This window comes from Papaver somniferum, chromosome 5, assembly GCF_003573695.1.
Source record: "Papaver somniferum cultivar HN1 chromosome 5, ASM357369v1, whole genome shotgun sequence".
In the NCBI taxonomy this organism is placed as follows: domain Eukaryota; kingdom Viridiplantae; phylum Streptophyta; class Magnoliopsida; order Ranunculales; family Papaveraceae; genus Papaver; species Papaver somniferum.
The window spans coordinates 183,359,230-183,431,318 of NC_039362.1; the positions used below are offsets into that span (position 1 = coordinate 183,359,230).

General features: G+C 36.2%; 5 protein-coding genes and 1 long non-coding RNA gene across 6 annotated transcripts; all 6 read right to left on the reverse strand.

Moving 5' to 3' along the window:
• Window positions 1-708: 708 nt before the first annotated feature.
• On the reverse strand, window positions 709-1,170 carry LOC113280267 (vegetative cell wall protein gp1-like). Its single transcript, XM_026528914.1, has one exon. The coding sequence runs from the start codon at window positions 1,168-1,170 to the stop codon at window positions 709-711; it is 462 nt and encodes a 153-aa protein (XP_026384699.1).
• A 24,095-nt stretch (window positions 1,171-25,265) lies between these two features.
• Window positions 25,266-26,237, reverse strand: LOC113280268 (uncharacterized mitochondrial protein AtMg00810-like). The gene has a single exon (XM_026528915.1). It carries the CDS (start codon window positions 26,235-26,237, stop codon window positions 25,266-25,268), a length of 972 nt encoding a protein of 323 aa, XP_026384700.1.
• Window positions 26,238-33,192: 6,955 nt separating this feature from the next.
• Window positions 33,193-35,081, reverse strand: LOC113283886 (proline-rich extensin-like protein EPR1). Its single transcript, XM_026533268.1, has one exon. The coding sequence runs from the start codon at window positions 35,047-35,049 to the stop codon at window positions 33,412-33,414; it is 1,638 nt and encodes a 545-aa protein (XP_026389053.1). The 5' UTR covers window positions 35,050-35,081; the 3' UTR covers window positions 33,193-33,411.
• A 3,508-nt stretch (window positions 35,082-38,589) lies between these two features.
• Window positions 38,590-41,058, reverse strand: LOC113278300. The gene is made up of 2 exons (XR_003325414.1): window positions 39,608-41,058; window positions 38,590-39,385 (listed from the first exon to the last, which is right to left on the reverse strand). It is a non-coding gene; the product is annotated as an uncharacterized LOC113278300 (long non-coding RNA).
• A 12,024-nt stretch (window positions 41,059-53,082) lies between these two features.
• Window positions 53,083-53,638, reverse strand: LOC113278301 (putative lipid-transfer protein DIR1). Its single transcript, XM_026527181.1, has one exon. The coding sequence runs from the start codon at window positions 53,565-53,567 to the stop codon at window positions 53,241-53,243; it is 327 nt and encodes a 108-aa protein (XP_026382966.1). The 5' UTR covers window positions 53,568-53,638; the 3' UTR covers window positions 53,083-53,240.
• Window positions 53,639-59,836: 6,198 nt separating this feature from the next.
• On the reverse strand, window positions 59,837-62,464 carry LOC113283887 (probable serine/threonine-protein kinase kinX). The gene is made up of 2 exons (XM_026533269.1): window positions 62,314-62,464; window positions 59,837-61,546 (listed from the first exon to the last, which is right to left on the reverse strand). The coding sequence occupies exons 1-2, from the start codon at window positions 62,326-62,328 to the stop codon at window positions 60,152-60,154; spliced, it is 1,410 nt and encodes a 469-aa protein (XP_026389054.1). The 5' UTR covers window positions 62,329-62,464; the 3' UTR covers window positions 59,837-60,151.
• Between the last annotated feature and the right edge of the window lie 9,625 nt (window positions 62,465-72,089).

A 72,089-nucleotide genomic window follows, 5' to 3' on the forward strand; every position in this document is an offset into this window, starting at 1 on the left:
AGTTTACAGGACCCTTTTCAACCCCCAACCAGATAGGATAAGTGGAACTTGTGTCTTGATGAAACCAGCACAAGTACCTCTAAATTGTAATCAAGGGGTCTTAATTAAGCCATCCCTGACAGGTTCATTTTTTTTTTTGCTCGGTACAGGTTCATTTTAGTTGGAGTACCTATCCCATTTTATTCACGCGCCCATTTTTCTTGTTTGGTGAAACTCGGGCCTTCAATGTACTTTATGTATTACAGAAAGTGTTATTATGCCTTTATGGCATATTAGATGGTGGATACCCTTGTTCAGAGATTTGACCAATATCGTTCTTTGATATTAGGGGTTGCCATTGTTATAGTGTTTTTCGTTTTAGCTGTGTACCACGAGCTAGCTACATTCTCATAGATGATTTTCCACCATTTTAACTGTTATTAACGCAATACTTTTATTTTTATCCGTTTATCAAAACAAGAACACACATATTATTACATAAGAAACAAGCATACATATTCCACTCCCGATGCTGACCAAAAGAAACATGCATACACAGAATACATAAGATAAGAGATCAACCTGATAACATTCTATAACTTTATCTTTGTTCATATATAATGATCTCATTTTCATAATGAAAAAGAATCATCGATGAACTGCATGCACTAAAGATATTCCAAGCATTCTCTGCCATTATTGACTCATACGAATAACCGAAGCATTTGCTTAGGAAAGTGGTGGAGATTTCTTTGGTGGCGGTTTCTTCCTTGGGGGTGGTAATGGCTTTCGTACTGCTGGACTTATCTTCCCCAGATTAGGTAGAATTGTTGATGGCGCAGAGTCTTGGCTGTGTGTTGGAGGTTTCTTCTTTGGTGGTGGTAATGGCTTTGGTACTGCTGGACTTTTCTTCCCCAAGTTAGGTAGAATTGTTGATGGCACAGAATCTTGGCTATCTGTTGGAGGTTTCTTCTTTGGTGGTGGTAATGGCTTTGGTACCGCAGGACTTTTCTTCCCAAGGTTTGGTAGTACCGTTGATGGCACAGAATCTTGGCTATCTGTTGGAGGCTGATATGCATTAGCGAAGAATGGAAAGCTTAAAGAAACTATTACTACTAGAAGAGCAGCAGTAGTAAATAAGAAAGCCAACGAGGCTTTCTTCCCACCTTTGTTTCTCACACTACTACTCATTGTTTCTAATTTGTGTTGTGATCTCAACCATTTTCACAACTCCTTTATATAGAGAGTATAGTTACCTTTACCTTCTTATCAAGACAGTAAAATTTCCAGACACATCTTTAAATTATTGTGTATCTTCATTATTCGGTAATTAATGCTTTGATTCAATTGGTCTTTTGGATTTTTATCTTTACTGGTGGCTATCTCCAATGAAGCCATCGGTACTACAACCTGACAGTTCATCCGTCCAATGCAGGTCCCGGCTATATCAAAGGGGACGTTCTATGCACTCTTGCGAGAACCTATTCGCTTTCCTATACACTGTTCACGGCCACCTCTATAACTGATAATTCACAGCCAAGGATGATAGAGAGGCTGCTACTATGACAAGAAGCAATTTGTTTTCGTGTGTGTTTACTGGGCCAACATTGTTTACACACCCCGCTGAGAGTAATTTTGTTTTTCGGTGAAGCTTAATCTCTTAGTGCATTATCATCTCTAATATGCTTCTTCAGGTTGAAGCACAGAGTTTGCAACAACAGTTGGGACTTGGGAGTCTCTTGTTGTTGTTTTTTTCTTCTTCTAGTGGGAGATGATGCTACTGAATGGATTCGTAATTTGTACCAAATGTCTCGTGTATGTTTGGCTCATGGTTCTCGACTCCGTGCCCTTCTTTTAGTCTTTCCAATTAACACCTTTTTTGTAAGTAAGGATTGGCCAGGTGCACTCACTAAAAACACAAAATTGGTTAATTAACCCTTGAATTTGAATTCTTGAGTCTAAAAGACAACCAAAAAAAGATACTCTGTTGGATAGTTTTTTCCTTTGGCAATGCGTGTTGGATAGACTGCCAACCATAGATAATTTACAAAAAAAGAGGTTCTGTTCTTGTTACTCCTAGTGGGAACCCTCGTATTAATGTTTGTTGTTTGTGCAAACAAGGTGCCGAGTCTAATGCTCACTTATTTTTAACTTGCTCTTTCACAACTCAAATCTAGAGATATTTCTGCCTCGAGTCTGGTAGATCTGTCAATTTAACCGGCACCACCTTGGACATTACTAAGAATTGGTCAACAACTTGTTTATCTCTTCGTGGTAAGGAGGTGTGGATTCGCTTATATGCTGCTATCTTTTCGGTCACTTGGCTGGAACGTAACAACCGTACTTTCAACTCTAAGGAAAGAAAGGTTGAGTACATCATTAATGACATTAGGTTAAAAGTCTTTCAATGGGCAAGTTATACCCCTTGTATGTCAGGTATTTCAACTACTGACGTGATTGTAAATTGGAGGGAGTTGTTCTTTAGACCTTCCTGATCCTTGTTTTTCTTTGTTTTTGGGTTTGTCCTTCCTGCTAGTTTTCTAGCTTTGTATCCTTGTATTTTTGTTTGGTGGTTAGCTGCTGTTTTTGGCTGCTAATCTTCTCAGTATATCTTTTCTTTATCGAGCAAAAAAAAAAAAAAAAAAAACTGTTTAAATATCCAAGCATCTCGAAGATATTTTTGTAATATCCAAGTCCGGTATTTCACCCATTTTTTTTATCTTTTACAATCAGAAGAGTTGGCAAAAATACCCTTTCTTCACCTAAAATATTAAACACTACCAGGTCTGACCTCATTCTTTATGTCGCGACCAGATTCTCTTCTCTTCTCTGGATTTAAGACAGTGAAAAAACACTGGTATGAGTTAGTCGCCCATTTGGACAAGAATTTGGCCATAAAATAAGTAAGGAGATGTGTTGTTGCTGCAGTTAAAATGGTTTTGAATGATTGAAATATTTAGAGCATTTTTTGTTGTGTTTTCAAAAACAGTTTTCTAAAATCATTTTCATTGTTTTTAAAACATACCCTTTTTTTTCGTTTTCATTTTTTTCAAAAACTAAAATAAGTGTTTGGTATAAAGCTTCAAAATTGTTTTTGAAAACATATTTCTCAAAAATCAATTCTAAGTTGTAACCAAAAGTGCATATACTATGGTGGGTGATGTTCTTGTGTATATGTAGTACAATAACAGGCATATTTGTTCCTGTTTAACGGACATCCTTCTGGATGAATTCTGAATTATGTAGCTACCTCACATACTTACAAAATCGGAGTATTCTTTTGGCAATTCATCAAACACCTAGATCGCGAATTTACAAAGGGGAAACTGCACAGTTGAAAGACACCCAAGTTAAGTATGTACTCCACGGCCTGTAATCCAGGAGAATCCAGAGTCACCACTCACCATTCCTTTCCTGTACATTATTTTATCTTTTGGTTATATTGACTTCTTAAGTTACGGTCTTACTTATAAATGGAACTTAATTTGACTATATACCTTGAAGATCAAATAAATAGGAAAATTATAAATATGAAATGGTACGTAGTAACAATGGTAGGTTAGAGAGAGGGAGGAGAGGACGTCATGGGAAGAGACTAAAGAGTGAAAAACTGGCTGGCGGCACTCGGCAGTGAGTAAAGAGAGAAAGAAATAAGAAAAGCAGAAAATGAAAACAGTGAAAACGATATTTTTTCGATTCCTTTTTTAGCGTAGAAATCTGTTTCCATACTTACAGAAAACTGTTTCCGAAAACACAACTAAACAGGCTCTCCTGTTTGGTATAGTTTTGAAAAACAGTTTTGAAAAATAGTTTTCCACTGTTTTAAAAACATACCCTTTTTTCCTTGTTTTCATTTTCTAAAAATTGTTTGGTAAACTGTTTTTGAAAACAAGGAAAACCAACTAAATCGGATCAAATGTAAAGATTCGTCTAAGAGATAGTGATATTAGCCATGACTCACTTGCAGTCATTCCCCATCTCTTACTTTGTTCTGAAAAGAAGAAAAAAATAAAGAAAAGAAAAAAAGAGAAAACACAGAAAACAATAATTTGTTGTTTTCATTTTTTTGTTTTTAAAAACAGAAAACAGATAGAAAACATTTTCTGAAAATGTCCTTACCAAACGCGTTTTCTCCTGTTTTCTGTTTTCTCTGTTTTTAAAAACAGAAAACTGTTTTTGAAAACTATACCAAACAGGACCTTAATTTTTTCGAGTTTTGGATGGATCTGGAAACTTGGGGTCGGGGTTGTTGTCACAATTATTACTGGGAAGGAGACAAATCAAGGATTAAAAATCAGCAAGAACTTATCCCTCCTTAATCAGCTGGACGTACACAACGTGTTTGGAAAAAGGCCTGAACGACCGAGTCTAGGCTAAAACAGGTATACGTGTATGGTGGATCAAATATATCTTAATGAATCTAGGCTTGTGTTACCGTCCAAGTCAGTGAAGCGCAAAGATTGCGCGATACTGAAGTCAGTGGCCTGGCCAATGGAGCTGCATAGCTCGACGATGAAGCGCCAACATGGTTGAGACAAAAAAGGCTACTTGACACATGCAATATTATGCGATAATGTTGTGTATTCGTAATCCAGAGTTATCCCATCTCAAGGAGTGGATTAAGAATGCAAGATAAGTCATGAGATGACTTATGCATTGGATTAAGGCTTGGCCAAGGCCTGACCAACGAAAATGCAACCGTGGCGTTGCCAAATGCGCCACTGATAACTATTGCTTGGAAAAAATAATGCAAGTGATGCACTTAACGTATAAAGTTGAGCCAAGCAGCAGATCAACATATGATCGGCATGCCTTCACTCATATGTTGTCATCAAAAGAGTTAAGTGCATGGACAAGATAAATGTAGCGGTAAGTTGGTTGTACATTGTGCTAGGTCATAGCTCGGTTGAACCCACCAAGCGCTGGTACGTCAAGTTTGGTTGTCATATTTTAGTATCAAAACTCATCTAGAGTCGCTTGATTAAATACTAGAGTCAACTTCGTTTAGGTTAGACTAGAAAGTATAGGAATGTTGAGACGTACAAGTATTACTCCGAAGACCTGAAGAATGTGAAGAAGTAATGATTACAACGACGACATCATCCCTCCTCTTGAGGTTAGTAATATTGACTTGATCTTGTTTCCATTCCTAACATATCTTTCAAGTCGGTTTATATTGAAAACATAACATGTGAAAATGTATATATATATAATACTTTAGTGGTTAGACTTCGTCATGATCTTAGTAATATTGATTTGATCTTGTTTCCATTCCTAACATATCTTTCAAGTCGGATTATATTGAAAACATAACATGCGAAAATGTATATATATAATACTTTAGTGGTTAGACTTGGTCATGATATTAGTAATATTGAATTGATCTTGTTTCCATTCCTAACATATCTTTCAAGTCGTATTATATTGAAAACATAACATGCGAAAATGTATATATATATAATACTTTAGTGGTTAGACTTGGTCATGACATTATGATCAAACTGTCAAGGAATTGACTGAATTATGAAGTATAACGCTTATCTTTTGAACTTCGTAAATACAACATCGATATAATCTATTGTATATCGTTGTTTGATTATGTGTGCATTATATAAGAATGATTTCACTCTAGATAACAATGTTTTTATAACATTTGTTTAAAGGAAGTACATATAAGAACTTGTTTCATAATCGAAAGGAAATCATGATTGGCCAGGTTCTTTATTGAATATCATTTGAATGACCAATATAAAATGACAAGGTAAAACCTATCTTAACTTGTTAATATTTATGGTATAACAGGTCATAGCCTATATAATATAACTAGTTTTAATTAGTCACGAGCTACATTGGAAATCAAGGTTTAAACGATCACAAGCTATATTGGAATGCAAGTTGTAACCGGTCACAAGTTACTTTGGCATTCAAGGTATAACCGGTCATAAGATGAATTTGGAAGTTGTTGTAATCGGTCACAAGCTACCTTTGGGAAGCAAGGTGTAACCGATCACAAGCTAACTCAAGAAGTAAGGTGTAACTGATCACAAGTTACCTTTGGGAATCAAGGTGTAACCGATTCAGACCTGGAAACTAGGGTCGAAACCCGCGGCAACCCTAACCCAGCTCACCTAAACCCGGACCTAACTAGGCTCACCTAAACCCGGACCTAACCTGACTTGGTTGTTAATAGGTCCGAGCTAGGTTTGAGCTTTTAGGACCCGCAGGTCAAACGGGTTGACCCGCCTAACCCGCTAGTTAACCCGCCAACCCGCCTGATTATTTGGTTTTGTGAATTTGAGGGTTTCAGTTGTAAAACTTATGATTCCTAACAAACTAAAACGACGACATCATCCTTCCACTTGAGGTTAGTAATAATGACTTGAACTATTTCATTCATAACGTATCTTTCAAATCGTGCTATATAGAAAACATAACTGCGAAGCTGTATATACTGTACATATTGTATATAATACTCTAGTGATGAGACATGATCATAATAGTATGATCATAGTATTAAGGAATTAGACTACGAAGTATAACGCTTATCTTTTGAACTTCGTAGATATGGCATCGACATAATCTTGTATATAATGTTATGATTATGTGAATGGGTTTTGGTGAAGATTTCATCCTAGGAAACAATGATTTACATTTGTTTAAAGGATGTACATTCATGAACTTTTTTGGTGAATCGAAACGGAAATTAATAGGTTTATTGGTCCAGTTATTCATTGCATATCTTTGGATGACCAATTTGTGTGAGTTGGTAGAACCGATATTAACTCAGGTTATGTATCTTGGTATAATGCCTATACTTATGATTTGGTATGACCGGTCCTGGTAATTGGTGCGACCGATCCTAAGTAATCACCATGAGATGGTATGATCGATCCTTGTAATTGGTGTGACCGTTCCTAATAGAAAAACCCCGAGACCAAGTCAGAACTTGAGAACCGCACTGTATTAAGCAGCTACAAACACTAGCCTACTATCAGACTTCATACTGGTTTGTAGTTGAGACATAATCGACCCTTACGAGCAATTCAGCTTCAGTTGCGCTCCTTTACGTCTCTTGGATCTCACAAGACCCTACGCAACATGATTCCTCTAACTAACATCATTTACAATCCTAGGAGTTGCATCAACCTCAGTAAAGGTTTTTATGACTATTATGCCTCTAACATAAAGCATATCTGATTTCCTTCAGAAAGATATTCAATCAAGGTATGAAGATCTAGGGATCTTCAAGAGAAAAATAATCAAGCAAACTCAATATTAGGTTGAACTTATTCTCTTCAAAAGATATAGAGATGCCTAATAAGTTATACCTCACAGAATAATCTAAAAAAGTCAAACAAGACATGATTTAGATATCTATCTTGTGGAATCACATATTCTGAGACGAAGAGAACTTTGTAATTTTTATTTATCAATTTTTTGATATAAAGATTTGAATACTTGGAAGTTCAATAAGAACAAGATTTAGATAACAATACCTATCAGGTAAAAGATAGTCTAGACGGTCTTCACGAATCCCGTAGTGAAGTCTTTTAAAGTCGTAACCTAATATAGTTTCACAAAGGAAATCTAGAGTTTTAGAATACGACTCTAATCTTCAACTAGGACACATAAATTTCACGCTTGAGTTTCTAGTATGCGGGGAGTCCTCTATTTATATTGATGAATAATGCTAAAAAGAGTAGGTTATTCCATGTTTACCAATTTCTTTTATTCAAGCAAGCTAAACTTATTCATATAGAATATGCATGAAAGTATGTGAGAAGCTTGCTTTGAATTACAGACAAGAAGTGAGAATAATAAACACAGATTGGACGCTATTAATTTGTTCTTACGGTAACGGAGTCAAGTATATTTCATATGGATGAACAAATCTTATTAAATGATAACCTTTTCTTATTTTCGTTACTTTGGGTGTGTCAAGATGGAAGTACATATTGGGGGCATTCGTCGACGAAAATAAAGTAGATTGGATGTCATTATCTTTTCCTTGAACATGTATTTGTTTTGATATAAAAAAATTTACAAAAAAACAAATACACAACTAATCACCAAGGTATTTCTTCACAAAGGTCCAGAAGACCACAATTGCTGCTTCCGCTGAGGACAATCTCCCTAAAGGTGTACCCTTAATTTGCATGTCATCATAAATTCCAAAATAATCATTAGCACGAAACTTTTTAATAGTTTTTCTAGATATCAAATATTGAAATCCATATAAACATAGTTGGATTGATGGACTTTATGTTCTGTTAAATTCCCCAATCAATATGCACACAATTGAAGATCGGAATTCTAACAAGTACCAAACTTGCAAGCTATCTTTCAAGATATGAATTCAACAAGAACAAGTCTTGTTTTTATCTCAGACAATAAGGACTTAAACTATCTATATTGATTACATACTACATGTAATATTTCTATTATAAAAATAAACAATATAATACAAAAAAGGAAAGCACAATACACAGGAATTTTGTTAACAAGGAGAATTGCACTGGTTTAAAAACCATAAGACCTCGTCCAGCTTTGAAAACCATAGTGTATTAAACCGCTACAGAAACTAGCCTACTATCATACTCGCACTACAGCGTAATTGAGACCGAATTAACTCTACAAGAAATTCAGATGCAGTCGTGCTCCTTATGTATGTTGAATCTCGCAAGACCATACGCACTTAATTCCCTTGGATAACGTCCTTTACATCCTAAGAGTTGCTTCAACCTCAGTGAAGACTTTCGATACCTATTTGCCTCTAACAGATAAGCCTATTTGATTTCCTTTCATATATACAATTAAGATTCGGAAATTTGTTTACAGTACATAAATCTAGCAAACCTCGCGGATGCGGAACACTTACACTCTTATCAATGAGAAGCCTAGATTAGTAACCATCTCTCAAAAACAATCTAAACAAATCAAAAAGTGCTTAGATATCGATCTCGAGGAATCAAAAAGTCTGATACAAAGAGAACTTTCTTATTTCTATTAATCTTTCTCATGATCTAAATTTTATGAAATTAAATAATCAGTTGAACAAGATCCGACAATAACTATCAGGTAAAAATATAGTCTGGTCGGGCTTCACGAATTCCTAAGTGAAGTCTTCAAAGTCGTAACCTAGAACGATTCCATAAAAAACCCAGGTTACAGAGGATGACCCTATCTATGAAACTAGGACACAACAATGCCATGGATTGAGAAATGTTGTTATAAAATCCTATCTATTTATAGATTCTCAAAGCCACGTATATCATTAAATGTAAGTTAAGGCTGCTTGAGATTCGTGCAAATAATTTCTCGTTTTAGATGAAATTCATAGTTAGACACTCACAAGTATGTAAAAAATCCTCCTTGAAATTAGACAGAAGATATATAGTTCATAGTTATGTAACCGTGCACAATGATAGTCCATTGCACGGATCATATTTCGAGAGATTAACCAAGACAACCTTGAACTCAAAATTTCTTTTTTGCATTATTAAATCTACTAACATAGTCTCATATGATAGAATGGTATGTTCCATGAGTAAGTATGATAGGTCAGCCTTCACATACGTCTTTGTCTCACAAATGCCTTCGTTTGTTCTTTAGTATCCAATCTTCAAGGGTTATGCAGTGATATTTGATACTCAACTTCCATACTCTAATCCTAACCCGAGACTTGACTTTGGTAGACTAGAAATCAAGATATAATTTTATGATCTAACATTGACAACAAGTTTGAAATAACAAGACTTGCGAGTTCAACCGAGTGATGCTCTAACAAAGTCAAGGTACATCTTTTTTCCATAGTGTACAACCCAATCAAAAATCCTGGCTCCACCACTGATTTTATTTAAATTTCACATGAAATATTCCAGGAAAATAATGAAAAAGTATTGATTCTTTCAGTGTTGAATTAAACATGTTATACAAACCCAAGTCTTTTAATAATAAGATTTATGTTTTTTATACTTGTACGTGTGTGTATATATGTTAATGTAAACATATTTGAAGGAAATATATGCCTGATTATATTCAATATCACTGTTAATTGTAAGAAACAAACAAAAAACCATTTTTTTTATTTGGTGGGGGGAGGTGAAGATGTTAACAATGTGGTTTTTACCCATCTCAAATTCACACTCTTTAAAAGGAGTGTGCACAGAAATGGATTCGGTGTGTTCTATTTTAGATCGAAGGTCAAACTAATGTTAGTATATGCATGCGTATCTCGTTATCCCACTATGAATTATCAATAATCCTAAGCATCCTCAACCGATATCACGTTTAACTTACATATAAGACTTCATTTTTTGTACTTGTCATAGAGAATCCGGTCAAAATTATGAAAAACAAGTTTGGGTTTTTTTCTCAAAAAAGAGAAAATAGGCAACAACAGAAAATGCATAAAAGTGTAAAATACCTAGGATATTGGCATATAGATGGCGTATCACGTGATATTATACTAGGTTGGCATAGGAAGAAATGGTTTCCAGTGAAGGCACTTGATTTTTCACATTGGGAAACAAAATGAGAGATCATCAGAGAACAAGACTAACTACCAAATGAACAAATACTCCCTCATAAAATATGCAGAATGGTTGCTTTGTGAGGTTTATGAAAATATGAGTACAATAAATGAATCAAATGTTAAGATTTAGATTTCTAATTATGTACAAGAACGAGAGATTGAAGAAAGGCGAAATAACTCTTCAAACATATAATCCAGATTCTGAATGTTAACTTACTCCCTTGAATCTATCAATTTGTTTTAACTAGAGTTGTTAATATATAATATTAAATTATGAAAGAAAAAAGGTTTTCACACATATGTAGAAAAACGAAATTCGTATAAGAAACAACTTGAAAAAAATAATACACGTGAAATCAATTTATCATCTTATTCTTCTCTTAATATATTAACATGTTTCCCACATGACAATGAAACTAATTTTGGTATGAAACTTGTTCTCATTATGTTTTTCTCTGTTCTTTAGTTTTTTTTTGGGCCATATGTTATTGCAAAATTGAATAAAATATAATTTTATATCTTTGTTGATAGTTAATAATTTTCTGCATTTAGTTAAAAATTTTTTTTTTGATAAAATCTTCTCTGATGCATTATTGCCTGCTGTGTTTGGTACTATAGAATAGATCTTCCGTGAGGTCTATGAAAAGAAGAGTCATAATTATAATTCCAAAGATGTGATTCAAATGGTGTATTGGGAAAATATTTAAAGATTGATGGGAGGCAGCATTTTAAAAGAATTGAATGATTATTGAATATCGGTGATTTAGAGAGTTTATAATTGTAATTATGGGTTGAGGCTTCATCAACAAAAATGAGATAAAGAAAATAATCAAAATATATCATTTTCCTTATGTTTTCCAATTACTTAGTTAACTCATTGCATGTGCAGGTTTTCTCTAAACATAATTTTGTTCTTGTACTATTATTTTTCTAACAAAGAAGTATTTTTCCACTTTAGTTGCATATATATAGTGTTTCTTTTCGTCCCAATTTTAATGATTTTCATATTTTTCATAAAATTTACTGATTTCTCGTTATCCTGAAATCTACCACTAACTTTGAAAGTTGTGAAGCTTCAGGTTTCTAAATATCTTTCATGAAAAGCAACAACAACAACAACAAAAAGGAAAAACATATGGAAGAAAATCTCAAACACTATGAAAACCATAGAGCAACTATTTCAGCAGAAATCAGCAAAAAAATATGTCCTCCTTAGGCCAGACACATATGTTGGATCTACCCAAGGGAAAAAAAGTTATGGATACCTGAAGGATCCAAACTGGTTCACAAATTCATTTCATTATTTCATGACCTGTATAAAAGTCATTAAAATTGGGATATGACGATGTCCTTACTGAAAGTTTTTATCGTGGAAATCAAGGACACTTACAATGGGGATGCAAAGTTCGTAAGATGCAAGATGCACTTTATTTTGTATCAAACAAATTGTCCAAGCTTGCTCCCATAAAAAAGTTATGGGTACTTGAAGGATCCAAACTGGTTCACAGATCTATTCCACTATTTCATGTCCTGTATAAAATTCTTGATGAAATATTGGTGAATGCTTTTTACAACAAACAAAGAGATATGGCGATGTCCTTACTGAAAGTTTTTATCATGGAAATCAAGGACACTTACAATGGGGATGCAAAGTTCGTAAGATGCAAGATGCACTTTATTTTGAATCAGACAAATTGGCCAAGTTTTCTCCCATAAAAAACTCATATCGTTGTTGTCTAAAGTTTATGCATAATACAATCACATTTACTCTTAAACACCTTCATTTTTAAGTTCAATTATTCTCCACTATTACTATAACTCTACAATTAAAAAAGAAACAAACAAGAAATTTTCTCTTTTTTATTTTTTATTGAATTTTGGAAAGAGACGTAGAAATCCTAGCTTTTCAATCTAGTCAACGGTTGGGACAACTCTTCAAAAAAAAGTTTTCTGAGACATCTCGATATGTTATGGTGTAAAATTGATAAATCTTATGAATCCTTATATCAAATTGTATTCTTGCACTAAATCCCAGGTGGCATCAAAATATTTGTATAGTAGTATTAAAACATAGGTATCCACGACTTGTATAACTTATTATCTTCAAAAACTTAAGAAACTGCAATCAAATGAAAATGAAATTACTACTACCACCAAAAGAAATTATGCATGATACTTCTCAAATGATAATTTACTGATAAAATGAGTCAAGTCCTACACTAAATGTTGATGCAAATTATATATCTCATAGCTTCATATTGCTTGCATATCACAACCTGGTTTGGGAACCATGGTATAACCGATCACAACTTACATTGTGGGGTTGGTACAACCAATCCCAAGGAGCAAAACCGAGTTTCCAATATTCACATATATCTTTCTGTTTTGTTGAAATCTTGGAATTAAGGTTTGCTGAGAAACTTCTAGATGCCGACATTATTTGATCTTATCATTTATTGTTCAAAAAATATTCCTTGATACTCAAGGTGATTCCTTGTCCGAAAAATTGAAAAACATTTAATTATGATTTTCATCATATATGTTTTAATTACCAGCAATTAAAGCATATCCTCTGAAAAATATTATTAGTTAATGTGCTAGACTAATAATAGAAGTTTTCTATGGGATTTATTGGAAATATGGTTTGGCATTTATGTGGAAATAGGAAAACTGAAATTAGGTACTCTAGGGGCTGTTCGGTAACCATTATTATAATGGATTATCAGCCCATAATCCATTATACGTCTCATAATGGATTATGTATGTGTCTGATAACCATTATAATAATTGATTATTGTAATTGAAAAACTACATTATTTTCAGAAGCAAAAAAAAGTTGTTTTTAAAAATTATTATAATCAATTAACTTTTTAATAAAATTGAGTTGGGTTTTTCTTCTTATTTTCTCTCACTATCAAGGGAGAGCTAAAAAAATAATAGGGGACTTAGAAAAAAAATCCTAGATTATTGTTTTTCCTTCTCATTTTTAAGAGCATTTTTTAAAGATAATCAATTATTTGAGAAAGGTGTTTTTTAAAATTTATTATAAAAACGATTATACTAAAATCATTTATCTAGTTATGATTATCTATACTCATAAATATATAATCATAAATTTTACCAAACAAGGACTTAATGAGAATATCTTGAGAATATTTTCGGTTTTGGAATTTCCTTGTTGTCCAAACAACCTTGGTGTATAAATACATGAGTTTACATTTCTTGCAAACTATCCTAAGAGCCAGGAAAACTTCATTCATGTTGTTTCTGGTGGAGCCATCTATTTGGATAGAAAAGAATCATAATTAGGTGAAATCTTTTATGACCGTTTGTTTAAAGACTTCTGTGGGATCAAGAAGCTCTACGAGTACCATTGGTGGGAAACTAGATGATTGCATTGTTATTATAGATTTTCGATTATTGATTTTATTGACTAACAGTTGTTGAAACTTTGATTGCACCTAGTTTGTTTATTCTTGAGAATCTTCTCTTCTGATATAAGATTCACTCAAACTAGATTAGGCATTGACGAGATCTTTAGAACCATTTTTCGGGTCTAAAGACATCTTGTGATAATCCATTGTTAACAGACTCCGCTCTATGTGTGATTGATCACAAGAGGTTTCATGTGGTGTTGTGCAGGTTAATAAAGACAAACGAAGACTTGAAGACGAAGAAGTTTTTATTATTAGTTTTCGTATCTTGTGAATTGTGTGCACAAACCTTGATCGGTTGGGATCAACTAGAATCGTGTTTATCTTTGATAAACTTGATTGATTAGTTGCGTGGGATCGACACCACCTTATAGTTTCTCTTTCAGATCTATATTGATTGATTACAAATCTATAATTTGATTATTTCAGTAATCAAAAGATAGATTGATCTAACCAGACAAAAGATTTTATTAGATTAAACAGAAGAGGCTTTTTCAAAGACTCCTTAATATCTTATTACCAAGATTGAATAGAGTGGTTAGAAAACAAATTTATCCTTTACTATTTGGAATACGATCTAAAGGATTGGTGATTCACGTGCGTGACTCTAGAAGTCGAAGGCGCAGGGATACCGAGGAAACTAAGTAGCAAGGTGTAGTATGGTTGGTCTCATCTATACAAAGTTGGTATTAGATTTTGTATAACGGCTTAATTCTGAGAGTATTCAAAACTGGACAGGTTTCCGGGGTTTTTCTGCATTTGCGATACGAGATCGAACCTATTATCACGTATTGCCTCGATCTCGAATCCATAGACGATCACACGAAGTGTGTACCGAAGTTGTTGTATTCTCTGGACTCAGTCCATCGACGATCACACTTTTTAAAGGACTTATAGGTTGATAAATAAAATATTATGGTGTATTGGGGTACCCTCGTCTTTTCACAATGTCTTAGGCCAAATTGAGTGTAGAGCAATGTTGGCTGGATGTTTGTCAAAGTTGTCAGTTGTGAGTTGTGTGTGCATCACACGCATGCCAGAGCAGGGGAGTTAGTTTGAGACGGTTATAAAGTGGCCTTATAACCGAGTTTGGTAAATCCTAACCACCAAAACAGATGTGGCATCAATTGAAAAAAGGTGGCAGTTAAAAAGTACATTGGCGGTTGAAACTACCTATATACATGTGGTTTTTCATAAGATGTGCAAGCGGTTGTACATAGTTTTGGCCTGATCTTTAGAAATAAAATATAAATATCCTAGAGATTAACAAATTTGGTGTTTTTCGTTTGAGAGAAGAACCACTTATGTAGAGAGACTTAGGCATTCACCAAAGAGGGTGAATGACATTTTTAGTCCATGAGATGAACTATGTTATGTAATCTTCCTTTGATGCAATAAAAAGGGGTTAGTTGTATCATGTCTTTGTATTCATTGTATTTCTGATTTGTGTGAGTTTATCAATTGGTTTTATGCATGGAAAAACTATTATGATCATATGGGCATAAAGAGTTAGAGAGAAAAGAAGATGAAGACTTTCGTTGCGTAAATCCTTAAGAGTGAATGCAGATGCATACTTTGATGCAAGTGTGCAAGGATGAGTACTTTTTGTTAGAGCATTGCTCGGTTGAACTCGCAAGCGTTTCTATCTCAAGCTTGTTTGTCAAGTTTAGGTGATCAAAACTATAATTCTTGATTTCTAGTCTACTTATAGCTATGTCTCGGATTAGGATAGAATGTGTAGTTGAGCTTTAGACTTCACGACGTTCATCGATTGAAGACGAAGATCTAATGAGGAGAGCTTGGAGGAACTTCATCAACAAAAGGTATATGGAGACTAAAACTTATCTATCACTCAGAAGTCTATTGTATTCTATCTCCTAATGAGAAGTCATATAGCTATATAGATTTTTACATTATACACATTTGATATTTCGAGCTGAGTTTAACTCGCTTATATCTTTCTCGAAACACGTGTTGGAAAGATTTTTGCTTTAACTACGTTCATCATTATTCTTGACGAGTTTAGTTGGAAAAAAATTTATTTGTTGTAAACTAAATAATGAGTCGAAAGATGATCATGTGAAAATTGCCTTGAAACATCTAACATGATTTGTGTGACATCAACATCGACAAGACCGCTAGCTCGAGTATGAGCAGCAACATACAAGGAAAATTGGGCGTTGATTACAACGAAGCGACCGAAAAATCTATTTGCATCACGATCGTTGATGTTCATAGTTTCATCACGAAATTTAGAAAATATGTTATCCCACAACTTGGTAGATTGTTGTTGGGCACCATAGACACTATTTTGTGTAAAGAACACATAATTTCTGCAAATGCATTCATTCTCGGCTAAGCACCTAAGGTAAATTTTGGACCCCTAATCTTCTTCTTTTAGTTAATTGAGAATTAGATTGAGACATATTAAAAAAACTACACAATACGAGTGAATTAAAGAGTTGGATGATGAAATTTGTTTTAGATTAACAAATGTGAAGAGTAGAGAAGATAATGTGTAAGTTAAAATGGAAGAGGACTTCAGTATTTATAGGAGGAAGATTTATGGCCGTTAGATCGGATTCTATGTGGCGTTGAAGACTAGACCGGCCGGCCGAATATAAACCACTGGCGGTCTAAACAAGCTCGGTAGAAACTTGGCATGGCCTGGCTAAGTGGAAAATTTGCTACTTTGCCGGGTTAGCCATGCCCACATGAACCGGCCTAAGTGGTATTTTTTTTGGCACTTAGGCATACGCGAGAGAATATCTACCGAGCAATAGAGATTTGATCGCTCGAGAGAGATATGCTTGCTCGGGAAAATCTTTATTGCTGGGTAAAAAGATTCTGGCGCTCAGTAATTATTTAGTTTTTATATTCATCTTTTCTCGTACTTTTTAATTATTATAATGAATTTTTATTATGAAAGGGCCCACTAAGGATTTTATAATACATAATATGGACTCCATAAAACATCTACAAATGTATTTTTTATTAATTTGGGTCCCACTCAACACAATTAAATACTAGATGTTTTTAATTAAATTTGCCACTTCTTTCATAACGGGAAACTGCTTTTAAAACGTGTGAATTAAAATTACTAGTTTATCACCCTGCGTAGCACAGGTTTATTTTTCACCTATGAATTTATGGATTTATGTTTTTAAATTAATTTCATTAAAAATAGATTACATTATTAAAAATTTAATAAGCACAAAACCGTTAAAACTAATAGGACATTTATAAACTTATAAAAATCCAGTGCAAATAATTTTTTTTATTGAAGTCATAGGCTTGCATTGCACTTTGTTGTCTTCGAAGCCGTATTTGTTCTGGCCTCAGTCTTCTTCCAAATTTTGGTTCACCTTACATTTACAGAGCTCGTGTTTTTTCCCTGTATATTCTTATCTCTTTTGGTCCATCAAGTCATCACATGCCTTTACTTCATTAGTAGATTTATAATGTTCAGATTATAATCAAGTAATTGAGATTATTTCAACTCAACAAAGGATCAATAATAAATGTGTAGATTTATAAGATAGAAGAAAAAAGTGCACAAAATTAATCGCACAACGCTGAGATCGTTTAAAAACCAAATGTGGCGCCAATACTTTTTTAGAAGGAATAAATCTAAGACTAAGGAAAAGTCTTTAAACATGTTCTTGTATGTGTATGGTGTAAAAATTAGGCGAAGAACTATAAAAAGCTTAAGCTACCATTAAACAATTAATGCTAAAACAAACTTGGATGATTCTTTTCTCGCAAAATAAATAAATAAAGATACTTGGTTTTATTATAATTTCTCATCAACTCGTGATAATGATTTTATTTTGCATAGATGTGTACTTGTACCCATATTCTGGTGATATATAGATATCACGAATTCACATAACTGTGGACCCTGAAAATGTATATTGTTACAACCCTTCCTATCTCGAATTGTGTAATCCTTCTGACATGCGGTCCTTTTCTACAACTCGTAAACTGGCCATAAGTTCATATGATCTATTTGCATTATCGTTTACTGGACATCTAAGTTTATGAGTAGGAACTAAATTTAAAAAGGTAAGGTGAAAAAAAGAGCCAAAACAAATACATATGAGGCAATCAGTAAAATAAGATAATCTTGAAGGTGGAACTTTTCCGGTTTTCCAAATCCCATGTACAAAGAATTACTGTATTTTTTCACCCACGATGCGAGAAATAAAAATGTTAGCTCATGTAGAGTTTAAGACTTTAAGTGGCACATAGAATTAGTATAAATTTTCAAAAGAGTAGCCATAGATCGAACGACGCATAGAATTTGGATAACCGAATGGTGCTGCTCTTTGACTAATTCTCAACTCTACCAATAGGTTTCAATTGCACTGCTAGTACTACGAAGCTACCGAAAGCATACAGTTCAAGATACCAAAAGCAGCTACATACCTTTACCGAGAGAGACAAAACACAAGCATAGTCAACTAAATCGATATAGAGAGTATGCATTTTAGTTGACTGCAATGGCACCAACTAAATAGATTCTCCAACATGGTGATTCAACAATATCTCCATCTCCATTGAAAATTAGACACTCAAACACAATGGAAAATCACAGACATAAAAAAAATTCAGGTGAACACCTTTGATGACTTGGTTTAAATTATATCATACAATTCAAAATATAAATTAATAGTAAAATTAAATAACCAACACCAAAGCACACCACCTTTCACCAGTGCGGATGCAAGAAATGTTGTTAGTTAGCCTTTTCCAGATTCTTCACCGATCAGTTCATCGCATTTGAGAAAACACGACCAGGTCATCAACTCCCATATCTACTTAACATGAAAATACGTCTTTATGTTGGTCTTGAACTATTCCGAACAATGAGTTCCCCCTGAATTACTTCTGATAATGTTCTTACTTCTTAACAGTCTTGGCCTTTTTCCTTTTGGTGTGTCACTTCCCGTTGTTGGTGAAGAAGAAAATGGGCCAAGCCTGTAATTTTTTTGTTTTTGTTTTTTGTATTTCTTACTATTTCTCTTCAAGTATTGTATCTGATCACAGAAGTGGAGGAGGTAATAGTTATCAGTGTAATACTCTTTTTTCCTGGTTTTTTTGTAAGTGAACCTATATAGGCGAAAACAAAAAATACAGTATATTAATTATTTCAAGTATCGTATCAGATGACAAAAGTGCAGGAGGTAATAGTTATCAGTGATTATTCTTCTCAGTGAACCTACAGAGGCGAAAACAATAAATACAGTATACTAATTAATTTTGTTTGACCTTATGATTCAAAACCCAAAATATATATAAATAACCAAAAAGTAAGAGTGTTTTTTCTTTTCTTTTTTTATACACGAAAGCAAGTAAGTGTGGCTATAAACGCAATCTTGAGAGCATTTCTGGTTATTAGTTAGTCGCGAATACAACCTAATATTAGTCATCTCAATGATAAGTTCTCACCCATCAATGCATAGTCATACAAAAAATAGCAAATATAATCTCTAAAAAATTTCAAATAAAGGAAAGTAAATGTCTAATAATTGATCATTTTAATGCATTGGTAGCCCGTGGATTTTAAATAAATTGAGTGGCTCGCGTAGCATAAACCTGTAAAACCCCAGTACGAAAGTTTGTTATTTCTTCATCTAGAGAGTAACTTGCAAAAGTACAGGAGGATCTACCAAAACATATTAAAATCAAATGAAATAGGAAACTTGCAATTTCCTAAAGGTTCAGTAACTCTATATATAGATGAAGGTTTAATTACCTAATGCAGCAACGCTTGAATTAATATCAGAGAGAAGGAGATTATTGAGAGAGTTATTGAAGTCAACAAACTGTTAAGCTCCTCAGGTTTGACACGCGGTTTTCTTCAATGTAATTGTTATCCCTTTCTTCACCATTAGCATACCTTGAATAAGGAAAATATTTGATAAATGACTAAGATTCAAACATTAAAGACAAATAATATTATTTCAACTAATATACAGATCGATTAATCCAACTCCCTACATAAGAAGGTTGCATCAGGCCTTAAAAAACAAAAAAAAAAACAAAAAACAATCATATGAACATGATCAGTGTTCAATAATGAGAAATTGAGCAAACCACTATTTACTGATTTAGCAACAGCTGAGGCAATAATAAGTGCAAAAAATCATCATTTGGACCTGGGGCTGGGAAACAAAAAAACAATTATGGTGTTTGATTTATATTGCAACAATATTCGCAAGAATTAGTTTTTTTTTTTTTTTTTTGATATTTAAAATTGCAAGAATGAGTTTGTAACTTGATATTGTTTGAAGTATCATGTATGCACGGGTACAACAGCCACACCAGACGCATGATATGAATGATCTGAGGATACCTGCAAAACACACACAACGAAAGTAAAGCTTTAAACAAACAAAAACCTTAAATCCCAAGAAGACAAAATCGTAGAAGAGAGAAGCAACGTGGAAAACTGTGGCTTTTGGGAGGACTTTATATAGAGATACAACTTAGTGTAAATTCCATATGAAACAACTCTATATTAGGAATAATATTAATCAATATCTAAATATTTCTTTAATTCTCATATTTCTGGATCGGCAAATTTACTTCTTGCACTATATTTTGGACAAAAAATATTGAGTTTCTTTTCACAAGGATTACGAATAGAATTAAATATTTTTTTTATGGGGTGGACGATATAAAGAGAAATAATATCTAATCGAATGGTCAAAATACCAATGGAAAAAAAAAGAATCTAAAAATGAAAACAAACATCATGCAAAGAAAAAAAAAATCACCCAAAAAATATCATCGTGCAAAAAGAAAAATAACCTTGAAAATATTTCTGATTTTGCCGGGTGTTAGTTTGCAGCAAAGCCAAAAAACCCTGATCTTTTTGGGTGTCCAGTACCTGCAAACCAAAATAACCACCGTCATTTTTCAGCAAAAATGATAAATCATAACATTCAAAAACAATAAATCCTAACCGTGTGTAAAGAAAAAAAAATTATTGGGAGAACGATGAGATCCCACCCTTGTTGCAGCACTTTATATAGAGAGCATCATGCCAAGTTTTACAATTCTATATAATGACGAAATAGGAAAAAATTTCCGGTTAAGTTAACAAAATCTCATATAAAATAGGCACAATTAATTAGTAACCATGAAATAGAGATTATAGAAATCGTGAATTAATTATTAACCATGAAATAACATTTTTTTAATAAGGAAAATAATATGTAAAGATTTTGTTTATATTTTCTCTGTTTTTTAATTAATTATTAATTATTAACCATGAAATGATATTTTTTTAATAAGGAAAATAATATGTAAGGATTTTGTTTACATTTTCAATGTTTTTTTAATTATAGAAAAAAACAAATTGAGAAAAATAATTTTTGGAAATCATAGTTTCTTGAGTGATTGTTTATTTTATATTATCTCCATTTTTTGTTTTGTATTAGTTTTATTCAAATCATAATTTTTCTTCCGAATCATTCATACACATTACTAACAAAAATCCAACTGATGTGCAGGACCGCCAACGAAGATTTGCGGAAAAGAGATTCATGACCGGGCTAATCAACTTTTGCAGAATAGAGATTTATGACCGGGCTAATCAAGTTTTTTGAAATTTTATTTTCTCGTTTTTTCTTAAATTTTATTTCTTCTCGATTTAATTGATTGTTTGAGGATGTAATTATTTAGGAAAATAACATTTTTTGTGTATGTAAACGGACACTGGACACTTGATAACCATTCGATTTATTTTTTTATCACGTGATGATCATTCGATTTATTTTCTCATCACGTGATGATCATTCGATTTATTTTTTTGATTATCATGAAGGAATTTGAAATATTATTAGCATGTTAGGAGATTTTCAAGATTTTTTTATGGGAGGCAAGAAGAAGATTTTTCAAGATTTAGTTATCTTATTTTTAAAAAAATAATATTTCTTTAGTTAAAATTCAATGTTTTATTACTAAAAAAAAGTAAATGGTGGGAGCAGAATCAATCAGAAGCTAGAATCAATCAGGAGCGAGAATTAACATGGATCTCCGGTGAATGAGAAAGATTTAAAAAACTCTATTATTATATAGAGAATTTCTTGCCCATTTGCCCGCATTCATGTTCTCATTAATTGCCGCACTTTAACTGCTTCACTAGCTGGGCTAGCCATGTTGAAAACTTTATCATAGAAACGGGAGCTTTGTTCTTGATAGTTAGTATCGGTGAAAATTGTACAAGTGCTCAAAATCTCTAACAAGGGCTTGTGGAAATTCCAGAATCCCTAAAATTTTACCATTTCACCAGCTCCTCTAGTTTTGGAGCTCACTCCTAAAAAATTTCCTATAAAGATTTCATTTAACCAATGAAAATAGCGAGCGACCCTCAAGTCTCTTACGGCCCATCATCTCCAACATCCTTGTTGAGCTTTGCTTTGAAAATCTTTAACAACTTTGCTACATATACAACGTTATGTACATAGAGAGGGGATCCAATGTCAGAAAGGTCATTCTCTCTATATTGGAATAGCATGGGCAGAAGTGGACTCCACCCTTTCCTCACACAGTACATACATAACGCTGTGTATCTATCATTTTCGAATCTTTAAACGACTGCGTCGGGAGCCACCACTAGACTGGACCCAAGGACCACAAACTTTTAGACTCAGAATCCACCACTGGACTGGACCCAGGACCCCAACCGGATAGGATACGGGAACTTGTGTCGGGATGCTAGGGTCAATCAGCACTGTACCTCTTAAGTTATCATCAAGGACTCGAGGGTTCTCTCAAGCCAATCCTGACAAGTAAATTTTAGCTGGAAGTACCCATCCCATATTTTTGACGTCCGCATTTTTCTTGTTTGAAGAAACTGTCCTTCAAATGCAGTGATAGGAATACTTACTAATGATCTCATCACTTATCAACTAATTGTTGTATGGCAATTGGCTTGCATGTGCCCTTCTTTTAGTTTTTCCCTTTTATTTTTATTTTTTCAATAAAAATTGCCTGGTGCACTCATTGGAAACTTTAAACCCCAAGTCGGTGATGATCAAGCAACCTACAACTACAAACAATAGGTTCCTTCGAGAGGAAACGATTGATATCTTATATATCGCCAGATCTCCTCCATAACCTATTCATAAATGAATGGTTTGCTATATTTAGTGTGTTTAAGGAAAGGAAATTTTGATGTCTACCTCTATCATATTCAAGCAATGAAGCCTCCATTTGGCAAAAACAGAAGATGCTGTTATGGTGAGGGGAAATTATACACAGGCCCAAAAAAAAATATATTTTTATTGTCAGGCTCACAATTAATTTTAGGTACCGTAATACCCATAATTATATGAAATTATTAAAAATCAATACATAACTCATTATGCATACTATTTTTTCAGGCATAATTCGTTATGCAGCCTAATTTTTCAGGGGTATAATTGGTTACGCAACTTGGATATAACATATCTAAAAATGCGCCTTAGAATTTTACAAATTTTATATCGTTGATAATATTTTTAAGAGAGCTACAGAATGAGTACAAACAACAATATCAAAAAATAATTACATGAAAAAATCGGAAATGATCATCATTTTAAGCAAAATTTTCTAAAACTTAATACATAACCATTATGCAGCCACCAAAAAAGATACATAACACATTATGCAGACGCATAACGAATTATGCAGTCATTTTCTCCGCTGCATAACAAATTATGCATTTGCATAACAAAGGTATGCATCTATAACAAGTTATGTAGCAATTGTATTAGTGCGTACATATAAATTTGATGCATAATGCATTATGCATCATTTTCTCGATGCATAAAAGATTGTGCAACAATTTTCTCGATGCATAATGCTTTATGCAGCCATATTTTCGGATGCATAACAGGTTATGCATCTATTTTCACGACTACATAACATGTTATGCAGATACTATTGTAGGTGCATGACAAGTTATACAGTCTTTGTTTTCGCTGATTTCTATTTTCTGGACTGCATAACAAGTTATGCTACAAATTTGGTAAATGCATAACAGATTGTTCAACCATTATGACCAACACCAACAACAACACATTCGTAGCTTCCCAACCAGCGATTACCATTGATGTGTTGCTGTGTATATATCACAATTGAGAAATGCCATTAGTATGAATTGCATCAATCTAATGTGTTTAATTTGTGTAAATTTCTTACATCTACTATCGATCTATCACCGACCATGTAAAAATTGGTAGACTTTAATGCATAGGCAATAAACACAAGCATACATGTTTAATTCGGTTCTAGAAAAGTAACGAAACAACATGTAGAAGATGAACAGGCAAAGAAGAGCCAATATAATTTTGTACCAGTGACCGGAATGCATCTTATTTCGATCAGTCAGGCCTTGATCTCTCAATATATCAGCACCCTTTGTGAAACAGGAAGTGGCGTTTAGGTTCATCCCTGAAGCGTCACTCAACATACTCAAGAACTCGACCTTTTGATCAGTCGGAAACACATCTAAAGGTGTACGGTCAAACATTTGAACACCACTAAGATAACATTTATTAGGGTTGTATAATTCGCTCTGTAAACCACCGGAATTTTCTTTCGTTGGAATCACTGAGACCTCGATTTGCCGATTCACCGACTACATTTCTGTTGGAGCTTTCCTTGGCCGTATTGGTTCACCCCTTTTGTCAAACAACTGATGTCCCACTTGCATTCTGATAATGGCTGCATATTGTTCGCAATATTGAGACTACACAATTCAATTCCTTTCCTGCAGAACACAAATTTTCCACAAACCAATCACAGCAGGATTCTAAACATCCATCCATCCATCCATGGTTCAACAGTAGCAACATGGCCTTCCGTTACCTATTTATCGGCTTGAAAAATGACAAAATCTCAACTTTCTCCCGCTGAAATGCGAATCCAATTGAAACCCAACTTCCCAAATCTTCTCAAACTCTTAAATCTCTTATTAATCTCACTCATTTATCTCCTCCATTAAGTAAATTAGATATATAATACCGAGGTGGTGGTGGCGGAACTGATGAACTTACGGAGGAGTTAGTGATGTAATCTTCTCTAAACCCATGTATTCTAAATCAACAACACAGCAGCGCAGAATCCGAAGGTTTTAGACACGAGACCAGACAAGAAGATGAGAAATCTGTTTAATCTTTCCTGTTTTTCATTACCAAAGGACTCCTATACAGGGGAGTTTGATTACAAAATATATCATGTGATATCCTAACAGAGGTAAATATTTCTTAAACTAGGTAAGAAAGTAATTACAAAATATACGAGAATATACATCTAATACCCCCTCAAGTTGGAGCATGAAAAGTCGAAATGCCCAACTTGAGAAGAAGAGTTTGAAACTGCCGGCGTCTCATAGCTTTAGTCAAAATATCAGCTAGCTGAGAAGTAGTATGGATATAAGATGGAACGATAGTACCTCGAAGTATTTCATCACGCACAAAGTGACAATCAATCTCGATATGTTTCGTACGCTCATGAAAGACCGGATTATTAGCAATATGCAACGCAGCTTGACTATCACAGTGAAGCGAAACTGGTTTCGGATGTCCTATACCAAAGCTGCGGAGCAATCCTTTTAACCATATAATCTCACAAGTTGTTGAAGCCAAAGCACGATATTCTGCTTCAGCTGAGGAGCGAGAAACTGTGGTTTGTTTCTTCGTTTTCCAAGATATAGGAGAACCCCCGAGAAAGATAAAGTGTGTCGTAAGCGAACGACGACTAAGTGGACAACTAGCCCAATCTGCATCACAATAAGCGTCAAGAACTAAGTTGGAATCAGTCCGAAGTAAAATACCTTGTCCAGGACTAGATTTCAAATAACGCACAACTCGAAGTGCAGCATCCCACTGAGATTGAGTTGGATGTTGCATAAACTGAGACAAAATATGAACAGAGTAACACAGATCCGGCCGTGTAAGATTTAGATAAATCAGTCGCCCCACCAACCGTCTATAACGAGCAGGATCAATCATGGGTGTGTCTGATGCAAGAGCTAGCTGATGGTTCTCCTTCATTGGAATACTAGCTGGTTTAGATCCAAGAAGACCAGTTTCTGTCAAAATGTCTAGAGCATATTTACGTTGGCAAATAAAAATTCCTTTGGAACTTTGAGCTACCTCAATACCAAGGAAATATTTTAATTTTCCCAAATCCTTCATATGAAAACATCTGCTGAGATATGCTTGAAATTCACAAATGGCAGCTTTGTTATTGCAAACAATAACAAGATCATCCACATATACGAGAATATACATAATAATATTTCCCTTGCGATAGATAAATAACTAGTGGTCTGAGGCACTGGTAGAGAAACCATATGTACGCAAAGCAGTTGCTAGCTTTGCATACCAACACCGCGGAGCCTGTCGTGAACCATACAGAGACTTAAGAAGTCTACAAACTTTGCCAGATAAACCATTACTGAAACCAGGGGGGAAGTCGCATAAATACCTCTTCATTTAAATCACCATGAAGAAACGCATTGTGGACATCCATTTGAACTAACTCCCAGTTATTGATGGCAGCAACCGCAAGAAGAGTTCATACAGTAACCATTTTTACTGTAGGAGCGAAAGTTTCCGTGAAATCAATTCCTTCTTTTTGATGATTACCAAAGACAACTAATCTAGCTTTATAGCGCTCAACAGTGCCATCCGATTTCCGCTTAATCCGGTAAACCCACATACAACCAATTGCAGATTTGTTAGAAGGTAGATTTTCAATTGTTCATGTGCCATTGGAAAGTAGTGCATCAATTTCTTCCTGCATTGCTTTACACCATTTCGGATCAGCCATAGCTTCCCTGAATGACTTGGGTTCAACATCATTCGAAATAGCTGCAACAAAAGTACGATGTGCAACAGAGAAAGCATCACAAGTCACATAATGTGTTATAGGATAGGGAGTACCTGAGGATTTGACTGGTATAGGTGAAGCTTCGAGGGGAACCAAGGTCGTGTTAGTCTTCTTAGGAACACCTTTCCATTGAAAAAAATCCTTGTGACGAATGTTATCAAATTTGGTACGTTTACCCCGTCCCAATTCCTCATCTGCGACAATAGGGTGATGTTCTACAATATCTTCAGTCACGGTGGTTGGAGAAACAATAGAGTCAGTATCAGTCACAGGTACAGCGTGTGGAGAAGCGTTAGAAACTTCTAAGTCAGAACCATCTTCAACAAGACGTACATCAATCACAGCAGGCTCAGACTGAGGAATCTCCTGTACATCCTCATTATCTGTGTTATGTACCGTTGTAGGTGCAGTGCCCTGAAGAGCTGATGAATTGCCTGAACCAGTATGTTGAGGTGCGCTATCGATTATGTTACTGTAGTCATCCTCAAAGTGAACAACATACATATCCCTATACGTTGTTCCAGCAGCCTCATCAAGATACAACGAGTGCAGTCGCATAAGTTCGTTGTTGTCGGGCAACGGAAAAGTGTCTTCAAGAAACTGCACGTCTCGTGACTGAAAATATTGACTTGTATCTAGATCAAACAAGTGCCATGCTTTCTTCCTAAACGGATAACCAAGAAAAATACAACGACGACTTCGACTATCAAATTTATCGCAAGGACTAAGATTTTTCGCATAACAAAGACATCCAAATACTCGAATAGAGTTAAGAGTTGGAGCTGAACCATACAAAAGTTCATAAGGTGACTTGAAATTAAGCACACGAGAAGGAGTTCTGTTAATCAGATATGCAGCGGTTAGAACACATTCACCCCAAAAATCAATTGGTAAACAAGCTTGAAAACATAATGCACGAGCAACAGTGAGAATATGACGATGCTTCCTTTCCACTCTAGCATTTTGTTGTGGTGTCTTAACGACAGAAGTTTGATGAACAATACCATTCGTTCGAAAATAAGAAAGTAGACCTTTAAATTCAGTCCCATTATCACTGCACAGAATCTTAACCCGTCGCTTAAACTGGCGTTCAATTAACGCAAAAAAATTTGTTAGCAAGGTAGGCACCTCATCTTTGGTTTTCATCAGATATACCCAAACACATCTAGAAAAGTCATCCACAATAGTTTAAAAATATCTCGAGTTACAGGCACGATTTGCACGATAAGGGCCCCAAACATCACAATGGACTAAATCAAATAAATCAGCTGCTTTATTATCACTCAACGGAAATGAATTACGATTTTGCTTGGCTCTATGACAGACTTCACAAGCATGAAAATCTAACTGACTATTAATGCTACTGACTTGAGGTAGAAACTTCAATGCTTGGATAGAAGGATGGCCAAGCCGTTTGTGCCATAATTCTGTAGTAGCCTTCTCTAACACGACGTTAACACGAGCTGGTACCCCCGCTATCAAGCAATAAAGCCCATCAGTGAGCTTACCCATACCAATCTTCGTCCTCAAAGTGTGGTCCTGTATAACACATTCAGAATTAGTGAATTGAATACTTATAATATGCTTATGTGCACATTTATCATGCGGTGAAGACAAAAATTGAGACACGGATATGAGATTGCAGGTGAACTTTGGAACAAACAACACATTATGCAAAATAAGAGAGTCATTCAACTTCACAGTCCCAATTTTGGTTGCCTCTATACTTACACCATTAGGCAGACCAACTTGAATAAGACAAATATCACGACAAGATTCAAACAAAGTGTCATCGCAACAGACATGATTGGAGGCTCCTGTGTCAACAATCCAGGTATGGCCACTCTTACCTAGACGAACGTGATTTGTAGTAGATGACACCTCACCAAAGATAGAATTTTCCTTAGTTGATGGTTGAGTACTGAAAGATGGTGATTCAATGTTGGTATGATCCGCAGGCCGACGTCTTAGTTGGCGACCATCTGGATAACCATGCTTCTCCCAAAAACGATCCTCAAGATGTCCATTGTGCCCACAATAAGTACATTTCAATGGAGGTTTGCCCCCCCATCTAGAAAAGTCATCCACAATAGTTAAAAAATATCTCGAGTTACAGGCACGATTTGCACGATAAGGGCCCCAAACATCACAATGGAGTAAATCAAATAAATCAGCTGCGTTATTATCACTCAACGGAAATGAATTACGATTTTGCTTGGCTCTATGACAGACTTCACAAGCATGAAAATCTAACTGACTATTAATGCTACTGACTTGAGGTAGAAACTTCAATGCTTGGATAGAAGGATGGCCAAGCCGTTTGTGCCATAATTCTGTAGTAGCCTTCTCTAACACGATGTTAACACGAGCTGGTCCCCCAGCTATCAAGAAATAAAGCCCATCAGTGAGCTTACCCATACCAATCTTCGTCCTCAAAGTGTGTTCCTGTATAACACATTCAGAATTAGTGAATTGAATACTTATAATATGCTTATGTGCACATTTATCATGCGGTGAAGACAAAAATTGAGACACGGATATGAGATTGCAGGTGAACTTTGGAACAAACAACACATTATGCAAAATAAGAGAGTCATTCAACTTCACAGTCCCAATTTTGGTTGCCTCTATACTTACACCATTAGGCAGACCAACTTGAATAAGACAAATATCACGACAAGATTCAAACAAAGTGTCATCGCAACAAACATGATTGGAGGCTCCTGTGTCAACAATCCAGGTATGGCCACTCTTACCATTTAGACGAACATGATTTGTAGTGGCTGACACCTCACCAAAGATAGCATTTGCCTTAGTTGATGGTTGAGTACTGAAAGATGGTGATTCAATGTTGGTATGATCCGCATGCCGACGTCTTAGTTGGCGACCATCTGGATAACCATGCTTCTCCCAACAACGATCCTCAAGATGTCCATTGTACCCACAATAAGTACATTTCAATGGAGGTTTCCCCCCCCCCCTTTTCGAACCTTGTGGATTATGTCCATGAGCAACAAAGGCCATTGGAGTAGCTATATCCTCCCTTTTCTGAGTATATATCTTGACTTCTTCCTCTTGTATGAGACGAGAATATACAACATGTAGAGAAGGAAGTGGTTCGGTGCCCAAAATACTAGAACGTACATTAGCATAATAGGGTACGAGACCCATTAGGAGTTCATGCACCTGATCATTATTACGCCGAGTACGTAAAGTCACATTCAAACCACAGGTACAACCGGAGCAAGAACATGAAGGTAGAGCATCAAAATCATTTATGTCATCCCAAAGTTTCTTCATCTTCCCGTAATAATCTTGAATGGACTCTCCATCCTTTTGTTTGCAATCAGCGACATCGGATTTGAGTTGATAGATTTTTATTCCATTCCCTAGAGAAAAACGAAGCCTGATATCTTCCCATAAATCGAATGCAGTATCACGATAAGAAATTGAAGACCGAAGAACGGGATCAATCGTGTTAAAAACCCAAGCAACAATCATATAATTGACAGTCCACCAATCATCCAAATCAGGAGAATCAGCAGGAGGTTGTGAAACTTTACCATTAATAAAACCGAGTTTCCGTTTCGCACCCAGTGAAATACGAAACCCTTTAGCCCATTCTTCATAGTTCGATCCTTTGAGAACTGCATGTGTGATGATAGTTCCCGGTCCATCATTTGAAGCTAGAGCTTATATTGATGTCTGATTGTTAGGTGAAGAAGAAGATGAGTTATGCAAATTTCCACCCATATCTACACCTGACTCACGATACCATGAAGGTTTTAGACACGACACGAGACAAGAAGATGAGAAATCTGTTTAATCTTTCTGCCTGTTTTTCATTACCAAAGGACTCCTATATAGGGAAGTTTGATTACAAAATATATTATGTGATATCCTAACAGAGGTAAATATCTCTCAAACTAGGTAAGAAAGTAATTACAAAATATACGAGAATATACATCTAATAGAATCTCATCTTCCATCTCTATTCCATCATGTGTTAATCACCATCTCAGATCTCCCAAACTCATCAGCTGCTATTATAGGAAAGAGAAGAAATCCGTGAAAAAACGTAATTTTATAAATTATGGGTTTGGGAGAAATTTTCTCATTGAAATTGGGAACCCGAAGGGTGGGAGAGAAACGAAAAATAGGTTTCCCTGTAGTTTTCACTTATGGTAAAGGTAGAGCCAGCACATTAGGATAAGCAAATTCAAGCCTAGTTTTCTTGATAATATGGGCTCCAAAGCCCACTTTTACAATCTTATACCATAAATTCCTTTGCCTCCCACAACTGCGTTCTTTGCTCTTCCTCTCATTATAAGTATTAGTATAACGCGCACGCGCGATGCGCCTGCCATTCGATTCCAAATAAAATCAAACCTTTTATTCAACAACTCTTCAACCAAAACTATACAATTACACCAAAAACCATATTGAGAACACGAAAAGCGACTCTATAAGTACCATCTCAACCATTAAAAGGAAACTTCGCTTACCGACTGCCGCGTAATTACAGTGAAGCAAATCAGATTCTTAGTTATTCTGACATAATAATGCCTAAAGGTAGATCACAGAACAAAACAAACTCTCTCGATAATGCAAAATAGTTCTGAAAGCAAAAGGTAGACAACTGACTATTTTCATTTTCTACTCGCAACAATTCTGGACGTTGAGCCTGTTTGATCAGTCTTGGAATTTTCCGGCGTCTGGAGCTAGAGGCCTAGTTGCCCTGTGCTGGAGCATCATCGAGTGCCGAGCTTTCATGGGGTCTCTTCCTCGAGGCATTGTCTGAAGTAAATTTGCCCTGTGCTGAAGCATCATCAAGTGCAACCAAATCAACCCACACAATAACATCTCAAGTATTTCTTCAAGGAAAATCTGTCAAAGTGGCCTTCAAAGAAACAAAACTCCAGAATGCTAACAAATCTGAGGATAAATTTGGCGGCATCTATAATATCATATGCTAGTCAAGTAACTTGTTTTCACTGGTACACAATTGACAACCTGATGAGACTAATGGATTTCGATCCACACATCAAGATAGATGAATACAAATGTATATAAATTAGTAATAAAGATGCATGACTCACTTGATCATAAAAAATCTCAGCAACATGACGAATCTTGTTGTCCAATGCCTCACCATACCATCCATCAAAGGAAAATATTAAGCAACTGATTCCTCTGCAGAAAAATCAAGTTTTCTCTGAAAACCAGACCCCAAATCACCTGCCTTAGGGGTAGATACACCTTTGAAGAACATTTTCAAGGAAAATTCATTATCTTTCAACTCATCCCTACTTAACATCACATATTCTTCCTCCTTGTCCTCCTTATTTGTCCATTCTTCTTCTTCTTCCTCTGCAAAACAACTACAAAATTATTATTATTCTACATAGTCTTGCTCCAATATCACTTTATCTACGATCTCTACTAAATACCCAAATCTAAACCCACTTGTATCATCCATTATCTTACACTAATTTAACCCTGGGTCAGAATCTAATTAGTTTTTTCTCCATCAAAAAGAGATAGAAAAAATCATTATTTAACTAATTCACCCTAAAAAAGGCCCTACATTTCTCAATTTCCACATCCAGATAAATCAAATTAACAACAGATTATTATGAAAAAATTATTTAACTATGAATATAATTTTCCCTTTCAATTCAAATGAAAAATATAAAAAGAATACGGATTTTCTCACCAATGTGAATTGATAATTGAAAGCAGTCGACGAATATTCTTCACTTGAAATCTAGGGTATTTTTTTTCCTTCTTTTGGTTTAGTGTTGTTTCCAACTAAACTACGTTTATTATCCCCGATTTGATCTACCATTATTTTTCATCCTCTTCATTTGCTGGAGCAACAATTATTGAAGAGAGAAACAAATTAAAATGAACATTAGGGTTTTGTTGGTACTAAGTACCTTTGAATCATAAATCTAAAAGGTCTGGTTTCTCCGTCCGAAAACTCCATCGCTCTGATCTTAATTCGTTAGATTCAAAAAGAAAGAGAATAATGTTAAAAATCGATTTTGGGATGATTAGATCGCATAGATTTTATTTACGTTTGGCACGATTACGCATGTACCCCTAACCCGACTGAAAACTTAGAAAACGTAGGCATGAAAACAAAAACACGGACAGATATTTTCGAATTTTTCTGTGCCGCGATCGAAAATAAGTATTTTCTTTATATTAGTAAGATATGTATGGCTTATCGAATATGGGTACCATTATCAACTTTACTTTGATTTGGTATTAGGGGGTTCCGATTGTTATAACGTTTTTCGTCTATGTTATCTACGATGGGTTTAATTTATTTTAAGTGTTATTAAAATAATAAATTTTTTATTCATTTATTAAAGAAACACTCTTACACGCATACATATTACATAAGATAAGAGATCGGCCTAATAGTAATAGCACTCTAACCCTTTAACTATGTTCATCTGTATTGATTCCATTTCCAGAATGAAAATAAATCATCAATGAACCACATAAGATATGTGCCATGGCTTCTCTGCTTTTATTTGCTCGAATGAATAACCAAGCTTTTGCTTAGTTAAATGGTGGAGATTTCTTCTTTGGTGGTTGAGATTTCTTCTTTACCACAGGTGGACTGACCTTTCCGAGGTTAGGTAATATTGATGAAACAAAGTTTTGGTTATGTGGCGGAGACTTCTTTGGTGGTTTAATTTTTTTATGTACTACCGGTGGACTGATCTTTCCAAGGTTCGGTGATATATATGGCGCAGAGTCTTGGTTAAGTGGGGGAGACTTCTTTGGTTGTTTAGTTTTCTTCTGTGCTACCGGTGGACTAACCTTTCCAAGATTTGGTGATATTGACGGCATAGGATCTTCGTTTAGTGGTGGGGACGTTTTTGGTGGTTGAGATTTCTTCTTTACTACTGGTGGACTAACCTTTCCAAGATTTGGTAATATAAATGGCGCAGAATCTTGGCTAAGCGGTGGAGACTTCTTTGGTGGTTCAGTTTTCTTCTGTGCTACCGGTGGACTGACCTTTCCAAGGTTTGATGATATAGATGGCACGGTGTTTTGGTTAAGTGGTGGAGACTTCTTTGGTGGTTTAGTTTTCTTCTGTACTACCGGTGGACTGACCTTTCCAAGGTTTGGTGATACTGATGGAACAGAGTCTTGGCTATGTTGTGGGGACATTTTTGGTGGTTGAGATTTCTTCTTTACTACTAGTTGGCTGATCTTTCCAAGGTTTGGTAATATATATGGCGCAGAGTCTTGGCTAAGCGGTGGAGACTTCTTTGGTGGTTTAGTTTTCTTCTGTGCTACCGGTGGACTGACCTTTCCAAGGTTTGGTGATATTGATGGCACAAAATCTTGGCTATGTGGTGGGGACGTTTTTGGTGGTTGAGATTTCTTCTTTACTGCTGGTTGGCTGATCTTTCCAAGGTTTGATAATATATATGGCGCAGAGTCTTGGCTATCTGGTGGGGAGTTCTTTGGTGGTTGAGATTTCTTCTTTACTACTGGTTGGTTGATCTTTCCGAGGTTAGGTAATATGGATGGCGCAGAGACTTGGCTATGTGGTGGAGACTCTTTTGATGGTGGAGATTTCTTCTTTACTACTGGTTGGCTGATCTTTCCAAGATTAGGTAATACGGATGGCGTGGAGTCTTGGCTATGTGGTTGGAACGTTTTTGGTGGTTGAGATTTCTTCTTTGCTACTGGTTGGCTAATTTTTCCAAGGTTGGGTAATATAAATAGCTCGGAGATTTGGTTCTTTGGTGGAGACTCCTTTGGTGGTGGAGACTTCTTTTTTACTACTGGTTGGCTGATCTTTCCAAGATTAGGTAATATTGATGGGACAGAATCTTGGTTCTGTGGTGGAGACTTCTTTGATGGTGGCAATTTCTTTTTTACCACTGACTGACTGATCTTGCCAAGGTTAGGTAGTATGGTGGATGGCATGAAGTCTTCATTATATGGTGGTCTTGGCTTTATCGGCTTTCCCGGGGTAGGTGGTGTTGGAGGCACATAAGTTGGCTTCTTTGGTGGTGGTAGTGTTGGAGATTTAGGAAATGGTGACTTTATAGGCCTATATGCATTAGCCAAAAATGGAAAACACAAAGAGACTGCTACTACTAGAAGAGCACTAGTAGTAAACAAGAATGCCAGTGAGGCTTTGTTCCCACCTTTGTTTCTCATGCTACCACTCACCATTTCTAAATTGTGTTGTGTTCTTAAACATATCCGCAACCCCTTTATATAGAGATTCATAGAAACCTTTACCTTCTTATCCAATCAATAAGATTTCCACTAAAAAAGAAAAAAAAAAGATCTTTTGAATTATTGTCCATCTCAATAACTTGGCCATTAATGCTCTGATTCATCAATGTCTTTCTAGCTTTTAGTGGCGGCTTTGTTCAAGGACGCCATCAGTACCACTAGCTAAACAGTTTTCATTCATGCAATGCAGGTCCCGGCCTTCTCAAAGGGCCATTCTTTTCACATAAACTGCTCATGGCCGCCTCTATAACCAATAATTCACAGTGAAACATCATTATGTGGATAATTTGATTGCTTTTCAGATCTCATTCTTTCCGGAGTTTGTACTCGGACATTGTTTTTTTGTTTTTATTTTCGTGGGGACGGAGGCTGCCACTGTTGCAAATGACAAGAAGCAACTTGCTTCCCTCTGCATTTATTGGCCATCATTATTTACATTCCGATTTTTTCTTAGGGGGTAAAAACGAAGGCAAGAGAAAAATTGCAGTTATTAAATGGCATCTAAGTTGTAGAAACAAGAAGTTTAGTAGATTTGGTATAAGAATTTACAGACTATATTATATTGCATTTTGGAGATTTGCTTGCAGTTCTGTACTATTTCGAATTCGAAGTCAATAATGGCTTGCAGGTGAGATTCTGGCAAGATAATGTTGTTGAATTTCTTTATGCATTATCCTGTATTATATAATTTTTCAGGTGGATGCACAAAGTTTCGCACCTACCCACTCATCAATCACAGTGTTCAGTGACATACCACATTGCATCAACCTGTGCAACAATAGTTGGAGTCCTTAGTCTCCGGGCTGTATAACCAAATGAATTTTACCCGATGTAGCCTGCACTTTTGACCTTCAAACTGCCAAAGACACGAAATACAGAAAACTATATGCCTTCTGCAAAAAAGTTTTGGTATTTAGCATTTCCAGTTGGCCATCATTCTAAAAATCCCAAGAGCATTTTGTTGTGTGATTACAAAATTATGTAGGAGTATTAGACAGACTACAACAAGGTCATGATAACAGACCAACAACTCATTCTGCATGAAACAATATCATTTTATTTATTTATTTTGCTAGCTTTCTAAGTAGTAATACATAAAGGTTTTCGAAGTCACGAAAGAAAGCTATTGAATGGTGCACTCAATAAAACTTCAACCCTAGCCAGTATCCCCGAGTTGGTTTTTTTACCATTAAAATTCTCGATTGCACGAAGCTTTCGAATGTCCGGGGAACATAAAAACATCAGAACTTTCACTAAAAAAGGTTACCCACCCAAACACCTCCCAGTTTGCAAATGAAATTTAACCCAAATTTGGTTTGTGAAAGAACCTTTGCGGGAAAGTGTTCTAAACTCTTGAGCTCCAAACTAAGTTGTGATGCACAGGAACCTTCCACAGACATCCTCTTCTAGCAAGACCATGCTTTTGTTGCCGAAGGTTGGAACCTTATGATTCAAATTACACCAAAACAAGCAACTTAATGTTCTTTACAAAACCAATATTACAATTTTCACAGAAAAAACACAGCTGCTTGAGGAAGATCAACTGATTGAAGCCGAATCATCAGAATGACAGTACAACTGCGTAAACGAGCAAAAGTGCAGGGCTTGCAGTATGCCAGTATTCCTGAAAACAGAAATTGATAGCCAGATGTTATTCTAAAATCCAGAGAAACTTCAAATTTAGTATGATACCCAAAGGTGATACGAGTTACAAAATCTGTTTGAATGAAATTTTTTGCTAAATATAATGAAATGAAGTCAAATAGTTCTAAAATGACAAACATCAAAGATAATCATTCACAATAGAAAGACAACCAAAAACTTAGAAAGTTAACAGGTTGCGTCGAAGAGATCACACTATGAATAAAGAACACATTAAGACTATCATCTATAATTACAAAAAACTAAACTAATAGGGAAAACAAGTATACCTAAAAAACGACTGCGTGCAGCCACTTTCAGTCTTTGTGCTACTAACAGTTCAACCAATGTTGATGAGAGCTCGGCGTGACCTTCTTTCTTAACTTTTCAGGCAACCTCAGCTACATTTTGATGTCAAGTTAGAGCTTTTTGCTCGAGCTTTCGCTGAACTAGACTCCAGCTTCTTCCGAAATAAACCAACTTCCATAATCCCACATACGCATCCTAATCTAGTGGTGAAAACAACTTTCTTCTTCTTCTTTTTGACCTTAAAACGAAGAAGGTAGTATTCACCACAAGATCAGAGTACAACCAATCACTTGAATCATAAAAAAACAATAATCCTAATTGATATCCAATCTGGTCTGCGATATTTTCTAATCAAGATCTTTCACAATCTCCATACAGTCGTATGTACCGTCGACTCACTGTGAGCATTCATCAAGAGCTAATGTTTCCAACCCCACCCATTCCATATAAACCTACAATTTGCACACAGATTTCCCATGGAATCCCTCTTCATTCCACAAGCCATCAAGAACTTACAATCCCTAGACAAAGTGAAGATTCGTCTGGTATTCAGGACTAACAGGTGTTTGGAACCCAAACATTAGAAGTCTCTATACCAATAGTTCAATTTGGGAAGGTTGTAGTGAGCTCAGATGAATGTTTATTGTATTCTTTAGTGGATGGGTTCCAAAGACAATTAAACCTCCTCATATCACAACTATTATAACCATTACAAGAAGAATAAAACACATGAACAGTACAATCTAGAGTGCACACAGCAGCATGATAATGAATCCATAACCTACAGAGTTAAATCAGGATGAAATTTAATAGATCAGGATAAACTAAAGATTTCAGTAACAATTACATACATGGATGTTTGAGTTCATTCCTTACAGAAATCTTGAGATTGTTGACATTGCTGGTAGAGTGAGGCGCAGAAAATTTCTAGATTTAGGTTGCAAGATTTATCCGCACTCTTTTGCTTTTATTGCAGGAAGAAAAGGGGATAGTCAATAGTGTAAAATGTGGGTTTCTAGTCTAAAACCTAATGGGCCTTGAAAGAGCCTAATTCAACCCCATGTTTTTTCGGTGTCTGACTCGGCCTGAATTTTTCTTGATGGAAACTCAGCCTGAAATGATACCAAATCGTTTGTTTTTTCATTTTTGCGATGTCTGGCTCCCGAATACATTAAATTCAGGTACAGTTATATGCCTGCCTTGTTGGGCATACTTCAGAATTCAGATTAGATTGAAAAATTTTCTAATGCTTTTTTTTTTTCATCTATAAGACGGATAATTGAACCCTTGAACCCTGAGTTTATGAGCTAATTGAGCTCATATATGCCCGTCACTTGATCTAGTTTAACATTTGAGTATCAACCATAGTAATAATCAGTAGAAATTTATGACAGAACTAAAGCACAATTTAGTGAGTACAGAAAATCAAAGCACAATTACATTTTAGAAAGCGTGAACCACAACTCTGGGCACACAAACCAATTTGCCTCGAGGACAGGATATCCAATGTAAAAAGAAACAAAATTTTCAAAAACATTCTTGAATTGCTGTTTCAGTACACATCAGTGCAAACAAGGAGCTGAAGATAGAACAATCAAACGTAACAGATAAACGTAGTTCAGTTATCTGCAATGGAACCCAGACAGGAAAGAAAAGAACATATCTAGATCATAACCAAAATAACAAGATCTTAACGAGGAAAACATAATATTTATGACTTGCATGATGGTAGGTCGAACATAGTTAAGACTAAAGAACATATAGATTAGTAGTACCACACGTTACATTTATATAAACAGATGACCAATGAGGATTGCTTTAACTGGTCGATTAGTAGTTAGGTAGCCCAGACAACACAAAAGCTTCTATGTCAAACTACTGCATTTTGTATTGCACGAAACTTTCAAATTTATTTTGAACATACAAAAATCAGGAACTTCAGTGAAAAAAGTCTACCAGCCGAACACAGCCACCTGTTTGGGGATGAAATTTAAGTAACCCAAATATGGTTTGTGATGGTTAAAGCATTCTGCACTCTCGAGCTCCAAACTGCATAAGCCGCGATGCGTGTAACCACAATATCTCTTCCGCAGATATCTTCTTGTAGCAAGACTACATATGACATGCTTTTGTTGCCAAAGTTGGTTGTAACCTTGTGTTCAAATTACACCAAAACGAGCAGCTTAATGTTCTTCGAAAAACCAAAATTACTATTCCGACGGAATTAAGCATCGTTGAGGATGACAACTGACTGAAGCCGATTATTGGAAAGATAGAGTGCAACTGACGAACTAATAAAAGAGCACAGTTTGCAGCATTCCTGAAAACAGAAATAGTCAATAAATAGAGATTGATAGCGAAATGTTTATCAGAGCATCCAGAGGAATTTCTATCCTAGTATGATACCCTAAGGTGATACGGGTTATAAAATCTGTTTATATGAAATTTTTGGCCAGAATATATTGAAATGAAACCAACTTTCAGGAGTTCCAAACTGACTATTGGCAAATTGCGTTTAAATTAACTTGGAAAACAAGCATACCTGATCCGACTTTTCAGTCTTTGTGCTACCAACAGTTCAACCAATTTGAATGAGCGCTCAATTTGACATTCTTTCTTAAATTTTAAGGCGACCTCAGATACATTTTGATGTCAACTCAGAGCTTCTTGCTCGACCTTTTGTTGGACTAGATTACAGTCTCTTCGGTGTCAAAACAATCAACTATGGTTTATTACCATCTTCCATTTTCGAACACATGCATTCTGATCTAGTAATGAATACAGCTTTCTCCTTAAAAAAAGGCAGTATTTACCACGAGATCAGAATACAAGTGATCACCTGGCTATTACTTTTTCTCTCGGCTGCTGTTCTTTTGACATTGTTGCTGCTCTTGAACACTGACGGAAGGCCTTCTTTGGCCGTTATAGTTAATGCAACTGATCGAGGTACATGGACAGGCTCTGCTTTATGTTCAAACAAGGTATCCTCATCTCTCAAGCTTGCCGAATTCTTCTCAGTTGCAAAGCTACCAGTACTAGTCAATTCATCCCCTGCATCAGTTTGTTCTTCTTCTGGATGGCTCATTTTCTCAAAACTCCTGATAGGACAAGCAACAACGAGTTCCTTCGTATCTGAATTGGCCAAGGGTTCCATTGTACATGAATTAGGCATCATGTCATCTGTATTTGAATTGCTCATAGCATCCCCTGATATGTTTGAGTTAGCCAGTGGCTCTTCTTCACTGATCATCTGAAGCCCTAGAGATAAGAACTCAGGGAGTTGGGAGCTGTCACCTTTGTCCATTCTTGCAACATTGTGGAAAAAGATAAGAAGGTGAAGGATCATGTGGCATTTATTTCAAATCTTTGAATAATCAAGATCTTTCGAGACCACATCCGAATGTAAAAAATAAACCACCTTCATTTTTACTTCCAACTAACTCATTGTTGAGATTCATCAAAACCTAATGTTTCCCACCCCACCCATTCCAAATAAACCTACAATTTGCACAATTTGCACAAATATTTCCCGGGGTAACTGATGGTAATGTCACGGATTACATCTTCGTTCCTAAGATGTTTCTTTATGACAAACCGTCATCTTCAAAATTCATGCTATGTGTGAACACCACTTCGATGAATGTCTGCTGTATTATTTAGGGGATGGGTTCCAAAGACAGTGAAACCTCGTATCACAATCATTATAACAAAACCATAAGTAATAACCATTACAATAAGAACCAAACACATGAACACCACGATCTAGAGTGAAATCCATTTCAACAGCAGCAGCATCATTTCCAATTTCACTCATTTCTAACTTAATAACAATGATGATAAAGAATCATAACCTAAGCTGACATTAGATAAATTAGGGTTAAACTAAACATTTCAGAATCAATTACCTACATGGATGTTTGAGTTCACCGAATGCTTGACATCGCTGCTACAGATTCGAATTGCTAGTAGACAGAGGCGCCCAATATTAGGGTGTTTCAATGCTTAGGTTACGAGAATTATATCTGCATTCTTGCTTTTATTGCCGGTTTAACACTAGGGCAAGAAGAAAGGACCCTGATTTTGGGCATACCTAAATCTTTCTAGGCATACAAAGCAATAGTCCTAACTTGGGTGACCTTATAAGGGGTATCTATGGGTAGTTCAATTATCTATATGCCCTTAAATCTTTTAAATTACTAATCTATCCCCAACCCTAATACAAAAACCTATAATCAATAAACCTAAAATCAGTTTCATTCACCTTCTTCTTCCTCTCCACAGCAGCCGAACCCGTTCATCTTCTCCAAAAAGAATTCATCGCATCATCGCCGAAATTTGATCGTCGATTCGTGAAAAGTTAATCGACGATTAAACTCATCTATATAATGGGTCGTCGTAAGCAAGTATCTCGTTCTAATCGATCAATTGAACAACCTGTTGAAGAAGAAGAAGATTTAGAGAGTGAAGAAGAAACTGAAAATCAACAACAAATCCAACCGGAGGAAGAGATTGAAGAAGAACCAACTCCTGAAATGAGAATAAGAAGGTTAGTCTACAAACCCATCTCGTATTTGATGTTTTTGATTGGTATGATTGCTTTAATTCGTCAAAAACATGGTTTGTGCAGCGGTTACAGAGTTGGGTTCGGCGTAAAATCAAGTTTAGATTTGCACCGAACTGTTCTTCCAACTCAACCTTGAAACTGCATATGAACGATTCGGCTTAAAATGCATATCAGTTTTGCGCCGAATCTAGTAACATAGAGCCTTGTATTTAGGATCGGCTTATTCGATGGCATTAGATTTGCGCTGAATTTGTGTTGTGAAAATTTCATAAATTTTGCATGTGTATAGGATCGGCTTGTATGGTAGTACTAGTTTTGTGCCGAATAAATGTTGTTACAATTTCATAAGTTTTGCATGTGTATAGGATCGGCTCATATGGTAGTACTAGTTTTGCGCTGAATAAATGTTGTTTCAATTTCACAAGTTTTGCATGTGTATAGGATCGGCTCATATGGTAGTATTAGTTTTGCGCCGAATAAATGTTTGAATTCATAATTTTAGGTTCGGCTTATTCGATAATATTGGTTGTGAGACGAACAAATGAGATCGGCTTATAAATAGTTTGTGGTATGAGCCGAACCACTCCCTGTGTAAGCTATTGAAAATTCTAAGACATGGTTCAGCTCATATGTGTTATTTCGGGTAAGCCGAGCCTTCTTATTTGTTGACAAGTTTTTGGCATTTGAAATCCATATTTCGTATAGTTTGTATCCCTTTCTTGTTCGAAGTAGTCTTATAACTTTCATACTTGTGTCAGGACCGATGTAGCTAAAAAGAGGAAGAAGATGGAGGTAACACCTTCTACTTATAAAACTCCCGATCCTCGAGGAGGAGGTAAGAAAAAATTGGGAGCGGGAGGTAGAGGAGGCATTTTAGAAGAAGAAGCTTAACAAGTAAGAGTTGAAATACAAGAAGAAGGAATAGCTGAAGATGAAGAACTAAAAGGAATAGCTGGAGATGATAATCAAGAAGTTCATCAAGAAACACAACCCCAAGAAAAACCCAAGAAATACAAGAAAGGTAAGAAGGTGGAAAAACCCGAGAAAGAGAAGGACGATGTTGATCGACGGATCACTGGTTTACACATTCCTGATGAAGATGACGTAATTACACCTCGATCAGATGGTTTGCCTTATGGTCTTCCGGAAGATGGAGGAAATGTGTTGATTGGTTATGCCGAATCTTGGGCGAAGTGAATTTATGAGACTCCTGATCACAACCGTGCAGTACAAGTATTGAGACACCAGAGGGAAGCGGAATGGAAACTTTCTGAAGAGGTTCCTGAGGTGATTGCTTACGTACAAGCCAGTGCTTTATGGCCTGCTATCAATTATGGACATAAGGAATATGATAGTGTGTCGACCTCTGCCTTTACCAAGCGCTTTTGGAGAGATGGCAATCGCTCCTGATGAGGCTAGAAATATTACAGTCCTTAAAGCAAGGGGTAGAAGTGTGGATGCTGATTTTTATGACATGAATTGGGATGAGATCTACAATTTGTTCGAGGAAAGTCTTGGTTGGGATTCAAACAAAACTGAATTGGAGTTTTGTCGATCCGTTAAATATGTCAATTCCGTATGCACTCCCAATGGCAGAAATAAGAAGAATAAGAAGATCAAGCTGACTAACTTGAAAAAGGAGTTTGAGAACACAAAGCATAGAGTAATGGATCCCATCAAAGTGAAGCAAGCCGGAACTGCCTACTTGCTTTATACTCTTGGTAGAGACATCTTTCCCGACACAACCGGAAACAAGGTAAATGTTAATTATCTCCAATTGGTAAAGAATCTTGAAACTTGTAACAAGTATGCTTGGGGAACGGCTACGCTCGCTTACCTGATGGAACAACTTGCCACCACGTCTAGGTTGACAAGTACAAACATCGGAGGGAACTTCACTTTGCTCCAGGTAACTTTTGGGAGTTCAGAGTATGGTTCGGCTTATAACCATAAAATCGTATAAGCCGAACTTGTTATTTATTTGGTTCAGCTTGTAATACTTGATCCATATAAGCCGAACAGTTCTCTGAGTTTGCAAACTTTATTCTTACTTTGATGTTTCCAAGTAAAAATTGTTTCTATCACTTCAATTCCTTTGATTTTTGAATGTTGTTCTTTGGATGTAGGTGTGGATATATGACCATTTCCAAATTTTGAACTTGGCCAAAGTATTTGAGAAGGATGTCGATTATGTTGATACAGAGCCAACTGCAGCACGGTACGAGTACGAGGAATCGAAGAAAAGGAACAAAAAAAACTTGGTGGAAAGTTTGAGAGAGACGTTAGACCTACTGGGTGTTGATGATGTCACTTTTCAACCATATGAGAAGTAAGATGAAGAAGATGAAGTTGTTGAAGATGACGATATGCCGGTAGGTATGTATCATGGGCCATTATGGTATCCCGGTGGTTATGTTATATACGATCCTCGGCGAGTACTCCGTCAATTAGGATGCGTGCAAAAGGTTCCTTTGTTTGATGAGAAATTCAGGTTGTTACCAAAGAGTGGTACTGGAACTAAAAGCACCACTTCATCTTGGGAACCAAAGTATGATCCTGATCCCACCCTTGAGTTTTGGAACAACTTAGAAGATCACACATTAGATGCGTCCAACTTAGCACATTTACTTGATGATCCATGTGAAAAGGATCCGGGATATATGGATTGGTATAACCAAATTTCTCATCCCTTCATTATCAATAAGAAAAGTCAAAAGGTATTTGATAAGGGGAAGGCGAAGGCAATCAAGATCACCAACAAGTCTACTTCCGAAGATGTAATCAACGCTTTCAAGATAATGGTAAGAATGACTTCACTTTATACTATTTTCATATATTAGTTATGGTAAAAAAAGTCTTCAACCTCACGGTCATAAGTTGTTGACAAATGAAAAAATAGGTTGCCGCGGGTAGGGAGATATTGAAAAAAATGAAGGCCAAACTTGGTTGCAAAACACCAATGACCGTGGAAGCACAAAAATACCTCTAAAAAACGTGGGATGCAATCATCAACAAAGGAGAAGGACCCGAGAAACCCGCACAAAATCCTACCACTAAGAGGTCTCGACAAGTTGGTCAAGGTACAAGCCAAGATGGTGCTACCAGTCAACCCAGTAATGATGCGTCGGAAGATGAAGACCAAGGTGGAAGAAGAGATGGTCGTGCAACTAAGAAGAGGGGTCGTGGTTAAATTCCCTTTTATGTTTCTAAGTTCCTTTTAATGTTTTCTTAAGTTTGAAGTACACTTTTATGGTGTTGAAAACACCTTTGGTTTTAGGTGCTGAACTTTGTTTTTAATGGTGCTGGGATTGTGTTATGGACACCTTGAATTTCATGTTTTAACTCTGGTTCGGTGTATCCTGTAAATTAGTGGAGGGTTTGGCTTAGATCTTCAAACTCGTATAATCCGAATCTGTAAGAAGTTTCAAAATTTGAAATTCTAGCCGTTACATAAAAGGATTCGGCTTATGTTCAAACCTTCTTATGAGCCGAACATTGTCTATTTTTGCACAAAAATCTATGAACAACTCTTTTTTGAAATATATAGCCGTTGTAACCTATATTATATATAAGCATACATGGTTTTTCATAATCTTCAGAGAATATACTAAAAAAAAATGGTACCCCCAACTCATGAGTTTACTTTAGAAGAAGATTTGTCTCTTTGCACTAATTACGTAGCATACTATCCAAAGAAGGATGAAGAACGACGAGTGAAGGGATTGATGAGTATGTATTACTTGGTTAGAATTCATGAAGCCTTCAGCACCGAAACGGGTAATCCTCACAACCGGGATAGTGCGGCCTTGTTTTGCCGAATTGGAACTATATATAGTCAAAAAGTAAGAGAGAAGAAATCATTTTCAGATTTACTTTCTCTCATCTTTTTTTTTTTTTCCGGATCTAATCTCTCTCTTTTTTTCTTTCTTCTTCTTTTTCTTCCTACTAATAATGACGTCTCCATTTTTTTTTCTTCTCTTTTCTTCCTGTTGATGTAACAATAGTGATTGAAGGTGAAAATCTACGTCTGTGATTTAGATACGTAGATCGGTAGTTGTAGACGATGAATACGATGGTGTTGGTACTGTTGAATATGATTTTTCTAGGGTTTTTTTTCTTCTTTTTTCTGCCGCTGCAATTAAATGATGAAGACCAGAAGAATAAATGAACTGTTGTTGATGTTCATTCTGCTGATGTTGTTCTTGATCTTGATTTAAGAAATGATTTCTGTTGTTGTTGATTACGATCTTGATTTTTGAATGTTTTTGTCTCTGCTACTGATGATGATGAAGAAGAAGATGAAGATCTGTTGCTGATGTTGATGATGAAGATGATGGTGTTTAATCTTTATTTTTGAATGTTTTTTGTCTCTGCTGTTGATGATGATGAAGAAGAAGATAAAGATCTGCTACTGCTGCTGCCGTTGATGATGAAGACGGTGGTGTTTTTGAAGACGAAGATGTTGTTGCTGCTGTTGAAGACGACAAAGATGATGAAAATGATGATGTTGCAATTCATTCCATAAATGAACTCTGTTTTTATATGAAGTTCATTTCTGGAATGAACTCTGTTTTTTTAGGTTTCTATATGGAGTTCATTTCTGGAATGAACTCTGTTTTTTTAGCTTTCTATATGGAGTTCATTTCTGGAATGAACTCTGTTTACTTTAGAAGCATACATGGTTTTTCATAATCTTCAGAGAATATACTAAAAAAAAATGGTACCCCCAACTCATGAGTTTACTTTAGAAGAAGATTTGTCTCTTTGCACTAATTACGTAGCATACTATCCAAAGAAGGGTGAGGAACGACGAGTGAAGGGATTGATGAGTATGTACTACTTGGTTAGAATTCATGAAGCCTTCAGCACCGAAACGGGTAATCCTCACAACCGGGATAGTGCGGCCTTGTTTTGCCGAATTGGAACTATATATAGTCAAAAAGTAAGAGAGAAGAAATCATTTTCAGATTTACTTTCTCTTTCATCTTTTTTTTTTCCGGATCTAATCTCTCTCTTTTTTTTCTTTCTTCTTCTTTTTCTTCCTACTAATAATGACGTCTCCATTTTTTTTCTTCTCTTTTCTTCTTGTTGCTGTAACAATGGTGATTGAAGGTGAAAATCTACGTCTGTGATTTAGATACGTAGATCGGTAGTTGTAGACGATGAATACGATGATGTTGGTACTGTTGAATACGATTTTTCTAGGGTTTTTTTTTTCTGCCGCTGCAATTAAATGATGAAGACGAGAAGAATAAATGAACTGTTGTTGATGTTCATTCTGCTGATGTTTTTCTTGATTACGATCTTGATTTAAGAAATGATTTCTGTTGTTGTTGATTACGATCTTGATTTTTAAATGTTTTTGTCTCTGCTATTGATGATGATGAAGATCTGTTGCTGCTGTTGACGATGAAGACGATGGTGTTTAATCTTTATTTTTGAATGTTTTTTGTCTCTGTTGTTGATGAAGATGATGAAGAAGATAAAGATCTGCTACTGCTGCTGCCGCTGATGATGAAGACGGTGGTGTTTTTGAAGACGAAGATGTTGTTGCTGTTGTTGAAGACGACAAAGATGATGAAAATGATGATGTTGCAATTCATTCCATAAATGAACTCTGTTTTTATATGAAGTTCATTTCTGGAATGAACTCTGTTTTTTTAGGTTTCTATATGGAGTTCATTTCTGGAATGAACTCTGTTTTTTTAGCTTTCTATATGGAGTTCATTTCTGGAATGAACTCTGTTTACTTTAGAAGCATACATGGTTTTTCATAATCTTCAGAGAATATACTAAAAAAAAATGGTACCCCCAACTCATGAGTTTACTTTAGAAGAAGATTTGTCTCTTTGCACTAATTACGTAGCATACTATCCAAAGAAGGGTGAAGAACGACGAGTGAAGGGATTGATGAGTATGTACTACTTGGTTAGAATTCATGAAGCCTTCAGCACCGAAACAGGTAATCATCACAACCGGGATAGTGCGGCCTTGTTTTGCCGAATTGGAACTATTAAAGAAACGGTGAAAGACTTTATAGCTTTAGTTCGGATTGTGAGTCTATATCGTCTCAAGGGTGAAACAAACTCTGAGATTGAAGATCGAGCTCTAGAGGAATGGAGAAGATGGAAAGGAAATAATTTCGAATACAAAGATCACTACTACATTCTTAGAAGGTTTCTCATTACCCGTTTAGGATATTAGAAGAATTCGATTAGAAATTTATTGTAAGGCTATTATGTAACGGGTGTGTAATCCACATTTTCTATGAATTTGAAAAGTCTATTTGGAATGATATAATATTTTTTGTGTTCATGAATCATGAAAGGTTCGGCTTATCCTGTAATTCCAGTTATGCCCCGAATGTTGAAATCTATTGTTCGGCTTTCTTAAAAAATATAATATAAACCGAACCTAGCCGAGTAACTCAGGGTTTTTTTTTTGCCAGGCTCGGCTTGCAGTGAAATAATATTATAAGCCGAACCTGACAAAAAAAACTCTGGTTTTTTTTTGTCAGGTTCGGCTTTCATCAAAATAATACTCTAAGCCGAACCTGACAGAAAAACTCTGGATTTTCATCACTCTGTCGGGTTCGGCTTTCCTTGAACTAAAGTTACAAGCCGAACCATCTCCCGTGTTCATGGTTCCAGTTTCTAGAAAAAAACACGTTCCATAACCAAAAAGTAAATCATTCAAGTATTTCGTTTTGACGGGTACATGTAATTGCAATTCTAGTCAAAATATCATCCTCATCATACACGAAAATCAAAAGATACAAAATACGCGGATAAATCCATGAAACATTTTTATGGAGATCCTAAACGAATCTCATCCTCTTCGCTGACCTCTTTCTCATCCTCTTCACTGACCTCATTCTCATCATCTTCACTGACCTCTTGCTTATCATCTTCATCCTCATCACTTGAAAACGTAATTACTTGTCCACTTGGAGCCTGCACATTCAAAGATATACAAAGATCCATTTCCATCGCATAATTTGTACACCAATCCATCACAAAATTATTTTCAAATCTAGGCCAAAAGGCTGCACTCATCGAGGGTGGTAATGGGAAAGCGGGTCTAAGTTTGAGGCCGATAAAATGACAATTTTGAACAAATCCAAGAACAAGTCTTCTATCCTTTACACCTTCATTGCAAGGTTTTGTTGGAGGCGAGTAAGTAAAGCTACTACCCGTCCATGAGAAATAATGTACGACGCAATCGAATGTCTCCGCTATTAAAAACCCACAAATGGGCATTGAATCCAATGTTCTTCGGTAATGATAAAATCCCCATGCAAACGACATTCGAATGCAATGTACTCCGATGCCACCCCTGCATCTCCTCTTGCACCTGTTCTCATCATTGTCTTATAGAAATCTTTGTTTTTACATAGGGTTTGTAACATTCGTTGCCAAATATAGTTAACTTCATTTTCAGGGGGCACAGGTTTGTTCTCTTCCTTAAAAGGACCAAGTTGTTCCGCCGTGACATGATATCCACAATTTCCATCACCTTGCACGTCGTCCATTGCTACAATATGCTCATGAATTATTGGCGATAGATCTTCCAAGTAGTTATCGTGTATAAAATTGATAGGCCCCAAATACTTACCGGACTTATCTCTTCTAGGTCCTCTCATCCTACCAATTTCATGTACGGTCCTTTTCTCCCTTATCTTAGTTTGTGAAGGATACATCTTAGCCTTCCTCTTGACATCCACTTTACTATCCTTTTCTTGTGCCGAACAATCATTATTATTTACCTCTTTGTTACTTGTTTCGGATTTTTGAATACTTGGACGACCTCGTTTTTTTGGAACTTTGACTTCTTCCTCCTTCATCAAATTCTCAATTTCCATTTTTTCCTTTTCAATCCTTGCATCATGGTAGTCAACGACGGATGGATCCCTCTTATTACCCAATAGTTCCTTGTTGGCTTGTCTAGTTTGAAAATTATTCATTTTCTTACTCTTCCTACCTTTCGGTTCACTCTTTTCCGGCTCCAAAATATTTTCTTGGGTGAAAGGATACATGACCGGCATCATGTTGTCCCATAGGAATTTCTTTTGACCTCGGCCCATATTCCTATACATCTCCGCCAACTTTTTTCCATTTGTCTGTCCCATATCTCTAGATCATCTTCGTTGTCTTCGGTTGGGAGAGGATCGAAGCTTAATTGTTTCCAAAAATGATCAATATCCTCAAATGGTATGATACCATACTTGTACCGAAGTAGGTCGTGGTGGCATGGAAGTCCCATAGATGTCTTCATTTTACAAACACACTCTTCCTCCAAGTTGGCGCCTAATGTCTTAATCAAATCCACTTCTTCTATCAACAAGTCGATGCATAGATGTGAGACTCTATAAGTTAATTCTCGTAGTCATTTACTACCATAATTCTTGTTTCTGAACATAAGGTTATGCTCGAAGGCGGCTTTAATTTTCACAACATCACTTTTGAAATATTCATCAATTGCATCAAAAACCGTGACAAAAGTGTCAACACATCCAAAAAGGTTATTCTTTAACCGATAATGAGCCGACTCTACCATACTTGTGGCTTGGTTGTCGAAGTGTTTGTGCCGATTTGTGAAACAAAACACGAACCTTTCTTTATTAGGTTCCAACACATCTTTAACCAAGTAAGTAATGACATCGGGGTAGCCGGTCTTCCAATGCTTAATAAGCATTTTAAAATTTTCTTCGTAGACATCCTCGGTGATTGACCATACCAAATCTTCCCAATCTCCTTGGAAAGAAGCCCACAACATCTCATTATGTTCATATTTTTTCAAGAATTCCTTCTCTTTCTTTACTCGTGTCTCCTCCGGTTGGATTTTAGCAATATTCTCTAATTCCTTCAACTTAAGTGGTTGAATTTTCGATTGGTATTTTTTTCTCACATTGCACCATATGTGAAATGTATAAAGAAAACTGAATGCATCCGGAAATACCTTCTTAATACCATACATCAACGATGAATATTGATCGGAAACGAACACTTTAGGAAGGGCACCCTCCCGGAAGATTAACTTCAATTTTTCTAATGCCCAAACATAACTCTCTTTCTTCTCGTTTTTCAAGAAACAAAAAGCCACGGTGAACGGTGCTTGTGTCGAAATATGCCCCACAATGTTCATCAACGTCATCTCATATTTATTAGTCTTGTACGTGCAATCCAATATAATAACTTGTGGGAAGCATAGAGCCAATTGGACGCATTCCGGGTGGGCAAGGAAAAGGTGTGTGACTTGACCGAACTCATCCAACTTCTTTTGGCAAGCGTAGTTATTCTTCACCCCTAACCACATTACTTGTTGCATCACCGTCCTACCTTGCAAATTGAGTCTTCTAATATTTTGTCTTGCATTGTAGATAGTTTGCATAGTCGACTTATTATTCTTGTTGTCCGCCATCAATTTGCTAAGAATCCTAGACGGTGGAAAACGTGCTCGTGTCATTTTATCCACTTCTAGCATCTCATCGGGTTTGAGTCGCGCTACTTTCGCATGTCCATGCAGGTCTTTTGGACGTGGGTGGTTATGACGACAATCCATATTTTTATTCATTATCCAATATTGATCTTCTTTGTTCAAGGACTTATTCTTGAGGTTGAAAATGATCTTGAAAGGGCAATTTATTTTCTTCGTCTTCGTCCTATTCTTTCTCCCGGTCTTCCCAACGTATACAGTACCCTTTTTAACCTTGCTAGCGCCGGTTCCACTACGCTCACAAATCATTTCAAAACCGATCCCATCGGCTTTGTTGTCCTTTAACTAGTACACAATTTATCTTCATCTCCTCAAGCCAACCCAGAACTTCGGGTTTAGTTTTCCATCTCTGCGTTCATTCCAAAACAAGTAATTAAAAAGGTTCATTCCAAAACTTTGGAATATTCCGACAACATTAAGGTAAACAAAAGGTTCTTACATACCAAATCATTTTGGAAGTGATCCTTGGTATCCTCGTGAATTATGTCTACTGGATCAGGTTGATCTTCCATGGGTACGATCTACAAAGAATATCACAAGGTTCAAATACTTAAAAGGAAAAATAATAGAAATATTCGGCTCATACGATAATCATATTATGTGTCGAACCCTGAACATTTAAAGGTTTCGGCTTATACGATGTTCTCAATATGTGCTGAACCAATAAAAATATTTCAACCCAAAAATTAAAAAATTATGTTCGGCTCATACGATAATCATATTATATGCCGAACTATGAACATTAAGAGGTTTCGGCTTATAAGATATTCTCAATAAGTGCCGAACCAATAACAATATTTTAACCCAAAAAATAACAAATTGATGTTCGGCTCATATTATTTGCGAAATATAAGCCGAACCAGTAATTGTTTTTTTTCCGGGCTATTCAGGATGTTGTTCGGCTTACTATGAAACTTTCATATAAGCCGAACCGTTCATCAATTGGTAGATTCGGCTCATAGATGTGAGCCGAATCTCAACCTGTTTCGCCGAACCATGATCCAAAAAACCTAACTTTTGATAATTAAGAGCTATAGAAGTGAGATTAAGCATAGAATAGAAGTGTACCTGTGTATCAAAAGCATTGGGTTCCTCATCAATGTCTTCATCATCAGGATTTGGCTCATAAAAATCATCATCTTGAGTTTGAGCTTGAGTTTGAGCTTGAGTTTGAGTGGGTGTAAAATCATTCTCATAATCTAAGAAATCATCCATTTGGGAATCATTGGTGTAGTTGATGTGTATTTTCCTAGGTTTTTTAGATGATATATGACCCTCCTCATCCTCCATTGAATCAACAATTAAAATTTTCTCACTTTCTCCTTCTCTTTCTCTCCTTCTCAATAAAAACTTTGATTTTTTTTCCCCAAAATTTTTCATCTAAACAACCTTTATAATTCAGAAAATTATCTTAATCACTAAACAAAATATTTAATCACTAATCAATATTACTAACACTAATACGTAAAGGGCAAATTTGTCACTAAAATTTTTTGGGTTAAGGGGTTATCTGAATTTGCTATTTCACAATCTTTTTTGTCTTTATTCAATATGCCTAGAAAGATTTCAGGATGCCCAAAATCATAGTTCAGCGGAAATGGGACTACGGTGTGGGCATTTTTGCTTAAAGCCTAATGGACCTTCGTAGCCCAGTCCAACGTAGTAACTTGGAAGTATCCAGGCTAGTAAGTCTTTTGAGTTGCAAACAATATAGATACTTTTTTGGATTTGTTAAATTTTAAATTGTGTGCGCGATGTTTTCTGGATCCTGAACCAATTTTTCCAAAACAATCGTGGACAAGAGAAACAAGTTTGTTATTTTATTACACATCACTGAAAGCAAGGAGCTGAACATAAGAACAATCAAACACGTACGATAGATCATAACATAATTTATTTTTCTGAAATGAAGCAGGAAGTGGAAAACATATCTAGATCATTAGCAAAATAACGAGATCTTAACAAGCAAGCAAAACACAACACATATGACTTACGTGATACTAAATCGAACATAATTAAGACTACTAGTACTTAGATTAGTAGTACCACACGACGTTATTACATTAATATAAACAGATCATCCCCGAAAATTGCATTAACCGAATCGATTAGTGCATTACTTCTTGGTGCATTTAGTAGTGGTAGGAATTTTGCACTTGTCAGGAAGTTGCAGAGCACGGTCTGGATCAATTCCGAAAGAAGGCAACATCATGCTGTTTTTATAAGAACAAAGACAAGCGAAATCGGCTTTCTTAAGAGCGGTGCAACACTCCGCTGTTGGATCGATCGGTGGGTCTACCTTCGTAACTGCAGGTTTGCAAGTGATTAAATCATCTTGAGTCAGATTGCAAAGGCTCATACCCATTGAACTCACAACTTGGTTTCCAAGTACGACAACCATGATCATTACCATAGCCAACTTCATTGTAACTTTCATCACCATCTTCTTCTTCTTCTATTCTCTCTGCTCTCTCTGTAAAGCTCACTGCTCTCTTTCTGAATCTCTAGCTGATCTTTCACTCTACTTTGTGTTGTAATTCTCTTTGGGGGTGTGTGCATTTATATAGAGTATGGATGCAAGGAACTAAGGAAGTAGTATGCTATGTGCATGCACATGCATCACTTGGTAGTGATCAACCACAAGAATGATGCCCGTGAATGTCTATTGGCAACATTCTATTATTTTTATTAGGGTTCACGGGTTGTTCTGTAGACTCACATAGTTTGTTGTAGTACTAGTGTCAAGTTTTTGGTAATCTCCTTTTCCCTCTTTTCATTCATCACGGCGTAACTTATATAAGACCAGATTTGTTTTACAAGACACAAACCCTAGACACCGATTACGTGAGTCTCAAGTTTGCTACTCACTTAGACGGACCATCTACATGGACTGACCACTTTGGTCTCAGAATCCAGACCGATTACGTAGGTCTCAAGACACAGTCTTGAGCCCAAACACTACATATCTCCTAATACCCCCTCAAGACGGAGCATGCAGGTCACAAATGCCCATCTTGGACAAAAGACCTTGAAATTGTGCTTTCCCTAAGGATTTGGTGAAGATATCTGCCAATTGCACCGCCGTAGGAGTGTAAGAAGGTGATATAATCTTCTTTATTATAGTATCCCTGACAACATGACAGTCCACCTCTATATGTTTGGTTCGTTCATGAAAAACTGGATTCTGAGCAATGTATAATGCTGACTGACTATCACAAAGGAGCTTCATTCCATGCGTATGACGAACCCCCAAATCACCAAGTAATTATTTCAACCACTTCAACTCACATGTAGCTGCCGCCATGGACCTGTATTCTGCTTCAGCGGAACTCCGAGAAACAGTTTGTTGCTTCTTTGTCTTCCAAGACACCGGTGAATTCCCAAGGAGAACAAACCATCTTGTTAATGAACGTCTAATCAAAGGGAAACTTGCCCAATCTGAGTCACACCACCCATGTAAACTTAGAGTACTATCAGAACGCAACAAAATACCTTGCCCAGGATTCTTCTTCAAATATCTAACCTCACGAAGTGCTGCGTCCCAATGCTCTATTCTTGGTTGTTGCATAAACTGTGACAGCGTATGCACTGAGTAAGTAAGATCGGGTCTGGTCACTGACAAATAAATCAGTCTACCAATCAGTCTTCTATACTTCTCCACATCATTGAACAAATCTCCCTTCGCCAAAGCAAGTCGATGATTAGTTTCCATTGGAAACTCTGCAGGTTTTGCTCCCAATAAACCTGTTTCCATGATAATATCCAATGCATATTTCTGCTGGCATATATAAAAACCTTGTTTACTGCGAGCTATCTCCAAGCCCAGAAAATATTTCAATTTTCCCAAATCTTTCATCTTGAAACATTGTCCCAAGTATGATTTAAATTTATTAATCTCCACTAGATTATTCCCTGCAACAATCAAATCATCTACATACACCAAAACATTAAGCTGCATTTCTCCCTTGGTCATGGTAAAAAGAGAGTAGTCTGAGTATACCTGCCGAAAACCGTATTTCTTCAAGGCTGTTGATATTTTGGAAAACCAACAACGAGGAGCCTGCTTTAAACCATATAATGATTTCTTCATTTTACACACCATATTAGGATTACCTTTGGCAAATCCAGGTGGTATCTTCATATACACCTCTTCTTCCAAGTCTCCATGAAGAAATGCATTATGCACATCCATCTGATGTACTTCCCAATGTTTAACTGCTGCAACGGCTAGAAAAGTACGTACCGATGTCATTTTTGCTACTGGTGCAAATGTCTCTTTGTAATCCAATCCTTCAACTTGATGATTTCCAAAGATAACCAATCTTGTTTTTAGTCGTACCAACTTCCCATTTTCATCATACTTTTCTGTGTAGATCCATTTACTCCCTAGGGATTTCTTGCCCGATGGCAATTCTTGCAATTCCCATGTACCTTGTTCTTCCAATGCTCGGATTTCTTCTTCCATTGCTTTCCGCCACCCTGGATGCTTCATAGATTCTTTGAAGTTGCGCGGTTCAGACCCAGCTGTGATAGCTGCAAGATATTTCCTATGCACAACAGAAAATTTATCACAACTAACATAATATGTCAAAGGATAAGGCGTACCTGAGGATGATGATTGTGTGGAATGAGGATGAGGTGGACTATTTTCTCGTATGGTGTCCTTCACAAATCCTTTTAGTCTACTAGAAGGAATCTTCTAACGCTTTCCTTTACCCATCTCACCTTCAACTGTTACATCATTGCTATGAGCAACGTTTTCTTCATGTTGTATCGGACTATCACCGTGTACTAAATCACCAGCACCTTCGGTCTCAGTTGAGTCACCAGCACCTTCGGTCTCAGATGAATCACCAGCACCGTAAGTCTCAGTTGAAGCAACAGGTAAATCCATCGCATCGCTGTGAGGTGCTAATACTTCTTCTTCCTTGTCTTCATCATCCCTCCAACACGCAGCAGGACTGGACTGATCCGTCTCATCAGAAGTACCAGTCAGATCGGTCTCAGATGAAGTATCAGACCTCGATAAAATCTCCTCAGTTGAACCTGGATTCGACTGAGCCGTCTTATTTGATACACCATGCATATCAATCTTATACGGAAACTGATGTTCATAAAACTTTACATCTCTTGACACCCGAAATTATCTCGTGTCTAAATCATATACTTGCCATGCCTTTTTACCAAACGGATATCCAAGAAAGACACACCTTCTTCCTCTACTCGCGAACTTATCACCTTTACTGCTTTGATCATGTACATAGCACAAGCATCCAAACACCTTCAACTGATGATATGGAGGCTGTTTTCCAAACAAAATTTCATATGGAGTTGTATTATTTAGATAGGTGTAGGCGTACGATTAATTAAATACGCAGCCGTTAACGCACATTCCCCCCAAAACCTTATTTGAAAATTGGCTTGAAATCTCAAAGCTCTTGCCACATTCATTATATGTTGATGTTTTCTCTCAACTCTTCCATTCTGTTGTGGTGTACCGACATAGGATGTCTCAAACACCATTCCATTAGTTCGAAAGTATCCACGCAATACATTAAACTCAGTTCCATAATCACTTCTAACAATTTTGATTTCTTTACTAAACTGACGTTTCACAAGAGCAATGAAGTTAAGAAATGTCTGTTCAACGTCAGTTTTGTTTCTAAGTAAATAAATCCACACACCTCTTGAAAAATCATCTACTATTGTCAAAAAATATTGTGCTCCACACGATGACTGAGTCTTATATGGACCCCATAAATCTATATGAACCAACTCAAAAATACAACTGGATTTACTGAGACAGCTAGCAAAACTACTCCTATGATGTTTTGCTCGTGGAAAAACATCACAAGCATCATTATTCTTCTTTATTAACCTACTCACTCCTTGTAACTTTTGCAAAACTTTCTCTGAAGGGTGTCCCATACATCGATGCCACAGCTTATATGTGTCTTCACTCACAACCATAACTTCAACTTGAGGCACACCACAGAAAATATATAGTCCACCTTGTCTCTTAGCCACTCCAATCATCCTCCTCGTCAACCGGTCCTGTATAAGACATGAACTGTTAGTACATTGGATAATACATCTCATCTCATCAATAAGCTGTGTAACTGAAATTAAGTTACAAGTTATCTGAGACACATAAAGCACATTCTCTAGTCTCAAACCCCCAGGAAGAATAACGGTTCCTATTTTCTCAGAAAGTGCATACTTCCCATCTGGAAGTCCAATAGTGCATGCCTTAATATCTTTCATCTCTATCATGTCATCTCTTTTATATGTGACATGGTTTGTAGCTCCCGTGTCTACAATCCAAACAGTTTTATTCTTCTTACCTTGGAGCTGGCGTGGAGTTTCTTGAGTTTAAAAACTCAAGCACCTGTTGAAGATGTGTTGCTGTTACTCCGGTCAAACCTGACCCTTCTGATGAGTACGCTCCACCTGACTTCCTTGCATCTGATATATTAAGGTTGTGCGCACGAACTTGATTGCCAGTTCCCTATCCTCTACCACCTCTGCCACTGGTAAAGTTAGTGCCACCACGCCCCTACCACTGGATCTACCTCCTCGACCAGATCCTCTTCCGCCTCTAGGTCTGTCTCCCCACCATTCTGGGTATCCAATACGCTGAAAACACCCGTCCTCTGAGTGTCCGTCTCTCCACAGTGCTTGCAATACTTGTTAGGATCATATGTATTGTTGAGATGATGTTGATCAGATTGTACCCTGAATGCCATTACATTGTCATGTACATCTGTTGACATAACTACTTCTCCTATACGCAGACGCTCTGAATTCACCATTGTCTGGTATGCTACATCTGTTGATGGCAACGTGTCTCTAGCCAACAGTTGTTCACGCAAGGAACTATACACAGAGTCTAATCCAATTAAAAAATAATGCAGAAAATCTTGTTCTCTCAACATACTGACCTGTGTTGCGATATTACAAGTGAAATTACCACACTTGCACTGAGGTACCTTCATGTATGTGACCATCTCATCCCATATCTTGTTTAATCTCCCAAAGTACTCAGCTACACCTTCTGCTTTCTTTTGTTTGCACTCACTCAACGAATCCTTCAGCTGACAGATTCTGGTTTCGCTTACAACACAAAATCTTCTCTTCAACTGTATCCACAGCAAGTTTGCATTATCATAGTCTCCCAAACTCGATCTAATTGATGATTCTAACGTGTTGCTAATCCATGAAACAAGCATTGACTGGACAACAATCCACTCTTCCAACTGGTCACGATCTTCAGGTTTTGTGATTGTTCCATCAACAAAACCAAACTTCCTTTTAGCTATTAATGATCTTCTTATGGCTCTAGCCCGTTCATCTTAGTTAGTTCCCTTCAAGACAATCGGCGTGATGATGATGCCTGGACCATCACTCGACCCTAGATGGTAAACTGGATTCTTCTTCTGCATATCACATTCTATGTTTTTTCCTTTGGTTGATGATTCTACTTCATCACCCATCGTTTTCTTTTAGGATTCTCAACTGGCTCTTGATGCCATGTCAAGTTTTTGGTAATCTCCTTTTCCCTCTTTTCATTCATCACGCCTAACTTATATAAGACCAGACTTGTTTTACAAGACACAAACCCTAGACACCGATTACGTGAGTCTCAAGTTTGCTACTCACTTAGACGGACCATCTACATGGACTGACCACTTTGGTCTCATAATCCAGACCGATTACGTAGGTCTCAAGACACATTCTTGAGCCCAAACACTACGTATCTCCTAATAACTAAAAATAGAAAAATGGAGGACAACCTTTATTTCTGCACCACAAATAATGGAGCATTTTATGAAATAAAAATGAAAAATTGAGTCTGACATGTGAAAAATTTTGTCTACTAAAGAGTGAATGATGCATGCAAGTGGCGAGTTCTCCTGATTTGTGGTTCCTAGCTAGCTAGCTAGCCATTTATGTATCTCTTCTTGGGAACTAGTGAGTTGTTGCATAGGGATTGGATATATATGTATATAGAAATAGCTAGCTACGGTACAAACTGTAATCAGTTCCTCATCCATGCTTTTCTTTGAGGGGCTTATACAACAACGGATTTGAGGCAGCCCAATGAAAAGAAGTTATCTCCACCTGGCTTATGATTTCATCTGGCCTTTTCTCCTTGTGCGTGGAAGACTTTGCATTTCTTTCCCTCAGCAAAACCCACATTACACTTGCAGATTTCTCTCCCCTCCCATTATTACACCAAAGACGTTCCTACATTTTAACTATGAGATAAAATACTGGTGATTTGATGAAAGACTGGTTTATTAGCTAGATTGTGTGTCCACCCGTGATGAGAAAACCCGAATTTGTATTGTCGAGAGTGTTTTTAGGACTCTTTCATTCACCACTACTACCTACTGGGATGGAATTGGGCTCAAACACTGGACTCTCAAGAAAAATCTATCTTTAGCAGAGACACTTTCGATTTCCAACTTATATTGAAACTGTTAAAATGTGTGTTGGATTCTTACTCGTTTGAAACTAGCCAAAGGATTCCATTTTGCTTTAGACTACTACTAGTTAAAAACAGGCCAAGAGTCCATTTTTGGTGGTTAGAAATAGAACTATATGGATTTGGTGTTCATAGAGATTACCAGTATTTAGACATACATACAGTTTGAATTGAGCGCCATAATATAAGGAGCAATTTAGCTCAAGTGTTCGACAGTCATGCTGTTCTAGGGACTCTTTCATCACTAGAGAACATTAATTTATATCATCAAATGACACCACATATTTCAATACCAAATAATTAATCAAATACTAGAGATAACAATAACGCCGATTATGAATTAAATTCAAAAGAAAGAAAAATAGATAAACTGCCTCAAACCCTTAACGGATCATTCTTAATACTAAAATTAATAACCCCAATAGTAATGACCAAATCTCTGAATCAAACACCATCCTCATACTTCGCAGAAAACATGTTGATCAAATAGCAATGGCTTTCTCTTCTTCAACCTTCTTCTCCTCAACTTTCTCTTCTTCTTAGGCTACTTTTGGTTCTTCAACGGCAACTGAAGTTTTGATATCTTCCTCAATGTGTGCGGGTGCAGAAACAACAACAACGGGCTCGTCTTCTACAACTGCATCTGTAGAAGCGGCAGCAACTACAGCTGGCTCTTCTTCGACCTTCTTCTCCTCAACATTCTCTTCTTCTTGGGTTACTTTAGGTTCTTCAACGGCAGCAGAAGTTATGGTTTCTTCTTCAATATGTGCGGGAGCAGAAACAACAGCAACTGGCTCGTCTACTACTACTGCATCATCGAAAGAAACTACAGATTCTTCTTGATCAACTTCTCGAGAAGTTGCAACAACTACAGTTGGCTCTTCTCCTACTACTTCGTCAACGACGGGAGAAGGTACAATCTCCTCTTCAACAGCCTCCGGACCTGGAGTTACGGCAATAACTGGCTCTTCTACTACTACTGCATCAGTAGTCGCAGCAACAACTGCGACGTCCTCTTGCTCAACATCTCGGGTAGTTGCAGCTACAACAATTGGCTCTTCTACTACTACTGCATCATCGGTAACTGATTTTACAGTCTCTTCTTCGACAACTTCTGGAGTGGAAGCTGCAACATCAACAGTTTCTTCTACTACTGCTGCATCAATGCTGGTGGCATGAGTTGTGATTTCTTCTTGATCAACATCTCGAGTGGTGGCTGCTACGATAACTGGTGGCTCTTCTACTACAACTGCATCAGTTGTGTCAGAAGCGACGATTTCTTCTTCAACAACTGCAGGAGTGGGAGTGGCAACCGGCTCTTCTACTACAACTTCATCTTCAATAGCTTCCGGAGTGGAAGCAGCAACAATTGGCTCTTCTGCTATTGCAGCATCATCGACGTCTGAAGTTACGGTGGCTTCTGCTTCAACAACGGGATTTTCTATTGAAACAGCGTCAGTGGTTGTAGCAGCTACAACTTCTTCAGCAGCTGGGATCACTTGCTCTTCTACTACTTCCTCCGCGGTATCTAGTTGTCTTTCTTTTAGGACTTCGGTGTCAGCAGCGACTGATTCTGCTTCTAGTTTTTCTACAATTGTAACTTCTTCAGTTGCAGAAGGTTCAATGTTTTCCTTCTCTACTTGTTCTTGCGGTGCTGCTGATTTTGGTTCTTCTACTTCAATTTCGCGCTCAGTAGTAGTAGTGATGATTGGTTCATCATTTGTTTCTGTTGATTCAACATGGGAAGGAACAGCTTCAACTTCCTCTGGCACCTTTTCAACCTCGACTGGAGAAGCTTCAGTTAGTAAAGTTGTTTCTTCTTCTGATGGTTTTGAAATAACTTCTTCATGAGTAACTGCAACTGAAGGTTCTTCAACCACTACTGGTGCTTCAGTTACATGGGTGTTCACCACCTCTATTGGAGCTGTTTCAACCTGTGCACATATATTAAGATACCGTACGATCAGTCATGCACATATTCTGAATCAATTTCTGATGCATTCGAACAAATGTGGCCAGTCAAAAAGTATCGTTAAAAAAAGTACTGTTAGTAAAAGAGTCAAGGTTGGTCAAGGCAAGTGTTTGCAAGGTCAAAAGTTTATTTGCATATGCTTAACAATAATATGTATCACATCTGTGATCTGTGAAACTGATCTTTATTTTGAATCTTTTGAGTTTCTATAGAATTTTCACCCGGATTTAAGATGGTTCTGAACGCCATATCCTAATGGGATTCGGCCACTACATAATGATGATGTGATGCAGGATTAGTAAACAAATGCGATCTAAGTGCTAGTTTTATCAAATCAAAGTTTCCAATATTTTCGATTACCAGAAACCCATGTTTAATATTCAATACCAATCTCCAATTAAACTCAATCGTATAAAACCCATCACAAGTAGTCTACCTGTCTAGATGTACTTTCCGATTAAGAACGCAACAGTCTTTTAGCATGTTTGGATGTACTTAATTACCAACTTTTCTGTTTTGTGGTTTTCTACACCATGAACTAAAAAAAATAGATCGCAAGTGAAGATGATGAAGTTCTGGATTGAACTCGCGATCTAAATCAAAGTTCGTCTGGACTAAAACTCTAGCAGTGTTTTTTTTGCCAAGTAAAACTCTAACAGTAACTTACAAACAGTGCAGAAAAGATAAACTACAATGAGAAAGAGAAAGAGAGACATAAAGATATTTCACCTGGACGGAAGCCATGGATGGAAGAAGATGAATTAACTGAAGAAGAAGATCTTAGAATATGATGACTGAGATCGAGATCGAAGAAGGTGATCACTGAGAAAATACTTACTGAATGAAGAAATGAAGAGAGGAGTTGCGACTATTTATACTGCCACTCTCTAAAATGCTCAAACAAAAATCTGACGAGACAACACGTCCGACCCCATCAACCCGCATTACATAATTGCGTCTAAAGAACATGGGTTTCTCTGCAGGGCCAGCTCAAGATTCTTGCGTCTTTCATCAATTCTTTTTGATTTTCTCATCTCAGTAAATTAATTTTACCGACTTTGTGATTATTTATGACATTCTATTTTTCTCTTGTTCATAATTTTTCTCTTGAGTCAATTGTTTTAAAAAAATATTAGCAGGGTTACATCAAGAAAACATGTTGAAGCACGTATAACACTTAGCTACAAAGAGCGATCTATTAACAATAATGGATTTCCTATGTTGCAGTTGGATCATATGAATTTTCGATTACATAGTTTGAGATTGTAAAATTCAGATGCCAAGGTAAATAAATTTTGGACCGCATTATGGTTAACCCTAACCCTAACTCGTGACCGACTCATAGGCAAGTGGAATCCTTGACAAGACAAGGAAACAACCGTACCCTGATGGCTGATGCTGATATTTTTACCAGCAAGATTCTAGGGTGCCGTACACGACTAGAGTCCAACTAGGCTACTGCTGGAGATCCGACTAAGCTTCGATGTTGAGTCACTACCACGTGGTATTCCTTCTTTACCGCCCCTAGCTTTCTTTTTTTTCTTAATGTTATCATGTATCTCTGATTTTTGAATCTTTGATTAGATTAGATTTTTATAAAAATAATTCTTTTAGCATCCAAAAGAAAAAGCATAACCTTCATAAACCCTGTGTGTATGTGTAAATCTTTAAGATGCCGGCGGAGGCATACTTAATTAAAATAAAGAAATGAAAAAAAGAAATGAAAATAAAGTACGAGCCAAAAGAGATGCCGGCGGAAGCCAGAGAAAAAAAGAAATGAAAATAAAGGAAAAATTAGTGCAAAGTACGAGCCAAAAGAGATCAATGAGCTGTGTCTGTTTCTTCTCTTTTGGTACATTAAAAACTAATTGATTTTAATTCTCTTTTTAACCTTACACTCTGTAACCACTAATGGCTAAACTATTGCGATCTCAAGAAAGATCAGCAGGAAATCCTCATCAAATGGCATGTTGAGATGTTAGATTGATGTTGAAATGTCAGTAAACGGTGGGTCCTTGCCTGGCTGAATAAAGTTTTAGACGGTGGAGATATGACCCACCCAGTTCTATTCTATCAACATTATGGGATTGATTTGAACTTGCCCGCCAATACTTTTTGTAAAGTTCTGCGTGATGATCAATAATGGTCTATCGTGCTCGTCATATGTTCTCGACAGCTACCTTTGTAGGCTCCAACTTGTCGATCTTAACACTTAAACATTGCCTTGTAATATGCATACTCTTAAAAGTAGAAAAAATGAGATGTATCTCAAGATCGTAATAGTGATGAGACCAATGACCTAAGTTCAAAATTCATCAGTATAGCTCCACCAATCATCTAAAAGATGCAAGTGGATGCAGGCGTGCAACATGGATTATTTATAATTTGCTACATTTTTCTCAAAAAACTTTTTTGAGTGTCAATTATCTAGACTACAACATCAGAATTGATTCCTGTACTGGGTGAGAGAACTTTAAGTTTCTTATTGATGAAAGAGATAACCTTCACAGGATTATTAAAAAGCCTTTAATACTAATCATATAGTTAAAGCCAATAGTTGACCTCACACACTCTTTACACACAAACACAAATACTTGTGACACACAAACAACTCACACAAGTATAATATCTAATACACCCCCTTCAATCTGATACTAGCAGCCAAAGTAACAGATTGAAAAACACAAAGTAACATCTACTGAATAGGAAAACTATTCTTCAACTGGAGAAAGACACACTAAAGAATTTGCTGATGAGGCAACAGAAGAAACATCTAACAGCTGGCTAAGTAATCTGGAGAATGTTGGATAGCATAAACCCTTAGTGAATAAGTCTGCAATTTGATTTTCAGAAGCAATATGTTGCAACACCAAGAAGCCTTCATCCACCAACTCTCTTACTGTATGATATTGAATCTCTATATGTTTTGTCCTGGCATGAAAAACAGGATTAATAGCCAAAGCCAAAGCACTAGTATTGTTACAGAGAAGTAAAGCTGGAGAATCAAGTTTAATATGTAGATCAGCAAGAATATATGAAATCCATTTTAATTCAGCAGAAGCAACAGATAAACACTTGTATTCAGCTTCTGCAGATGACTTTGATACTATGGGATGCTTCTTAGAAGACCATGACACAAGATTAGGACCCAAAAACACAACAAAACCTAAGGTGGATCTTCTAGTATCTGGACAACCAGCCCAGTCAGAGTCTGTAAAAGCCTTCAAAGTACACAGACTACCTTTAGTTAAAGTAATTCCCAGACCTATAGTGCCTTTTAAATACCTCAGAATTCTTTTGACTAGCTGAAGATGTAAATCTGATGGAGAATGCATAAATTGTGACACATAATTAACAACAAAACATATGTCAGGCCTTGTTACAGTAAGATATTGTAATCCACCCACTATTGCTCTATAGTCAGTTATATTATCAAGTTTAACTCCATCATGAATAGATAACCTTGCTCCCTTAACAACTGGAGTATCACATGGCTTAGAATCCAACAACTTTGCCTTGTCTAATAACTCTAAAGTATACTTCTTTTGAGTGAGAGTTATTGAAGTAGGAGTTCTAACAGCTTCTAACCCAAGAAAAAATTCTAACTCTCCCAATTCTTTCATAGCAAACTCTTTCTTTAAAGAGACAATCAGATCATTCATCAAAATGGAAGAGCTTCCTGTGAGTAAAATATCATCCACATATAAAAGTAACACCAACATACCATTTTTAGAAGTACACACAAACATAGAATTATCTCAGACTGGTTTCTTGAAACTATAAGAAATTAAGAATGTGCTAAACCTATGAAACCAAGCTCTTGGTGCTTGCTTTAACCCATACAAACTCCTTTTCAATTTACACACATAATTTAAAGGATAATCTGGATTTATAAACCCCTGAGGCTGTGACATGTAAACATCTTCATCTAAGAATCCATGAAGGAAAGCATTACTAACATTTAATTGTCTAATCTTCCAATTGTATGTAATTTCCATGCATAACACAACTCTAACAGTGGTACATTTAACAACGGGGCTAAAGGTTTCATTAAAATCTATTCCATCTTGTTGATCATAACCCTTTGCAACTAATCTAGATTTCAGTCTGTCAATAGTACCATCATCTTTCTGTTTGACCTTATAGACCCATTTAGAACCTAAAATGTTCATGTATGGCTCAGGTGCCACATAATCCCATGTGTCATTATCTCTCAAAGCAGTATACTCATCTTTCATGGATACTTTCCAGTCGGGAATCTTAAAAGCTGTCTTAAAATTCTTTGGTTCAGCAGTGGTTAATAAAGATGTATAAGAGGAAGACATTGGATGTTTAACAGACATATGAGAAAAAAAATCAGGAAATTTCTTAGATTTATCAATTCCCTTATGAGACCTAGTAACAATACTACTAGTAGGAGCAGAGAAATATGATGAAGGAAGAATAGATGGTAATCCAGAATTATGCAAAACAGAGTCAGGCACTGAAGTTTAAAAATAAAACTGACGTTCATCAAAAACCACATGTCTAGATATATAAGATTTCTTTGAAAGAGGACTATAACATTTGTATCCTTTATAAAGAATACTATAACCAAGAAAAACACACTTCACAGACTTTGGAGATAGCTTATCTGCTCTTGAATGAGCAAGATGAGGATAGCACACAGTGCCAAAAATTTTAAGAAAATAATAGTCTGGACTTTCACCAAAAAGAACCTCAAAGGGAGACTTTAAATCTAGAACCTTGGTTGGTATTCTGTTTATCAAATAAGTAGCAGTAAGAAAAGCATCATACCACATTTCTTTTGGACAAGAAGAGTTAATCAAAAGAGAATTACCCATCTCAGTAATGTGCATATGCCTTCTTTCAGCAAGGCCATTTTGTTCAGGGGTTTGAGGACATGAAATCCTTACAAGAATACCACTTGACTCTAGAAAACCTTTAAAAGGACCTTTAACAAGCTCAGCTGCACCATCAACTTGAAAATTAATAATTTTAGAAGAAAATTGATGTTCTGTATGGGTTTTAAAATGAGAAACACACTCAATTGCATCAGATTTCAATTCCATTGGATAAATCCAATGAAATCGACTAAAATCATCCACAAACAGAATATAGTACATATAACCATGTAAAGAAGGTACTGTTGGACCCCATACATCACAGTGAATTAAAGAAAGTGGCTTATCAGCATGAGAAGAGGAAAGTTGAAAAGGTAATTTTTTACTTTTTGCCAACTGACATGGATGACACAAAGTTACAGAATGAGGTGAAGTTAAAACAATCTGTTTATTGGAGTTAACTTTTGAACAATAAAATTTGAAGGATGTCCTAACCTATCATGCCAGACTTTAGATGATGCAGACAAGATAGAAGAAAAAGCACATGGAGCAGTAGATGGAAACGATTTATAATGAATGGGATACAAGTTATTAACCACTGAACCATGAGACAACAAAACATCTGAAGACAAATCTCTAATTTCATAACCAGTAGGATATAGCTTGAAATAACATGAATTATCCTTAGTAAATTGAGCAACATAAATCAAATTATGTTTCATATCAGGTACTAGAAGAGTTGTGTTCAACCTAAAACTAGTTTCAGGTGTTTGTATAAGAGAAGTTCCAGTGAAAGTAATGTTTAAGGACTTACCATTACCCACTTGTACTCTGTCCTTCCTTTTGAAAGTAGAAGTATTCTGTAATAGAGTCTCATCTCCAGTCATATGAGCTGTTGCACCTGAGTCAGCCAGCCACTGAGGAGTTTCAGAGGTTGAAAGTTCTGAAAAATATGTTCTTCACTGATAGAGTGGAAAGCATGTTGTTGTTGTGTTGTATTTGTTGAAGATGAAGAAGCATTTGCATAAGTAGGAGGATAATATCTAAAGTGACATCTACTAGCATAGTGTCCCTTCTTCCTGCATATCTGATAATCTATCTGAGAAAAATCCCTTCTACCACCATTTGCTTGACCATAAGAACTAGAATTACTTCCTTGTCCAACATTATAACCAGAACTTTGAGCATTTTTATAACCAGAACCATTACTAGGAGCATTCTTATATCCAGAAGTATTCTTAGACTTTCCTCTTTCATTACTAGAATTACCAATCCTACTATACAGAGCAGTAGGATGTTGAGTATCAAACACAGAGCTAGAATCTTGATGTTGTTTTAGAAGCCACTGTTCATGATTGAGAAGTCTTGGTTTTAACTCATCAAAAGTATATGGAACTTCTCTATTGTGAGTAGCTACAACAAAGTTATCATAATCTCTACCCAATCCATTCAATACATACATAGTCAAGTCAGAATTGTTAACCCTTTCTCCAATAGCAGCTAAAGAATCTGCTATGGTCTTGATATTTTGCAAATACACAAGTATTGTCATATTTCCTTTCTTGACATTATGTAACTGATTTCTTAGCATATTCTTTCTAGCCATGAACTGACTCTTAAAAGTTACTTCAAGAAATTCCCAAATTTCTCTTGCAGTGGAAAGTCTCAATACATCACCAGACACAGAATCAGTAAACGTGGCCTTCATACAACTAGTTACAAAACAATCAATTTTCCTCCACAAAACCCATTGTGAATTCAACGTTAAAACTCCATCAATTTCAATCTATTTCACTGGTTGTTCAATCTCACCATTAACATAGCCATATAAATCAGTAGAAACAAGAATTGATTCCATCTGATCTCGCCACAACAAAAAATTATTTGGCCCTAATTTTGTAGAAACAAAATTGGAAATGTTGGTAAAGGGAAACGTAAATCCAGAAGAATCATTACCCATTTGAGCAGCGGAATTTGCTTGGGAACCCATATTTTTTCTTCTCCTGTAAATGATTGTTGTAGATGACATGAACTAAAAGCACCAAGAAATTGTTGTAAAAGAATCAGATCTTGAATTTAATCTGAAGAAAGATTAATAAATAATCTTATAAAGGATATTAAATCCTGAAAAAGTATTGTAAAAGATGTGTGATTCTAATTTCTCTGCTTAAAAATGTTGTGTTTGAAAAATTATTGCAGAATTGATAAGAATGGCTCAGGATCGAAGGAAAGATACCATGAGAGAATTTTAATTTTCTTATTGATAAAAGAGATAACATTCACAGGATTATTACAAAGCCTTTAACACTAATCATACAGTTAAAGTCAATAGTTGACCTCACACACTCTTTACACACAAACACAAATACTTCTGACACACAAACAACTCATACAAGTATAATATCTAATACCGGGAACCTACTCCCTATTTCCTTGATGTACAGTGATTAAATGAGGCGGAACGGTGGATTGTGGTAGTCGACACGGTGACACGTGGGTCCATACGTGATGCCACCACAGAACGTTGTCTTTTTTCATTGAGATTTTTAAAGCCATGCAGAGTACTTGTTCTGAAAAATGTATTCAAGAAAATGAAAGGAAATGACAAAAAGAAAAGGTAATTAAGCTGTCAAATTTCATGATTCATTCACCACCGTCCATCGTACATATAAAGCACTAATTGATAATCAAGATCTTGAGAATGCTGCTCTTTGCTGGTCCTTCGGCTACACGGTGGTACAATTTGTTGCCCTACTAAAAGATGCAGTCAGTGGCTGGAACTTTGGATATCGGTTAAGTTGAAAAATCTGTAATTAATTTGGGACATAATTTCAAAAATAAAAATAACATGTAAAAAATGCTTTCACATTAATAGATTAAAAAAGTTAAAAATTAGTATGGTAATCAAATTTCATAAAGACTTCGATAAGTGAGGACGATATTTGGTTTCTGAAAACTATTTTTGCTTTTTATTATTACCGTTGAAACCAAACAAACTATTCCCTCCATTTTAGGAAAAAGATATATTTTATTTTTTCGATTTTGATCTATTTTTAGGCCAAATTGAATAAATGAAAGTATTTTTTTTTCTAAAACCGAGTACAAAATAGTGCACTTTTTGTAGTCTTTCCTTGGAAGATTCTAAGTTAAAATTAAGTCGCGTGGAACTGAGTTCCAAACTTCAAAAGGTGGAAGCTGTTCACTATAGCGCTAATAAGTTCTATGGTGTCGAAAAGAAATAAAGAAAAGAAAAGCTAAAGCTGCATAGTAGATAAATTCAAGTCTGACGGGAGAGTGGCATGAGACCAATATTTGTAGCCTACCAAAAAGTTCTATAAACTGAGTTTATCCATTGATGATACGTACATATTGCACAACAAGAAAAGCAACTTTCGGCTTTCGCAATTGGCAGCTCCAGCAAAAAATACCCCGTAAAGCTTCTTTTTTTTTTTTGATAAACAAGAAACCTTTTCATTAATGGAAATTCAAGGTTACAATGAGTTTAAGATCGAACATAAGAGAATACAAAGTAACAAGAACATACCGTACAAGTACAATACCGAGAAATCCGACAAGAGAAAGAGAACGATTACCGGAGTAAGACAAATACAATTATGAATAAGATCCGATTAAATCGGATGAAGAATGATTTTTCACGGAATTAGAATGCTTATTTATAAAACATTCAAACATCGGAAAAAAAAAGAAAAACACAATCATTCGCCCATTTGCTTCGACCGCCCTTGGCCCAAATTTTAGATGGGCCCAAACTAAAATGATGACCTAATAATTATTTTTTTCTAGATTTATATTTTGAAAACTTTTTCTCCCCATATACAAATAACTTCGAAAACGGGAGACTTCAATGGTTTAGAAATGCTAGCTTTCATAAATTTTTGGCATTTTTATTTTAAGTTTGTTAACCCTTAAAAGTCATTCTCCGTAGTCCATAATATTTGCTAGATTACAGAGTTATTATAAATCATCGAGTTTAATTTTTTACAATTTTGAAACGTTTGCCAACATGTATCGTGTGTTTGTGATATTTTTTCAACAAAAAATCAACATCAAAATGTTAAAAAATTTGGTCGTTCTTTAACCTCTACGTTTTCAAAAATATTACGATGGTGTCAGCATGCATAAAAGATTGCTCAATATATTTAAGAGGTAGGATCCATGGACACTCTTAGACCTTGTTTATTTGCAGCTGACTCGACATCTGAATCTGAGTCAACCCTGACTCGGTCCGAATCAGTAGTCAGACCGTTTGTTTTGCATTTTGAGTCAGATCTGACTCGACCTCTGACTCAAACATTACCTCTGACTGGAACCCATTTGAGTCAGGTAACAAAATACCCCTGATTCATGGGGCCGAACCACTGACTCACGTTTTTTGAATCAGATGAGTCAGATCTGACTCAAAACAAACATATCAAATCAGATCCAGATGAGTCAGGTGATTTCACTCAGATCCAGATGATTCAGATCCAGACGACTCAGATGAGTCAGAAGTAAATAAACATGGTGTTGGATGGACAAGGTTAGACAAAATTTGCGCCATTTTCTACGCAAAACCCAAACGACAATGAATTTAAGTATAATATTTTGATGATATGTTCCTCTTATAAGACTCTAGATTCCTACAAAAAAAAATGAACGCAATTCGAGATAGCAAACCTCACCATCTACCGATCTTAATTTCAACCGTTAAATTTGAACGGTTGATATTCAAAGGGGTAGATGGTTGTTTTATACATCTCGAATTATGTTCATTTTTTATAGGAATGTAGAGTCTTTTAAGAGGAACATATCATCAAAATATTACGCTTACGTTCATTGTCCTTTTTTTGATTTTGCAGAGAAAATGAGACAAATCATATCTGACCTTGTCCATATAAGAGTGTCCATGGATCCTCCAGTATATTTAATCATCGATTTTTCGATTATCATTTATGCCCCTGTTTTCTGGGAAGAAAAGGCCCATTTTTTTAAGTTCGCCCCCGGCCTCAAAATTGGTAGAGAGTAGGAAACTCATTTGCCTTCGTTTTAGGGTCCGGTTCATTTAGTGGCCGTCCAACTTTTCATTGCTGCGATACACAATACACGTGGGTCCATCACGCGATGCCACCACAGAGCATTGTCTCTTTCATTGAGATCTTCCAAGGCCATGCAGTACTTGTTCATGGAAAGGAAATGACAAAAAGGAAAGGTAAGCTGTCAAATTTGCATGATTCATTCACCACCGTCCATCGTACATATAAAGCATTCAAAGTTGATCATCAATATCTTGATAATGCTATTCTTTGTTGGTCCTCCGGCTACATGTGGTAGAATTTGTTACCTTAACCCTACTAAGACATAGTTGAATCTTCTTTTTGACTATGTAGCAGATCAGATAGCAAAATATTGAGGAAGCAGTTGAACGGGATGCCGGGATCATACCATAGTCTCCCTCAATGGCTCCTATTTGGTGTAGGAGCCGATATTTCTGCCCTTAACATTAGTTCTTAATCAATGAAGTTATTTTTCATAATTCATACTACCCCGTTTAGAAAAGCTAGGCTCCTTTGATGTATAAATTGCACATAAAACAGGTCTTTTTTTTCTTCCTTTTTTTTAATGGAGGAAGTATTGAAATGAAATGGAAAGAAAAGAAATAGA

Bases quoted from the DNA above. Each gene is read 5' to 3' on its own strand.
- LOC113280268 (XM_026528915.1), bottom strand. From the start codon at position 26,237: ATGTATATTCTCGTATATGTGGATGATCTTGTTATTGTTTGCAATAAC.
- LOC113280267 (XM_026528914.1), bottom strand. From the start codon at position 1,170: ATGAGTAGTAGTGTGAGAAACAAAGGTGGGAAGAAAGCCTCGTTGGCT.
- LOC113278301 (XM_026527181.1), bottom strand. From the start codon at position 53,567: ATGGTGATGAAAGTTACAATGAAGTTGGCTATGGTAATGATCATGGTT.
- LOC113283886 (XM_026533268.1), bottom strand. From the start codon at position 35,049: ATGGTGAGTGGTAGCATGAGAAACAAAGGTGGGAACAAAGCCTCACTG.